The sequence below is a fragment of the Phoca vitulina genome, unplaced genomic scaffold (assembly GCF_004348235.1).
Source record: "Phoca vitulina isolate PV1807 unplaced genomic scaffold, GSC_HSeal_1.0 scaffold35, whole genome shotgun sequence".
NCBI lineage: Eukaryota > Metazoa > Chordata > Mammalia > Carnivora > Phocidae > Phoca > Phoca vitulina.
In genome coordinates this window covers 16,777,958-16,850,046 of record NW_022589738.1, presented here as the reverse complement: position 1 = coordinate 16,850,046, position 72,089 = coordinate 16,777,958, and the positions used below count along the sequence as shown (strand labels likewise).

General features: G+C 40.4%; 1 protein-coding gene and 2 pseudogenes across 1 annotated transcript; all 3 read right to left on the bottom strand.

Annotated features, from left to right (window-relative positions):
- Positions 1 to 6,813: 6,813 nt before the first annotated feature.
- LOC116646029 lies at positions 6,814 to 9,373 on the bottom strand (annotated as a pseudogene).
- A 19,887-nt stretch (positions 9,374 to 29,260) lies between these two features.
- On the bottom strand, positions 29,261 to 29,527 carry LOC116646175 (non-histone chromosomal protein HMG-17-like). The gene has a single exon (XM_032426800.1). The coding sequence runs from the start codon at positions 29,525 to 29,527 to the stop codon at positions 29,261 to 29,263; it is 267 nt and encodes an 88-aa protein (XP_032282691.1).
- Positions 29,528 to 52,844: 23,317 nt separating this feature from the next.
- On the bottom strand, positions 52,845 to 52,953 carry LOC116646196 (annotated as a pseudogene).
- Positions 52,954 to 72,089: the final 19,136 nt, after the last annotated feature.

Below are 72,089 nucleotides of genomic sequence, written 5' to 3'. Positions count from 1 at the left end.
AGAGAAAAATAGAGGAATTGAATTTGTTCTGCCAGGCGTGATGTAATCCCTTCCTACATCTACTTCAGAAAATCAAAGTTGCTTCTGAATGCTTTGGCCCAGCTGAATTCTCTCCGGAGAACAGAAATCCGTATAAACCCTGCATGAAGGCTGCCAAAAGGGAAGGGACTGCCAACATCGTGGCCACATGATGGGGAAAAGGAGGGCTCAGATTCATTGGGACAAGGCTCTGGCCCAGAAAGTGGGGCTATGACGGGCAGCCCCACCCATTCTTGTACTGACATATGAGGCTATGCTGTTACCCATTTCCCCCCGAATATTGTGTAAAGGGTCTGCTGTAGACTGAATGTTTGTGTCCTCTCCAAATTCACATGTTGAAACCTAATCCCCAAGGTGATGGTACTAGGAGGTGCAGCTTTTAGGAAGTGGTGAGGTCATCAGAGGGGAATTGTCAAGAATGGGATTAGTGCCCTCATAAAGGAGGCCCCAGAGAGCTTCCTGGCGTTTTCTACCACGTGAAGACTGGCAAGAAGATGGCCGCCTGTGAACTGGGAAGTGGATTTTTACCACTTGATCTTGGACTTCCCAGCCTCCAGAACTATGAGAAATAAATGTCCTTTACTTATAAGCCCCACAGTCTATGGTAGTCTGTCACAGCAGCCTGAACAGACTAAGATAGGATCTTATTTATTATTTTAATCTCTCATCAGTTTATTCTAATGACACACTCTATTGCTTTGAGCTCCGTAATTGCTTTAAGCAGTGGAGTCTTCTTTAGTCTGATAAAAGAGTCATCATGTTAAGTGTCATTAGGGTTGCAGCTGAAGAAATCTAGAGCCTTAGCTTAGCACTTTGACTTCACAATTAAGTTTTTGGTTTTGCACACTTAGGTAAATGGAAAAGCACTTTGAACTCACTTTTGGATAATTAGCACAAAGAGAAAATGGCTTTGCAAGTCACAGTGAGCAAATGAGAACAAAAATCAACACTTTCATATTCATACAAACCTTCTGCCACAAAGAATTTTCATTTAACTTAAGGTGATAAATCTGGGTAATTATGTGATAAGATTATTCATAAAACTGTTAATCAAACTCACATATATTTTGTAGCGTCTCATACATAATTCTGCAATTGGAATCTTTTAGGAAAATACATTATTTGAATCTGAAAATATCACTCCATTGTAACCATTTATCAGCAAAATGGAAAAATGTCTCTTGGCTAGTTCTGTTTAGTCAGTTACCGCAGTGAAAGGTGTTAGGTAGTATTCAAGACATACAATTATAAATAATACAATGTATGCTTGTTTCTAATGCGTACTCCCTGATAGACATCCAATGTAAATAAAGAAATATACATTTGGTCCAGAATGGATATTAAAAAAAAACCCTTTAAAAGTCAGGGTTTGCCATGGACAGATAAAGACACAAAGATCCTTTCTCTATTTTATTTTGTTAAATCCATACATAAATACTTCTGGAAGGTATCTAATGCTTCTACTAGCCAGGATCTTATTCAGACATTTGCCATCTGAGACAGGAAGGTATAAATAACACCAGAATGAAGATGGCAAGTTTGAAGGTAATTTAAAAAGCTGGATGTATCCTCAATCACAGAACATGACACCCAGGGCTAGTATGTTTGGAGGGAATCCACAGATTGACTTTTAGACACTAAGCTTCGCTTACGCTTTCCTCATTAAATGAAATTAATTCTCACCTGGTCTGGGGGAGCGCCTTTCAAAAGAATATCCCCTTTGTAGTAGCTTAGAAGCATTCATTTGCCTCCCTTGGATTACCCATATTCTCTTTTGGCTCAGCAATTTCCAGCTCACTTTAGAAAGTCATTTCATCCTTGGGCGGAAGTGCATTTCCAGATATATTGGGCACCTTTGATCCCTGCTGGCTCCGAGGCCTTCTTTGAAGATCACAGTCAGGAAAAACATTTTTCTGTGGATGACAACAATCGGGAGAATTCTGGGTAACTCTTAGAACCACTGAAATAAATAGTGGGTTTTCAGTTGGTGTGGTTCCCTCATAGATTAGCAGACGGGTTGGCAGTCAAGATTAAAGCAGCATATGGAGGACTGAAAAAAAATGAGAACTTAATTAACTTCATTCTCCTGCCGATGGACATTTTAGGTTGTCTGCCACTTAGCAATATTACAAATAATGTTGCATGGTACTCACGGCTGTATAAGATTTCCTCTAGAATATATTCCCATAAGTAGAACTGCTGGGTCAAAGGGTGTACACATCTTTAATTTTACTAGATATTATCACACGGCTCTCCAAAATGCCTGTACCAACTTATACTCCCATCAGCAGGACGTGAGATTTTCTGTTATTCTACCTTTTCACCAAAACTCAGTAGTATCTGAATTTTTAATTTTTGTTGGTTGTCCAATGGTGGTAAAATTGCATTCCCTTACTGTTTTAATTTGTACTTCTCTGAGGAACAGTCATATGGGGTGTCTTTTCATATATCCTTTGGCCTTTGAGCTTCCTCTTCTGTGAGTTACCAATTTCTATTCTGTTGGCTTGTTTTTTCCTCCTATTGATTTGTAAAATCTTCTTTAAAAATACTCTTTGTAATTTTATGTTTTGCAAATAACATCCTCTAGCCCATGGATTTTCTTTTCACTTTATCTTTGGGAGTATTTTATAGGTCTGAAGTATGTAATTTTAGTGTAGTTGAATTTATTTTTTTATTTTATTTTTTATTTTTTTAAAGATTTTATTTATTTATTTGACAGAGAGAGATACAGCGAGAGAGGGAACACAGGCAGGGGGAGTGGGAGAGGGAGAAGCAGGCTTCCCGCCGAGCAGGGAGCCCGATGCGGGGCTCGATCCCAGGACCCTGGGATCATGACCTGAGCCGAAGGCAGACGCTTAACGACTGAGCCACCCAGGCGCCCCTAGTTGAATTTATTGATCTTGTCTTTTGTATGTTTAAGAAATCTTTCCCTATACCTTGGTCACAATTATATTTTCCTAAATTGGGTTCAAAGATGTGTGAGGCTTGATTTTTCACAGCCGGAATTTATTATTTTTGTTTATTGTGTGTTAGTTCTCTAGTGCTGTGTGACAAGTTACTACAGACGGCAGCTTAGAGTAGCACAGATTTATCAGCGCAAAGTTCAGTGGATCAAAAGTCTAATACAAAATAGCTCAGTTCTCTGCTGATGATCTTAGGAGGCTGAAATCTAGTTGTTGACTATTTGTGTGTTCATCTTCTAAGCTAACGTGGTTGTGGCAGGATTCAGTTCTTTGCAGCTGTAGGACTGAGCTTCTCATTTCCTTGCTGGCTGCTAGCCAGAGGCTGCTCTAACTCCCAGAGGCCATTCACGTTCCTTGCCATGTGGCCCCCCTCGATCTTCAAAGCTATCTTCAAGGAAGCTCCCTTGTGTTAAATACCTCCACATGCTTCAAATCTCTCTGACTGACAATCTCTTCTTCAGGAAGAGTCCTGTCGTTTTTAAGGGCTCACCTGATTAGGTCAGGCCCACCTAGGATAATCTCCCTATTTTAAGGTCAACTGATTTGGGATCCTAATTACATCTGCAACATTCCTTACACAGCAGCACCGAGATTAGTGCTTGATTAAATAACTAGGAGAAGCTCTGGGTATATCATGGGCTTCATAATTTGGGGGCCATCTTAGAATTCTGCCTATCACATGCTATAAAGTAAGGATCCATATTTTTTCCATTTGGATCACTACTTTCATTTTGGAAAAGTTAAGACATATACAAAAGTAGAGAAAATAATTTCGTGAACTCTTATGTTCCCAGTACCCTGCTTCTGTGATTTCACATGGCTAATCTTGTTTCATCTACATCCCCACTGCCTTCTCCCCACACCTCACGGGCAGATTATTTTTCAGCAAGTCCGAGACATAGTAGTTTGTAAATCTTTCCATATGTATTTTTAAGGACAATGATTTCTTTCTACCTGGGATTAGCCAAACTCAAGGTTTAGGGCCCCATTCTTCAGACTGCCAAGTCTGCCCAAGACTTCTTTTTTTTTTCTTTTTAAGATTTTATTTATTTATTTGAGAGAGAGAGAATGAGCTGTGAGGTGGGGCAGAGGGAAAGAGATAGAGAAGCAGACTCCCTGCTGAGCAGGAAGCACAATGTGGGGCTTGATCCCAGAACTCAGAGATCATGACCTGAGCTGAAGGCAGACGCTTAACCAACTGACCACCCAGGTGCCCCATGTCCCAGACTTCTGACACCAACGGCAAGTTCAGGGATTTCCCAAAACCACCTTCAGGTTGGATAATTTGCTAGAAAGGTGCGGAAAACTCACAGAAACCTATTATATTCACAGTCACATTTATTATAGGCAAAGGATGCAAATTAGAAGACATGCATAGGGCAGTACCTTGGACTAGGAGGGTTCCAAATGTAAAGCTTCCATGTCCTCAGGGATGCGTTACCCTCGCAGCATTGATATGTGGCAATAAGTATATGGAGTATTGCCAAGCCAGAAAGCTCACCCAAGCTTTGCCAGGCAAACTTTTCATTGGGGTCTCATTATGTAGGCATGACTGATTGAATCATCACCCATGTGGTTGAACTCAATCTCCAGGCCCCCTCTGCTCCCAGAGGTCGAGCTGATACTTGTGGCTCACTGCCCCAACCCTCTAATTACTTCGTTGGTCTTTCTGTCGGGGCCAGTCCCTACCCTGAGTCATCTCCTACCCTGAGTCATCTCATTAGCATAGACTATCAGGCAGGGGCTAAAGTACCCACCGTGAATAATAAAGACACTCCAATCACTTAGGAAAATTTTAGGGCCAGCCAAGTCTGTCCTTCCTTCCTTCCTTCCCACGATACCATTATCACACCTAAAAAATTAAAACAATTCCTTATTGTCATCAAATATCCAATAAATGTGCTAATTTCCCCCATTGTCTTTTTTTTTTTTTAAAGCAGTTGATTTCTATCAACCAGTATCTTAACAAACTTCACACATTGCACTTGGCTGACATGTATCTTAAGTTTCTTTTAGCTTATAAGTTCCTCTTCCCTCTTCCCCTGCTCCCCATCCTTGCAATATATTTGTAGAAGAAAATGAGTCATTTGTTCTATAGAGTCTACCATGTTCAGGATTTTGCATAAATTACATAACCATAAAATACCGTTTATGCGTGACATGTTTAAATTCACTGGGCTAGAACAGACAGTTCAAATCCACCTCGTGCCACACATTTCACAGGCACAAAGCAAGCATTTTAAAGACACTTGTGAAAAAGCCACTAGTTGAGTGAACAGCTGGGTGACCTGGGAACTCTGGAATATCTGTTTTGGTCTGTCCTTGATCCATCCTCCAAGCTTAACTGCAAGTTACCCTCATGTGAATGAGTAGACCAGTGCTTGGAAAGCTCCAGGACTTCAAGGCCTGTTTCTATATGACAGATACTTCATAGAGGCCTGTACCCATGGCCCTGCCTGAGGGGATTTCTAAGAAAACAAACTGCCGTGTCTGTCAGTGACTTGGAATCCCCCAAGACTTCTGCCCATCAAGAAATGAAGATTTGACCAACAAGGGCTTTGGAGCTCTGGGGTCCAGCTGTACAAACTCTGGAAAAAACAAAACTGGAACTCTGGCTGAATTGGGAATCAGGTCTTGTGGGCCCAAATGACTTTTAAGTCAGAACGACACCAATTTACAGAAGTCAACTGTAAAAAGCTTGACTAAAGAAAACTGGCTCTGTCTCAAAAACAGACATGTCTTTCAACAGAGTTCTTTGAGAAGTGCTCAGAGGTGAGAGCTGAGCCCCCAGTAAGTGCCTTTAGAGATCCCATCAGAATTGTCTTGCCGCTGGTAGATCTGCAAGTCTTCAAAAGAGCTTCATTGTCATGTTGGAGAAATCAGTCCCCCACAACGAGTATGAATTAAGTGCTCTTTTTTGTTTGTTTTTTTTGTTTTGTTTTTTTAATTTAACATTTTTTTATTTTATGTTAATCACCATACATTACATCATCAGTTTTTGATGTAGCGTTCCATGATTCATTGTTTGCGTATAACACCCAGTGCTCCATTCAGTACGTGCCCTCTTTAATACCCATCACTAGGCTAACCCATGCCCCCACCCCCCTCCCCTCTAGAACCCCCAGTTTGTTTCTCAGAGTCCATAGTCTCTCCTGGTTCATCTCCCCCTCTGCTTTCCCCCTAAGTGCTCTTAATATATTTTCTTTCCTTTTTTTTTTTTAAGATTTTATTTATTTTTGAGAGAGAGAACGAGAACATGAGCGGGGGGGAGGGGCAGAGCAGGGGGGAGGGGCCAACGGGGAGGGAGAGGGGCTGAACAGGGAGTCCAATGCGGGACTCAATCCCAGGACCCCAAGATCATGACCTGAGCCAAAGGCAGACGCTTCATCGACTGAGCCACCCAGGTGTCCTCTTAATATATTTTCAGAAAGACAAAGCTACTTCTCTTGGTTGTGGCTTCAGTCCAGGCTTTTGTCCCAGTGACTACACCATTTGAGGGTGGGATGGATAGCATGGCCATCCCATGGATCCTCTCATGGCCAGGAGTCCTCGGCTTGTGCGACTGCATGAGGTACTCTGACCAAATGCCAAAGTGTTTGGCAGACTTAAGATGTAGGTATACAAGCTGATCTGCCACAGTGCTGAAATTCAGAAACACATATGCTTCCGTATTCCAAACCCAGAACTCTCTCCCTCCCAAGATCTGCCTCTCCATTACCTGTCCAGCAACACAGATGTGAAACCCAGAGCACCAGCTAAGCTCCTTTCGGGGAGCATGGGCTGCTACCCATGGTGGGCTTCAGGGAGGAGGTCAGTACCTTTGTTCCTCCCTGGCTTCTATCACCAGGATCTCCATTTGGACCACCAAGGCCAGCTTCTGAGAAACAGAGGTTTGCTCACTGTGGGCTTGGGACATGCTCATTGGCAGACTGTCCTGTGGGGGGAGGTTGTACACATGGGAGTGCATTTTCGGGAAGAAAAGGAGCTCTCTGGATTGTTGTTCCTCCAGAGGAGAGCTGCTAGAAGAAACCCCATGTTGGGAGCCAGAGCCAGCGAGGGCAGACTTGTAGGATAGCCCTGAAGAGCTGGAACATCGTCTTGCCCTGTGGCTCAGGGAGGTAGAGGATGAAGCTGGGTTCTTAAGAGAACCGTGCTGGGGGCTGAAATGCCTTCTGAAGAGGCTGCTGTGGAGGAATGGACACTGAGACTCAGTGGAAGATTTCGGGTCTGGAAGGTTGTTGCCAAACGGAAGTAGGTGGGTGGGGTGCAGGAGTGAAACTTTCATGCCGTCCAATGCCGCATACAGGACTGACTTGGTTCCAGGCTCTGCAGTGCTGCAATTAAGACTGTTGTTCTTCTGGAAAGCTTTGCTCAGGGGAGTCTGGCAGGAGCCCTCTTTGTAGCCAGAACTCTTGGGACTTTTCTCAGACTGCGCCAGTGTCACTGTTCATTCCACCAGAAAATTGAGGGTGATTACAGAGAGCTAGAGAGGGATGGTCCAGAGGGTTGGGCTTTGGAAAATTCCTTTTTTACTTTTATACATAAAGACTGGAGACTTATATGCAAAGCAGTGGGGCTGCCGATTTTGGCTGATGGGATGAGGACCCTGTTATGAGGCTTAGTCTATGATTCCTTCACCTTGATGTTGAAGGAGCCATTACTTTCTTCTTCGTCAGGATCAATGTCAGCAGCCCATGGTGTGGTCTGCTGTCCTTACACAGAGACGTGGTCTACACCCAGCCTTGGGGCCAGAGAGTTTGGACCTCGGCATCCAGGAAAGCTTTCACCCTCCTACTCCCCAGAATGGCTCTTGTTTCTTTCCAGACCACCACCTGACAGAGCACCTCCCCGATTTCAGCATTCTCTCCCAATTTCCTCTGGGCTCTGTTCCGCTTTTCCTCTTCTTTACCAGAACAAATCTGTTCTCTCTGCTCCGTGTCTTTCTCCTCTTCCAGCATCTCTGCAATCTTTGCTTGTGTGTGTGCCTGGCATTCATCCTGGTACTTGACCATCTGCTCTGGCATTGCCTTGCCAATAGCTTCTTTCAGTTTCTGTAGAGGCTCCTTCAGATGCACCCCCCCCCCCCACACACACACCTCCCAGAGAAGTTTTTGAGCAATGAGCAGGATGTCCTTGCTGCAGATCAAGAATGAAGTCCCATGGCCATGCACTTCAGAACGGACTCGGCTGCTCAGCTCCCAGGTTTGTACTTCCATGTCTAATAGGATCCCATTAATATCCTGGGCGAAAAACTTCATTTGTACTCTCCCTCAGCGGTTCTGGCAGCCTGAGCCAGCTCCTCAGTACATCTCTCCAGGGCACCGGCAGGCCTTTGCAGAGGGAAGAGAACTCTTTGAATTCCTGGTCCAATCCCACCCCATGGGAATCTCTTTCATCACCCGTTTCACAGAGGGTTCTTCCTTCCGGAGACTCACTGAGCAACTACTTCAAGTCCAAATCAGTGAGAGAGACCATGGCAGTGACCTCCTGGACAAATTGTTGTCAGAAGCAGTGCAGAAGGGTGAGAGCAAAGGGTGGGAGATGCTCCCCCATTCTCACAGGCTTATGCTCCTCATGCCTGTTTTTTGGGGGACTATTTCTCTTTCTGAAATTTCTTCACCATCTCTTTATCATTTAGTGCCCCTTGAGCATTCCTTCTCATTCCTCCTCATTCTTCCTCCTCCTCCTCCTCCTCCTCCTCCTCCTCCTCCTCCTCCTCCTTCTTCTTCTTCTTCTTCTTCTTCTTCTTCTTCTTCTTCTTCTTCTTCTTCTTCTTCTTCCCAGCACTGAGAGCTATGAAACCAGTTTAAGAAAACCTGGGCTTTGTTCACTTCTTCTCCCTGTTGAAATTGTCATCTTTTTTTCTTTTTTCTCTTCTTCCTTCCTTCCTCCAACTTCTTTGGTAATTTTCCCTCTCGAATTAAGTCATTGTCAAATTCTGAAGCTTGTCGTAACTGCAGGTTCTCAGGTTGATGTAAAGTGCTCCATACTTCATGGTCAGAGAAGCAAGAAGAAGCTCATTACACGCTTCAAGTCCAAGTCAGCGAGCAGAAGAATCAGATGCATCATACTCATCCCCCATACCAATCAAGTCCCATATTTGGTCTTTTCTATGATTCTTTCCACCCTCGTTTCCAGGCTGAAGACCTTCTACTTTTTCCTGTGCACTCTTCACTAGTCCTGGGTAGAACTCTGGGCACACTCATCATCTGGGTCAAAGACGTGAGTGTAACCTGAAGAATTGCTGCAGCCATCTTGGAATCTCAGTGCTCTTCTGCTCTCCCAACTTCCTCTTGCCCTGATTTCTTTAAAAATGTGAGATTCAGAGGGCCTGGGAAAAAGGTGAACTGGATCCCATGGTGTTCCAACATGACTACAAACAAGTGTTGGCAGCTGTTAACTGTTTGGCTTCTTTGTCACAAGTGCAACAGCCTGGTAGGCTGCAAATGTTTCCTTGCGAGCAGGCTTGGCCAGATGCATTGGCGGCAGCTCTTGTTATCAACTGGACCCAGAAGGAAGTCTACCAGTGGTGCCCCATGCAGTTCCACAGTCCGCGTCCACAGATCAAAAAACTCTCATGAGAGGGGCGCCTGGGTGGCTCAGTTGAGCCCAAGCTGCCTTGGGCTCAGGTCATGATCCCAGGGTCCTGGGATCAAGCCCTGCGTCAGGCTCCCTGCTCAGCGGGAAGCCTGCTTCTCCCTCTCCCACTCCCCCTGCTTGTGTTCTGTCTCTTGCTCTTGCTGTCTGTCTGTCAAATAAATAAATAAAATCTTAAAAAAAACCAAAAACTCACATGAGAGTCAGAAAAGAGAGGGAAAATGCCAACTCAAGGTCCGTGAAACATTTCAGGGGACAGCGTGGTGGCTTGTAGTTAATGCCCTGGGAGAACTTGGAAATCTGGCTTTTTGAAAACTAGTTGTTAAAGAGGAGCACTCACTGAAGACTCAACAATAAGAAAACAAACAACCCAGTTAAAAAATGAACAAAAGGCCTTGGGTGCCTGGGTGGCTCAATTGGTTAAGCATCTGCCTGAGGCTCAGGTCATGATCCCAGGGTCTTGGGATTGAGCCCCGCATTGGGCTGCCTGCTTGGCGGGGAGTCTGCTTCTCCTTCTCCCTCTGTTCCTCCCCCCTGCTCTCTCTCTCTCTTTCTCAAATAAATAAAATTAAATCTTTTTAAAAAATGAGCAAAAGACCTGAATAGACACCTCACCAGAGAAGATATACAGATGGCAAATAAGCATACGAAAAGATGCTCCACATCTTATGTCGTTAGGGAAATGCAAATAAAAACAATGGAGATCCCACTGCACCCCTATTAGAATGGCCAAAATCCAGAACACTGACAACACCAAATGCTGGCAGGGAGATGGAGCAACAGGAACGCTCATTCATTGCTGGTGGGAATGTAAAACGGTACAGCTGCTTTGGAAGACAGTTTGACAGTTTCTTACAAAGTTTAAATATACTCTTATTATACCATCCAGCAATAGTGCTCCTTAGTATTTATCCAAAGGAGTTGAAAACTTGTGTCTACACCAAAGCCTGCATATGGATGCTTATAGCATATTTGTTCATAGTTTGTTCATAATTTCCAAAACTTGGAAACAATCAAAATGTCCTTCAGTAGGTGAATAGATTAAAATAGAACGTTATTTGGTGCTAAAAAGAAATGAGCTATCGTGGCACCTGGGTGGCTCCGTCAGTTGGGCATCTGCCTTCGGCTCAAGTCATGGTCTTAGGGTTCTGGGATTGAGCCCCGCGTCAGGCTCTCTGCTCAGCAGTTGGTTTGCCACTCCCTCTCCCTCTGTGATCTCTCTCGCTTTCTCTTAAAAATTAAATAAATAAAATCTTAAAAAAAAATAGGAATGAGCTATCAAGTCATGATAAGACCTAGAGGAATCTTAAATGCATGTTGCTAAGTGAAAGAAGATAGTATGAAAAGGCTACATACTGTGTGATTCCAACTATATGATCTTCTAGAAAAGGCAAAATTATGGTGACAGTAAAAAGATTGGTTGTTGCTGGGGGTTGGATAGGAGAGAGGAATTTGTAGGGGGAGCACAAAGGATTTTGGGGGGCAGTGAAACTATCCTGTCTGATACAGTAATGGTGAATACATGTTATTAAACATTTGTACTATGGACTTTAGTTAACAATAATGTACCAATACTGGTTCATCCATTGTAACAAATGTACCACATTGATGCAAGATGTAAAAAGTAGGGGAAACTGGGTTGGTGGTGGAGGGGGAGGCATTTGGGAACTCTCTGTACTTTCCAATTTCTTTTCCTATAAGTCTAAAACTGCTCTAAAAAATAGTCAATTAAAAAAAAAAAAAACACAACCATGGAAGAACCGAAAAGACCTTTGGTAAGAAGTCTCCCAGATGAGAGTGGCATGTGGCACACAGTGGAAGGTGCTCACCGAGCCCAGAACCTGAGGAGAAAAGGAGACCAGGCTTTCTGGAGCCATGGCCAAGCAGAGCCATCAGGGACAAAGGAACAGCCCTGCATAGGACTCATGGTCTTAACGGAGAGGGGAGGCAGGTCTTTGGGGGTGAGGTGGCACTGAGGGGTTAGGTGCTTGTGATCAGAAGCCCAGGGTGGGGGGAAGGATCCCAGCCCTCTTTCTTTCTTTTTTTTTTTTTAAAGTAGGCTCCAGAGATCAAGACCTGAGCTGAGATCAAGAGTGGGACACTTAACCGACTGAACCACCCTGGCGCCCCTGCAGGACCCCTGCCCTCCCTCTAATGCATGTTATGCCTTCACTGATCTAGAGCATCTCAAACATGATTATTCTGAAGTCGCTTTCAGTTCCATAACATTGACTTCACCTGTACTGAGTTGATATCAGATTATTTTGTTAGATGTTTTTTCCTTAGCATAGGACTCCCTTATGTGCTCTAGAATTTTTGTTTGCACATTCATTTGGAGTGCCTTTTCCTTGCTTTTTGTTTTCCTTTTCCTTTGTTTTATTTTCACATGCTGACTTCGTTGAAAGGTTTGGTAGTTGCTTCAACTCAGCTCTCCTTCACGGTAGGAAATTGAAGGGAAGTGGCACACACACCCTGTTTCCTGGGTTTGTTACTCTGTATACTATTGGCGAGCCATTTGTGTGTGTGTGTGTGTGTGTGTGTTCACTTCCACAGTGAACCTGGAATATGATTCTGCACCATTTCAGACTTCTCTCTTACCAGGTTCCCAGCCATGCCCTCTTTCCAGCCTGAGGCTCCAGCCTCTGTGTTCACAGACTGCATTCAAATTTTGGTGAACTTGACACCAGTAGAGATTTGGTGCAAGAGAATGGCCCTCTTCCTATTTCTACCTGCTTTTTCTATATAAACTAATCCAGAATCTTTGCTTCCATTTGCCCGGGAGACAGAGAAAACCTTTCTGCAGTGAAAGGGAAGAACAAAGCAGAAATTCAGAGAGAAGTAAAAAAATCTAAAGATGAAGAGGGAGGAATTCATGAGTTCCCCATTCTCCTCAAGCCCTGTTCTCTCCTATTCTTGAAGTTTGATTATCTAACTCTACCTTTAATTCCAGGACACACCTTAGTATCCTTATAATACCCCTCTCATATATTTCTGCTGAAGCTGGCTCCAATGGGTTTCTGATACTTAAAATCAAGAGGCACAGTGAATTTATGTCTTTTGGGCATCCCTTGGTCCAGGGTGCTCATGATTCCTGCACCCCACAATTTGGGTGCGGGAATCACGCACCCCAGTCCCAGAACCCTTGCGTTCAAGTAACAATCTTGGCTCTCACTGTGCCGCAGGAAGGTTTGGATACCTCTCAATCTAAGCAAACTTTGACAGGAAGACAGGGTTTGATCAGGAAGACAGGGCCGCTCTCTGCATTGCAGGAAACTAAGGGCTTAAGGGTTTATGTGATGTGGAGAACCTAGGGGAATGAGGATCTGGAGGTTGTGGGTGGAAGGTTGGAGTAACAGTCACCAACGCTTCCAGCATGAAGCACTGGCTGGGAGCAGGTGGTTCTCAAAAGTTCTCCAGGCGGGGCGCCTGCGTGGCTCAGTCGGTTAAGCGTCTGCCTTCAGCTCAGGTCATGATCCTGGAGTTCCAGGATCAGAGTCCCATATCGGGCTCTCTGCTCAGCAGGGAGTCTGCTTATCTCTCTGACCCTCCCCCCTCTCATGCTTTCTCTCTCTCTCTCTCACTCAAATAAATAAGTAAAATCTTTTAAAAAAAAGTTCTCCAGGAAATTAGTTTTCAAGTATCCAGAAAAGACCCAACCAGCTTTCTCTCCAGCAGCGAAGTGGGAACCTAAGACGTTTGGGAAGCGGTAGCGAAGCCACGGTGACTGCCAAGTGGGAAGTCTCGGGCAATTCCAAGAGTCTGGAGTTCACAGAGAGCTCTGAGAAAATGGAGATTGCTGAGAAGACCTTCGAAGTAGGAGGTAACCATGCAAAGATGACAACAAACAATTGAGCCCGGGGTCCTTTGAAGACAAGAAAATCGTCGTGTATTGAGAGCCAGAGGACTCCCAAAGTGAAAATGGCTGAACCAAATGATCTCTACGGTCTTTTCCAGTTTTAAGATCTGCCGAGTCTTTAACACGGTCCACATGGTGTCCCCTGTGGACTCATCAGTAGCAAGGAAAACATGGAAGGTTGTGAAGCTGGACCCCTCTTAGTGAAGTGACAAGAGCCCTTTGCACACTGGCCTGTGATTGGGAAGGTGGGTGCCCGGTATTTCACTATGGTTTGTTTTTCTTATAACTTCAGCTTTCCTGAACAAACCAGCCCTTCCTCCACTCCTTAGCTTTCTCCTATTGTTTCTGCCCCTTGGCGTTTGGTGCTGTGACCTGCCATTGAGGATGTGCTGTCCTGCCCCAGCTTACTTGCTCCATGTTGGTTCATGAATCATGTCCTTATTTCCAGCTTGGCTGGAGGGGACAGAAGCACCTTTGTTTGCCTCCTCTGGCTCCTCGGCTAATCTGCTTAACCAAAGGCACAAGGACCAAGGACAAAGACCCATGCCTCCTTCCCACTTAAAAAATTATCCCATCTTTTTTCAAACTACTTCTACAGCCAGCCTGTTTTGCTCTCCTCTCTTCACGGAATATGTAAAATCTTTCTTGTATATTAAGAGCTTGTGAAAGATTTACTTGCCTTAGCCACATGATTTCCAAAATGTGTTAATTATGCATTACTCACATGCTCTCTGAGCTTTTGCTGCTAATGTCGTTTTACTGGACTGGGGAGACGGGACTTGTAGTGGTTACATAATCCTCAGACTTGCTGACAAGGAACTTTGCCGCTATAATATGCTTAAGTGGGGGCCCTCATTTTTGATTTATTGTCCTGATGAACTAAAATCCTACCGGCATTTTCTTCCTTTAGTTAGATGGTAAAGGAAGTCAGCATTTTCTTTCATCTGGATGTTCAACTTTACTTCCATAGACAAACATCACTGAAAGACTGAAGTAATATTGATGATCCAAACCGAGGACTCAAAATTCCTATACTAAAGATTAATGGGTTTTCAGTTCTTTCTGTCAAAGTAAACCATAGAGCATCATTTCATCCCCTCAAATTTTAGTTTCAGGGGCGCCTGGGTGGCTCAGTTGGTTAAGCGTCCGACTCTTGGTTTAGGCTCAGGTCATGATCTCAGGGTTATGAGATCAAGCCCCATATTGGGCTCTGCACTGGGCATGGAGCCTGCTTGAGATTCTCTTTCTCCCTCTTTCTCTGCCTCTCCCCACCTTTCTTTCTCTCGCTCTCAAAGATAAATCAATAAAGAAATCAATAAATAAATCAATATTAAAGAACAAATTTTAGTTTCAAAAAGGATGCACAGTTCAATCCTCATAAACATGGTGAAATTGGTCAGAAATGCTATAGTTTCTCCGTAGTTGCAAATGGTATGATTATTAAATAGACTGATATAGAACACTTGACAGATCTTTCCTTCTTACACACTATAATTAATCTCGAAACCAGCTTTATCTGTCAGTTTTCAAAAATAAGTCAGTGAAACATGCAGTTAACACATGGCATGATTCCATGACAAATAGACATGATTCATAGTCCAGAGCAGGTTCATGCAGAAACCAGCTTTGCCTTTGACGAAATGTCACTGCATGTTTATATAGCATCCTCTGAGTGCTTAAGGAAACCCCGTATTTGAGGCTGAAATGCACCTACTACCACATGATCTTTTCTGCAGCATGGATTCAATTGTTTTTTTGGTGAGATATTCTTCTTGGGCCGCATCTGTACAAAATCACAGGAATGATGAACTGTGGCAGTTTTTAGACATGTCCACAAATTCTTTGACGCTCTTCCCAGGTGGGTTCTATGGCCTCTCCACCTGAATCTGGGCTGCCCTTAGTGACTCCTTTGTCACCAACAGAACTAGCAGAAGTGAGCTGCATAACTTTTGAGGCAAGTTCAGAGAAGGCCATATGGCTTCTGCTTGGTTCTTGGGATACTTGCTGTGGGGAAGTCAAGTGCATGTAAGGAATCTAACTACCCTGAGACCCACATGCTGTCAAGGCCCTATGGAAGTGCTCCAGCTCACAGCCCAACTGAACTTCCAACCGACAGCCAAACTGCCAACCATATGAATGAGCCATTTTGGACATGCAGCTCAGTCGAACTTTCAGATCACTGCAGTCATTGAGAGAGCTCAAGCAAGAACTGCCCAGCTGAGCCCTTAATTTTAGGGACAATTCTGCATCTTTAAGGAGATTCAAAATGCACATTGTAACATTAAAGGCTCTGATAAGTCCTGCAGGGCAGAAACCTATGTAGCCTAGGGGCGCCTGGGTGGCTCAGTCGGTTATGCGTCTGACTCTTGATTTCGGCTCAGGTCGTGATCTCAGGGTCGTGAGATCAAGCCCCATGTCAGGCTTCACGCTCAGCGGGGCATCTGCTTGGGATTCTCTCTTTCCCTCTCCATCTGCCCCTCCTCCCTCCACCTCTCTAAAATAAATAAATAAATCTTAAAAAAAAAAAAAGAAACCTATGTAGCCTAAATTTAATATGTTTTGGGAAATCTGGCTTTCCGTTATAGCCTGGCTCAGAATTCAAAAAGAAAGCCTGTTGCAGTTGGAAAGTAAGAGGCTATTGGTTAAAACAGAGATTACACACAAGTGCAGGGAATACATCAGCAATCATCAGGAAGGAAGTTGCTTACCCGTGAATAGGAAAACAGTTGAGTTTTAAAATGTCCCATGGTTCTGCCTCTTTGGGTTGTCAAGGGAGAGGCAGAAGCTCCTGGGTGGGTTTCAGGGCAAATCTATGTATGTATGTACGTATGTATCTATTTATCTATCTATCCATCCATCTTCACTCATTTCATTTGAATAGGTAATATATTCATATAGTATAAAATTTATAAGGTACAAAGTGATAGACACCATAAACTTTCCCTTCCACTTTGTCTTCCAGCCACAGTGTATCCAATGTCTTGTCTATCCTTCTAGGGTTAACTTAAGCATATACAAACACATATGTATATATATTCTTAAAACAGACATATATAGTGACATACTATACATATTGCATTCTGCATCTTGCTTTTTTCACGTGAAAATACATACTGAAAGTCATCCTATATCCCTACACGGAAAGTTTCCTTACTCTTATTTTTCCCACACCCACCAAATATTCCATTGTATGGATGTGCCGTAATGTAACTAACCACTAATGTGTCGTTTATTGACGGGCCTTTTCCTATTATCAACAATGCGGCAATGAATAAACTTGGACATGCATTATGTTGCACAAGTGCAAACATACGGAGGATGAATTACTAGATATGGGATTGCTGGGTCCAACGATGGCAGATGTTGTTGGTGCCTGGCCCAGAACTCTTTTATGCGACTGGCACACCCATTCCCTGGCTGCAGCAGATGGTGGTTGCTAAAAGCTCGCACCTGCTTCCTTTTCCGGGGAACTGTTGCTGACTGACAGTTGCTGCCTGGCCTGCAGATGTCTTAGAAGCCATATGCCCTTCTGGGGGCAGCCCTTGACCAATGACAAACAGGTCGTGGGTCTAGCAGCCCGGCCTCTTTGTCTCTGGGCAGAACGGCCTCGGTGGGCCACTTTTCACTCAAGAGCGCCTTGTGGGATCAGGCAGAGGCTAGATGGATCTGAAGCCACATCTTGCCCTAGTTCCTTCTCCCGACATCCCACTTCTCTTACTCCCCTGCAGGTTTCTCCGCAGAACATTCCCTCAATAAGTAACCTGCACAAGAATCCTGGTTGCAGCCTCTGTTTCTAGGGAACGTAGTCCACGACAAATGGTATGTGTGCATGTAATTCTTATAGATTTCATAAGTATTGCTCAGTTGTCCTCCAGAAAGGTTGTACCAGTGTAGACGCCTCCTAGAGAGGAGAAAGTGTTAGGGAAAATCTGATCATTTTAATTGCTCATCAAGTATTAGTGAATGAATGAATATATGCCGTATCTTATTTTGGTGATTCTACCTTTGGTGCAGTGTACCTATACTTTCTTGTTTGTTCGTTTCCAGAGGAACAGGGACACACATCTGTTTCCATCTCATCCCGTGTGACTACTGATTCCATGGCCCTTCCCCTAGCTGTGAGTGCCCGCAAGTGCTGGCAAGTAGATGGAACAGGTAGGCAAAGGGAGGGGCAAGGAAGGGTTAGTAGATTTTAGGATTTAACAAGATATAAGGACTGGCGTCTCCTTTCTTTTGAAATCTTGGCAAAGCCCAGGATGCCCAAATGAGAGGAAAATCTTTGGGACCCACAGGGAGATTCTGCTTCTGGATCTAGACTCGACCCATGTTTTTAGGTGGTATATGGTTTAAGCTGCAGTGTGGTCTGCATAAGCTAGAGGCATCCGGCTGTAGGCTTTGAGGTCAGCGGACTTGGGATCCAATCCCAGATCTTGTTGACTTGTAGCTCGATGACCTTATCTCTGTCTTGGTTTCATTTTCAGTAAAACAATAATGCCCATTTTGCCAAATTCTTACGAAGATTCAGTGAGTTCGGTCCCTGGTTGGGGTTCTATAAAGAGTAGTGGGAAGGGAGTAGGGATTGTGGCCATTATCAGAGCGCTCTCATTGATCAGGATAAAAGGTTTCAACACTGGGGAGTTGTGTTTAGTACAGAAGAAGGCTACTTCTTCACGTTGTCCTATTCCAATTCTTTTATGCTAACAAAGGCCCGTGCTTTCTTCCCATCCCCTCCATCCCCCAGTTCATTCAGGGGCCGGCCTAGACAGCCAATAAAAGAAAGCCAGAGCCTGTGGGTTGCAGGGTTTTCTCTTTGGGTAAATGTTTGGGAACGCAATGACGTGTACCCAAAAGGAAGGACTGATTCCCTGTATGGAAAGGGGTGGTAATGGTGAGAAGTTTTCCCATTTCCACTGAAGACAGCATAAAAGGCTGGAGCCCAAGGGATTAGGATGGACTTCAGCAAGATCTTCTAAGACCCTCATTGCTAGAAGATTCCATACCTCTGGGTTTATTTGAGTGTAGTCCAGCTTTTTGATTCAACATTGGCTTTGTATTGTATAAGCCACCCCAAGGAACAAAATGCACACATTAAGAACAAAAGAACAAAGCCAAGGGTTGAACTGTTTGTTTGTTTTGTTTTGTTTTGTTTTTAGCCCTCCATTATGTTTAAAATCATTTTGGGGGGAAGTTTCTAATTATCTGCTTTCATTATATTCCCCACTGATGTCCTGGTCATAAATGTCACATGATGAGTAGGGCTGTGAACAACTGTATTTGCTGATTTGTTTGGGAGGAGGAAGGAGGACTTTCTTGAGAAAAGAAAACTGGAACATATACTTAACTAAAGTTTATGCTGCAAGAGTTGTCTCTGTTTTGGAAAAATAGGAAAGCCAGATCTGTTTTGAGCCTTTCATGGTAAATAATGGTTTCAGAGTATCTCTTCACATCTTGCAGAGTAATCATTATACAAATTATTTTGTGCTCTTTTCCACAATAAAGTACTTCTCGGTACTCACACTTGAGAGAACTTACAGATTGAGGTGGAGTGTGCTCCAAGCGCTTTTTTTTCCCCCTGCAGCAGGGAAGACAGATTCAGGAAAGGCACGTAGTGTTCATGGGGATCCAGGCTGCCATGGTGCACACGTCCAGGGGACTCCATTACATTGTGTCCTATGGGAATGATGCCCCCTGGAATTCAACAGTGTAAACGGTGAGCCCCGGAATTGCGCCTCACTTAGTAATGTCACATTTTGCTTCTAAATGCCACGTTGGGGGTCTTGCCTCATCTAGTTTCCCTAGGAAGCATTGTCTACAGTCCAAGCCACTGTGGCAACAACTTGAGGTCACGTTTGCCAGAGCAGACGCTGGTCGCCAAATCCAGCTGAAGATACTCTTCTTCCTGTACGTCCCACTGGGGTGTGGAAGAGTGACTAAGGCTTGCCTCGTGGTCCTCACGGCACAGGGGGTGACGCATCAAAAACAAGAGATTTAAGAGGACGCCTGGGTGGCTCAGCGTCTGCCTTAAGCTCAGGTCATGATCCTGGGGTTCTGGGATTGAGCCCCACTTTGGCTGCCCCCACTCAGCAGGGAGTCTGCTTCTCCCTCTCTTTCTGCCCCTTCACCCCACTCATGCTGTCTCTCTCAAACAAATAAATTATTTTTTTAAGAAAGCAGGAGATTTTGCTCCTGTGGTCAATGGGCATGGTGACCATATTTTTTCAAACAAAAATCAAGACAAAGGGTCTAGCACAAGTTTATGTATGATCTGTGGATATAGGTAAAAGGACTCTTACAAATAGTGATTTTTATGTGATTTACGTGACAAATCATTGTGTTTTCTAAGAATGAAATTATGAAATTGATGTTGTCTTAGAAATTGTAATGTACACTCACTACCTACGATATGAATAAGTATCATTTGTCGAAACCTTAATTTTGAAACATCAAATTAACTGCTTTACAGAAATTATCTCATTTTCTCCTCAGGACAACCCTAGTTGGGGGGCACTATTAATCCATTTTCCAGAGGAAACGACTAAAGTTCTGGATGAGAAGGCGCTTATGAAGATCGTGTAGCTCATAAGTGATAGAGCTGATATTCCTACCCAGGCTGGCAGAACCCATTCTCTTCAATTATTGGACTCTGTACTGTCTCTCCTATTTCATGGAGGCTTTTTACTCTTTTATTGGCACATTTTACTGTTTTATTTGGGCCTGGAGTGCAGCAAAAGGCTATAGCTCCATTAGGCCTATAATTCTCTACACATCTCTGCAACAGGAGATTTACAAGTCTCTCCTATTGGTAGAGAATAAGATATTCCTTATCTCTTTGGTTTAGTTCAGGATGACACACATTTATTAAGTGTCTACTTAGTACCAGGCACAGGGCTAGTAGCAATGGAATATAAAGATTAATGAATACCAATACTGCACTCTTCCTACCCTCAAAATGTGTAGATTAGAGGGAAAAAGTAAGCCCACAAGCCCACGAAGAACTAATATAAGGCCAACTTTAATACGTGACGTATTTGAGAAGCTAATTGTTATGAGAGTTTCCGGAGGTGGAAATTAAATCTGACTAGGGAAGCTTCTTACAGAGATTGGCATCTAATTAGGGCACTGGGAGATTATAAGGCTGTCATGGTTTCTCTGGTTGTGTAATTTACCCCAAAACTTAGTGGCATTAAAGCATCATTTTAATTATCTAAAAATCTTATGTTTAGGAATTCAGGAAGGTTCTCGGCGGAGCAGTTCTTGCTGGGTTCTCTTAAGTGGTAGTGATCACATGTGACGGTGTATACTCATCTGCAGGCTCCAGGGGCTGGATGTCCAAGATGGCGCACACACAGGGCTGGCGTTGGTGCCGGCTCCCAGCCAGAAATCATTTGAGAGCTCAGCTGGGCTGCCACTGGGGTGCACGTGGCCTCCGTAGCATGGTGGTCTCAGGCAGAAACTGTGTGGACTTTTCTGACCTGGCCTTGGAAGTCACGCAACGTCACTTCTGCCGTATCCTATTGGTAAAGGAGAGAGTCACTATAGCCAGCCCAGATTCAAGGATCAAGATCACATTGTAGAAGAGAATGCACAGTCTGCCACAAGGGTGACAGGCGTAGGTGTGGGCGAATCGGCGAATCGACTTCTAGCCAGATAAATCAGCAGGAGCAGGAAAGAGGGATATTCAAAGTTGTTGAAGGAATAGCTAATTGTCTGGTAGAGCTGAGGTGTGGAGTGTGACGAGTTGGGGAAGATAAATTTGAAAAACTATTTTGGGTCCTGTCCACAGAGGGCTTTGAAAGCCAGAATCTGAATTCACTGAGAAGCAACCCAGTGATGAGATTAATAGCATGGCCTGGGAGTCAGCTAAAACACTTTCCAGATCAACCCTTGATTAGCTGTGTGACCTTGGAGGAAACTTACCCTTCCAGAGACTCACTGTTCTTACCTGCAAAGGGGGATAATTATAACTTTGTTGCAGTTTTACTTCACAGGATAAGATAATGCATGTGAATCACTTAGTATATAATAAAGGGTGGCTATTATCATTACTCTGATAGTAATAAGGCAGCCAATGAGAGTGTTTGAGGATAAAGTAACATGATCAGACTTGTCATTCACAAAGTTACCAGATAAGGTGCCCAGGTGGCTCAGTGAGTTAGGCATCTGCCTTCGGCTCAGGTCATGATCCCGGGATCCTGGGATCGAGCCTCACATCAGGCTCCCTGCTCAGCGGGGAGCCTACTTCTCCCTCTGCCTGCCGCTCCCCCCTGCTTGTGCTCTCTCTGTCTCTCTGTCAAATAAATAAATAAAATCTTAAAAAAAAAAAAAAAGAAAGAAAGAAAGAGAGAAAGTTACCAGATAGGTCCGAAGTCAGGAAGACCAGTTAGCAGGAAATGCCATTACCGTAGTTAGGAAGCCATGAGAGTCTGACCTGGGGTGGTGACTGGGGAGGGCTTAGAATAACAAGATGTTGAGGAGATAGAGGTTTTATTTGGTGGCTCATTGGCTACAAGGGTGAGGGAGAGAGAGAAGGAGAACCTGATTTGGGTCAGAGGTCAGAGTGCAGAGGGCAGGTCCTCTTGGTGAGTTGCTGCAAAGAGGCAGCATTTCCGCTGTCCAGGATGGCTCTTGCTCTCCACATCAAGGAAGTGTCTTTGACAAGGTTCTAGAAGCAGAACCTGAGACAGGGATTTCTTGGGCGAGGGATTTGTTGGGCGAGGATTCTCAGGAGAATGAGAGGGAGGGAAGACGGATGGAACAGGGGAAAATGTGAAGAAAAGTGGTGGTCTCACCTGGAGACTAGCGTCAGCTGGATCCCACAGGCAGCTTTGCAGCTTGACTGCACCACACAGTCGCACCTTGAGGCAGAGGGGGCCTGCCTTTCATGCTTCCCAGCCAGTCAGTTGTCAGCTTTGGGGTAAGGTGTCACCTTCCTTGCCAGATGGCTCCATTTGGCCAAGAGCAATTCTCTGGAGAAAAGAGAGGCTGTGAGCCTTCAGCCACCACCATTCCTAGCAGCTAGGGAACAGGGGTACTGGCCTGGGAAAGGGGATTTGGATGAGGCAGCACCAGTGTCCATTATAAGGGTCAGGGTTATGATCAGTGTGTTCAACACCTTTCACAAGTCAGGGAACCACGGCAACTGCACTTCTGCTCAGTATGCTTCTGATCATCACAGAATATTCCTTTAGGTTGCAGGCTCTGATAAAAACTGTGTTTAGAAGTTCATCTTGTCTTCTTAAAGGATCTTAGAGTATGGCATTGTGCACACGCAGACGGCTGAAATGTAGGCTGGCGGTGAGTCTGTGGAGCCTCTTGGCCTGCTGACAAGAAGAGAGAGAGAAAGAGAGGGAGGGAGAAAGCATCCATAGAACAGACAGCACACAAAGATATGCATTACGTCATATTTACTGAAGAACTTTCCTCCTCATAATTTATGTGCCTCTCAAAGGACCCAGCAAGGGCTATTTATTTCATCTCTAGCTCTGTGATCTGTTCCATGCACACTGGATTTGATTGAGATTAGACAAATCACTGTTTTCTTTGAAATGGGAAATGTCTGAAGCAATCTCTGAACATGGTGCATGATAAATTTAACTTTTCGCATAGGTACTGTTTCCTTCTTTAAAGTCAATAGAAATGATTAAAGAAGAATAACTCACATAATTCAAAATAAATACGTACACACATACCAAATCTGTAGATGAATGGTTAGGCTGCCTGCCACCAGAAATCTCCCACTTCCCTTTTATTATTAGAAGCAAACACAAAACCGAATCAACACCATCAAGGGTTTGCCCACTTGGAAAGGATATTGCATTCCAGAGAGGTCCAAAGGTTACACTACTCATGACGATTGTATATTGTTTTCTCTCAAGTTCATGGGAAAATAATAGTTGTTATTTTCTGCCTCCATGCCAGCTTTTCTGCACTCAGAGTCCTTCTAGAAGGGAGAAGCACCCTTGTTTTGTGCATTTTGTAAATGACGCTCTTTGGCCACTCTTCAGGAAGCCATCCTACTGGACTGAGCTTGTCTGTTTATCGCCATTGTTCTACTTTATTCTGTTATAGCCATCTAAGACATCCTCAGGTTCAGAAGGAGAGAAGATACTCACGAAAACCACTCACAGACAATCACCATTTCCATACTGGACAGATAGCCGTATAAGAATGAGCTGCCGGCAACCTCTTCGACCTCAGCCGTAGCAACTTCTTCCTAGACACATTGCCAAAGGCAAGGGAAGCAAGGGCAAAAATGAACTACTGGGACTTCATCAAGATAAAAAGCTTTTGCACAGCAAAGGAAACAGTCAACAAAACCAAAAGACAACCGACAGAATGGGAGAAGATATTTGCAAATGATATATCAGATAAAGGGCTAGTATCCAAAATCTATAAACTACTTATCAAACTCAACACCCAAAGAACAAAGAATCCAATCAAGAAATGGGCAGAAGACATGAACAGACATTTCTGCAAAGAAGACATCCAAATGGCCAACAGACACATGAAAAAGAGCTCAATATCGCTCGGCATCAGGGAAATCCAAATCAAAACCTCAATGAGATACCACCTCACACCAGTCAGAATGGCTAAAATTAACAAGTCAGAAAACGACAGATGTTGGTGGGGATGTGGAGAAAGGGGGACCCTCCTACACTGTTGGTGGGAATGCAAGCTGGTGCAGCCACTCTGGAAAACAGTATAGAGGTTCCTCAAAAAGTTGAAAAGAGAGCTACTGTATAACCCAGCAATTGCACTACTGGGTATTTACCCCAAAGATACAAATGTAGTGATCCGAAGGGGCACGTGCACCCCAATGTTTATAACAGCAATGTCCACAATAGCTAAACTATGGAAAGAGCCAAGATATCCATCAACAGATGAATGGATAAAGAAGATGTGGTATATATATACAATGGAATATTATGCAACCATCAAAAAACCCCCAAAATCTTGCCATTTGCAATGACATGGATGGAACTAGAGGGTATTATGCTAAGTGAAATAAGTCAATCAGAGAAAGACAAGTATCATATGATCTCACTGATATGAGGAATTCTTAATCTCAGGAAACAAACTGAGGGTTGCTGGAGTGGTGGGGGTGGGAGGGATGGGGTGGCTGAGTGATAGACACTGGGGAGGGAATGTGCTATGGTGAGTGCTGTGAATTGTGTAAGACTGATGAATCACAAACCCATACCTCTGAAACAAATAATACATTATATGTTATAAAAAAAAAAAAGAAGAAGATAGTAGGAAGGGAAAAATGAAGGGGGAGAATCGGAGGGGGAGACGAAACATGCAAGACTATGGACTCTGAGAAACAAACTGAGGGTTCTAGAGGGGAGGGGGGTGGGGGGATGGGTTAGCCTGGTGATGGGTATTAAAGAGGGCACGTACTGAATGGAGCACTGGGTGTTATATGCAAACAATGAATCATGGATCACTACATCAAAAACTAATGATGTAATGTATGGTGACTAACATAACATAATAAAATAAAATTTAAAAAGAAAAATGAGCTGCCAGAGGGCAGAGGTTATGTTTTGACCAGATGACAATAAATAAATGGTTTCCAAATATGTGTTAGATGTCTTTGCATTGAGTGAGCTAATTGAGTCCTAAAGATTAAATGCTAGTGGGGTTTCTCACTTTTGTCAAGATTAATGCTCAAGATGAACATGTTCTGTATTTATTTATTTATTTATTTATTTTAAAGATTTTATTTATTCATTTGAGAGACAGAGAATGAGAGAGAGAGAGAGACAGAGAGAGCACGACATGGGGGGAGGGTCAGAGAGAGAAGCAGACTCCCTGCCGAGCAGGGAGCCCCATGCAGGACCCAATCCTGGGACTCCAGGATCATGACCCGAGCTGAAGGCAGCCGCCCCACTGACTGAGCCACCTAGGCGCCCTGTTCTGTATATATTTAAAATGAAAAAACCTCGGGGGTGCCCGGGTGGCTCAGTCGGTTAAGCGTCTGCCTTCAGCTCAGGTCATGATTCCAGAGTCCCAGGATTGAGTTCCATGTCGTTCTCCATGCTCAGTGGGGAGTCTGCTTCTCCCTCTGCCCCTTCCCCTCTCATTCTCTCTCTCTCTCGCTCACTGTCTCTCTCTCAAAGAAATAAAATCTTTAAAAAAATGAAAAACACTCAACTTTTCTCATCTGATGTATGATGAAAAGAGGGAGATTCAAGAAACCCTGACTTGTAGTGGCAGGAGATTTTGGGCAAGTCTTTGAGACTCAGCTTCTGGATCTCTAGAGTGATAATATTTGTTAGACCTGTCACCCAGCATTGCTCCTTACATCTAAGGAGATATAAATGGAACGGAACTTTGTAAACTCCTGAGTGATGTTCACATACTGGAAACTAGGGGACATTAAAGTATTATACACTTAAAATGCCTTCTTTTATTCCATGACATAGGAAATATATACTCATAACAAAAATATAGGAAAATTTTTAAAAGGGAAAAACAGTTATAGGATTTAATAGGTTATTAGTTATCATTGGGGGTTGAATGGGAGCCCTCCAAAAGAGACATGTGAGTTTTAGCCCCCCACCCCCCGGGCCCAGTACTTGTGAACGTTACCTTCTTTGGAAAGAGGGTCTTTGCAGATATGATTAAGTTAAGGATCTTGAGATGAGAGCATCCTGGATTAACTGGGTAGGCCCTAAATCCAAAAAGAAGTGCCCTTATTAGAAGAGGAAAAACACAGAGGACAAATGTGGAGGAAGGCCATGTGAAAATAGAAACAGATTGGAGTGATGTGTCCACAGCCAAGGAATGCCAAGGAATGCTGGCGGCCAACCAGAGGCTGGAAGAGGCAAGGAAGGAGTCTTCTCCTGACACCTTCATTTCAGACTCCTGGCCTCCAGAACTGTGAAAGAACACATTTCTTTTTTCTTTTTTTGGGGTGGGGGGTCACGGAGCAGAGGGAGAGAGAGAGAATCTTTTTTGTTTGTTTGTTTGTTTGTTTGTTTGTTTGTTTGTTTTGAGAGAGAGAATCTTAAGCAGGCTCCACACCCAGCACAAAGCTTGGGGCTCGATCCCAGGACCCAGAGATCATGACCTGAGCGAAAATGAAGAGTCGGACGCTTAACTGACTGAGCCCCCCAGGTGCCCCGAGAGAGAATACATTTCTATTGTCATAAGCCACCTAGTTTGCGGTAATTTGTTATGGGCATCCTCCAAAACTAACAGAGATGCTCACCATAAAGAAAGCCCAATGAATTTCCTCAGGTCAGAGAATGGGCAGAGTTTTGAAAAGACAAGGGAAGCCTGGGGTTGGCAATCTTCAGTGCATGGCTTTTCTAATGAAAAAAGTTTATTGCTTGTCCTTTCTAAAGGAGCGCAGTCACTTTAAACAGACCAGAAGAAAACAGCATTAAAAGCTATGATAAAGGCAAGTTAGGGGAAGGTTGGGAAGGAAAGGAATCACAGCGAATAATAAGATTAAGTCAGTTGAGTGGCCTTATCTTGTATTAAGGAAAGACTTTTGGCATGGAATTAAGCAGGTGAGCAATTCCTCTTAAAGTGGAACATGGGGATAAAAGAAGAAAGGGATTAGGAATGGAAACAATTAAGGGATAGAGGGCAAAAAACACCTAATCGATCCAGAATGTAGACCTCCTTTGGCTCACACTTCGTCTGTTCTTTATTTTTTGACTCTACATTTAGTTGTGTTTAGACATTTTTAAAATTTAGATTCAATTAGCCAACATAGAGTACATCAGCAGCTGTGTTTAAACATTTTAATAAAAGATATTAACATAATAAAAAAAAAGAGATTGATTTTTATCAAGCCAAGTTGGAAAAATTTCATTGTTTAATCTGGGTGAGTCTTGGCAAAGGAAGTCTTTGGCTAACTGAGCAACTTTAATGGGGTACCTGGCACCTGAAGCTTAACCACTTGGAGCCCAAATTTATAATATGGATTTTCCATGTCCTGGGACCGACCTCTTCCCCAGAAGGTGATTTAAAAGAAGTCCTGCCCAAGGCAGAAGTCACCTTAATTTAAAGTCTGCCTGGTTCCTATCTTGTCAATCCCCAGCCCCCTTAATTTTCTTCTTTTCTACTCACTTGGTACATTTCTATAGTTGTTTGGTTGTTAAAAAGAATAACAAGCACCAGTTACCTCTAGGCATTTATGATTTCACAGATATTGTTTGATTCTTGTAATGATCTTGGGAAGTACCTATTACCATCCTTGTTTTATACACGAGGAAACCAAGGAGCTATGATAACATTGAAGGTAGTTTGGTAAGTGGGAGTCAAGTAGATTTCTGGCTCCATATTCAGAAATAAGCTGTATGACATTGTTTTATTTTGTTTGTTTTAAACTGTATCCAGCCTTACTAAAGATACTTTTCAGGGCACATTGGTGCTGCAGTCAGTTGAGCGTCTGACTCTTGGTTTTGGCTCAGGTCGTGATCTCAGGGTCATGAGATCAAGCCCCGCATCGGGCTCCCTGCTCAGTGCTGAGTCTGCTTGAGATTCTCTCTCTCCCTCTGTCAGTCCTGCTCGTGCTTTTTTTTTTTCTCTCTCTAAAATAAATAAATAAATCTTTAAAAAAATAAAGATACTTTATATAAACAATCACAGTATTTCAGGCAGGACATGGGTAGACAATCGTTAACTGTAACTATACAACAACTTTCAAACTCCCTTCTTCAATGGGCTACCAAAACCAGAAAGCCACTATAAAACCCAGTGAAGTCTTCATTTGACCCTCTGAACAGGGAAAGTTTAGAGTGAGGGTTGACAGTTGACATTTAGCATGTTGTTTAACAACTTTTCACAAGCTGACCCTGACTTTCTGGAAATGAAATGAAAATGGCAGAATTACCAACCCGAAGATCCACAAGCTACAGAAGGAACTCTTCTGAGGGATGCCATCTCCATGGTGACACTGTAAGGTCCAGATTGCCGGACGTACTGGGAACCACGTCTTGGGGTCAGGTTCCAACAGGTCTCTGGGTTTAAGGCAGTCAAGTCTATGCTGAAGGGGGAGAGGGAGAAGAGGACATAAACAATGAGTTTTAGTCTTTCCACACCACCAAGGCATTTTTGCCAAGGTGGCTCAGTGTGTCAACATCAAGGAATTCCTCCTCTTGGAAACCAAGAGGAAGTTTCTCAAAACTAGAAAGGAAAGGTGTCTTTCCCCTTGTTTGTTTGTTTGTTTTTTTTAAGATTTTATTTATTTATCTGAAAGAGAGTGATCAAGAGAGCAGAGCAGGGGTAGGGGCAGGGGCAGAGGGAGAGGAAGCAGACTCTTTGCTGAGCAGGGAGCCCGATGCGGGGCTTGATCCCAGGACCCTGGGATCATGGCCTGAGCTGAAGGCAGACGCTTCACCGACTGAGCCACCCATGTGTCCCAGTGTTTTTCCCCTTTTATCAATCTAGCTTCGGAGATACTCTTTAGTGGCAATATGCCCCTCCCCCAAAACAGCAGTGAAGCACTGTGTGTGTTAACACAGCTTAAAAAAAAAAAAGTAAGACAAAATTCTGCATTTTTATAAAACTTGATAAAAAAAATAGTGTTTCAGGGGCGCCTGGGTAGCTCAGTCGTTAAGCGTCTGCCTTCAGCTCAGGTCATGGTCTCAGGGTCCCGGGATCGAGCCCCACATCGGGCTCCCTGATCAGCGGGAAGCCTACTTCTCCCTCTCCCACTCCCCCTGCTTGTGTTCTCTCTCTCGCTGTGTCTCTCTCTGTCAAATAAAGAAATAAAATCTTTAAAAAAAAATAGTGTTTCAAACTGTGCGGTCACCAGAAGCACACAGTTATCAAAAATGCACATGCTTCACTTGGCATGTCCAGCACCTTCAGCTTCCTGTGCCTGGTCTGTTGGGGCATCTTGACGTTCTTCGGTGTTACTCCCACCCTTGCCAGCACCAGCTTTCCCCCTTTTGCCCTTTGGGTACCTTCTTTCCCTTCTTGGCTTTTTAGGCTTGGGCTCTGGCTTTGGAGGAGCAGGATTAGCAGATACCCTTGCAGATCTTCTCTGTGGCTCAGCCTTCACCTTGGCTTTTTCTCCTTTAGCATCCCCTTCAACCTTTCTCTTGGGCATGGTGGCCACGGCGGCGGGACGTAGGCGAGGGACGCTGGGATGCAGTGATGCATGGGCTTTGGCTGGTCCAGGGGTCATTCTCGCTTTTTCTTCACACTGCTTGTAAGCTGTGTGACCTGGGCCAGATAAGGCACCCTAAGCCTCAGTGCTCTCATATGTAAAATGGGATACTACTCCATTTTCTTGTGTTCTAAGGAGTGCTTTATTTTTCTTATTTTTTTAAGGATTTTATTTATTTACTTGTCAGAGAGAAAGAGAAAGCACAAGCGGGGAGAGTGGCAGGTAGAGCGAGAAGCAGACTCCCCGCTGAGCAAAGATCCCAATGCGGGACTGGATCCCAGGACCCCGGGATCATAACCTGAGATGAAGGCAGACGCTTAACTGACTGAGCCTCCCAGGCGTCCCTATGAAGTTGCTATTAAACTGATGCTGTCTTCTCATTGACAGCATTTGATAATTGAGAGATTGAGTCATTCCCTTCCAGGTTCTTATAAAGATTAAAGATTGTGTGTGTAAGTGCTTGATACAGAGTCAGAGCTCAAGAAATGTTATTACACTTCAGTAACTTGGTCATAGGCTGTATTAGTAGTGAGTAAGAAAGCCAAGATTGGAACCAAGTTTGTAACCATAGTTACGGAGCTCCTTCTCTATTAGCCTTAAATTCTAGCCCCAAATAGTGAGGGAACTAATAGCTCATTATATTTGCTGTGAGTCGGTCCCCCATGTCATGGCCCAGACTCCTTGATTCTTGTAATTCTGTCTGCTCTTCCTAATTCCTACTATGTTCATGAGGTATAAATCATGTCAAACCCATCATTTTAAAGTTGAAATTGTAATCCTTAAATCAATGCACACAGGACTTTTATAACTGTTATTTGTTACATTAAGTTGTTATGTTATCTTTTGGAGACTGAGCTTCTGGGATAATAGGAATGAGGTGAAGCATCAAATAGGCTAATAGGCAAATAGAAAGATAAATCTTAAAATTGTTGAAATGAAGTGAAGTCTTTAGCCGGCTCCAATGCTTTCTGCTTTGTGCTTCTCCTTTTTCTCCCAGAGGGAATCAACGATCCCTCACTGTATTAGTGATTGGTGTCAGTGCTCCCCTAACCACTGGAAGTGACTCTGAGCTGGGGAGGGGAGTGTGGCCAAGGGTCTCAACCGCAAAGTTGGTGTAGTGGATGATGATGATGATGATTGATGATAATGATGCTTTTCCTGCCCAGCATCCAATCTTTCTCCTTTTCCATTGCAGAAACTCTGTCCTCCCTCCATCCCTGTGATTTGTTGGAGGTAGGATTCATCCTCGGTGTGCTTGAGAAACCTGGGCCAGGACAATCAGCACATTTTATCCCTTTGGCCACAATATTTGGTTCAGGGATGAGTAAATCACTGAACATTTTTTGCTTAATCTAGCGTGAGTTTTAACTTTGTAATACTTTCAATGGAAAAAGTCCATCTTCACTAATATAATTGGAAATAAAGACCAGTTGGCAACTGAGGACACCCCTAATAGCCACAGGCTTACGCGGGAACTAAACCCTTAACGAGGAGTTGATGAGAATAGTTTTTCAGGGTCCCCTGGCACCATCAAGGAAGAGGCTTGCTCTGATGGACCAACCCAGGTGTAAAATCAGCCAGGCAGATATTTTCACTAGCCCTGAAGTTATCCTCGTACCACAAATCAATAACCTTTTTTAAATCACACAGTTCCCTCTTCTTGAATTTCGTGTTTGTCAACTAATCATTTGGACGTAATTTAGCCTTTTTTCTCTGGGAAGGGAGTACATACAGCAGGTGAACCCATACTGTGGGAAGTGTTCGGTAGGTAGTGCAAATAAATAAACTCATGGGTCTCGTTTGTAAGCAAACCTCCTGTGAATTCGATTATCATGAGTCAGTCCAATTAGCGAGCTCAACCTCGGATAATTTAACACATTTGAATTTCTGAACCTGCCAATTTGAAAATCATCACATCCCAAACAGAAATGATTAGTGGCAAGTAAAGAACCACCTTAAAGATGAGCTAAAAATACCAAATCTTTAAATTACCTCTTTGTTGTTTTCTCGTGAGGGTGGAGTGGAGTTCGTGTTCTTTGAAATGTATTTCACTCATCTAAGAGCCTGGATGCATTGCGTTGGCAGTCAGTGAGGGTTTGGGGGCTGATGGACTTGCCTGCTTTTTCCCAAGACCTCAGCCACCAGACTTCACGATCCTTTGTGTGGTTGCTTAGATGTTAGCTATGAGAAGCTATGACAGCCCTGGTCAGATGTTCTAAAATGTTACTTGACAAAGTGATTCAGTCTTTCAGAAAGTTTATATCCGTGACTTTTGTCTAGAACAGTGAAGTTCTAGAGCAAGGGGTGGAAAAATTGAATGTCCAGTTTATTTTACAATATGGCTTCCTGCAGCATCTTCAGATAAAGAATGACATTTAGAGAAGATTTCTCTTCATTAAGAAGACTTGATATTCCTATGTGAATTGCAAATATTAAACTATTAATAGACTTCCTAGGATTTTTGTTTGTTAAGTACAACAAATGCTGAATATCTGCTATGTACATGGCATGGGTTAAGTAAATGTTCTTTTTTTACACAATCTAAGTGAAAGATACTGTCAACTAATTTCCTAATCACTTCATAAGCCAGATAAAGGTACTTACCATAAAGGTTGTAATGTTTTTTAAATGTCAGAGCAGTAACTGAACAATTATAAGAGTTAGGGCACATTTTATCATTAATTTGTCACTCTTACTGTGACATTAACTTCCTTCCTCCAAATTGCTCATTTGACATTTTTCCAATCCAGACTGTGTTAGGAGCTTCACAATGGACATTGACTTATTTTTCTTCTTCCTTTTTTACAATGTATTTTTTTTAAAAAAAACAACTTCCTTGTCATGAAAAAAATTTCAAATGATATAAAAGCAAATGTTCCCTTTTATTCATACCCAATCTTACCCCCCTTTCCAGAAGTTAACTGTTTATTGTCTCTACTTCCAGCCACTTCTGTATGCATTTATGAAAAAATATGTGCATAGATCAATATATGGTTTTATTTTTGGTGTGTGTGTTTATAAATTGGATCATAGTGTATATATTGCTTTGCAACTTGCCTTTTTCACTTAATGGGGATGTTATGGATCTCTTCGTACCAGTACATGTAGATTTATTCATACAATCGTTCAACAAATATCTATTGAGCACTACTGTGGATTTTATTTTTTATGTTTTTAAAAGATTTTATTTATTTATTTGAGAGAGAGAGCAAGAGAGAGAGAGAGCACAGAGGGAGAGGAAGAAGCAGGCTCCCCGCTGAGCAGGGAGCCCGATGCGGGGCTCGATCCCAGTACCCTGAGATCATGACCTGAGCTGAAGGCAGATGCTTAACGGACTGAGCCACCCAGGCGCCCCTACTGTGGATTTCATTTTTGTTCAGCAAATATTCCCTCTCCTTTCCCCAGCTTCTCGGGGGAGGAGTATATTTCCCTATCCCATTGATGTGGAGCTTGCTCATATGACTTGCATAGGCCAATGGAATATGGTTGGTGGAAGTGACAGTGCACCAGATCCTACCAGAAGCTTTTAGAGGCATTGCAAGTTCTGTTAGCCTTTTTGGGCTCCTGCTGAAAGAACAGTATGTCCCCCATGTTCTTCAGCCTGGTCCCTGGTACAGGAAGACACATGAGCAGACCTGAACCCGACCCACAGCCTGGAATGGAGTTGTTACAGGTGACTATAGAACAGTGAGCAATAAATAAACATTTGTTGCTCTAAGTCATTGGGATATTGGGATTTTTGTGACTCAGCATGATCATAGCAAAGCTGACCGATACAAATACTTGCTATTTGCCAGGCATTGTTCTAGATGCAGGGAAAGCAACAAAAATCCCTGTCTGCGTGGATTTTACATTGAAAATCAGGATAGTACTCCATGGAACAGTTGTACCGTAGTAAAGTATTCTCTCTTTTTCAGTCTCAGAGGCCTTCTGTAGAAAATGCTTCACATGCAATGTCTGTGTGTCTTCAAATCTTCTGCCCCCTCCATCCCTTCCTTCCTATTACTATTGCCATCTGTTCACTTTTCCCCTCTTCATCTTCTACCTTGACTGTGGAAAAACCCATTGGTTCTCCTCTTAGTTCTGCCCACCCTCAGATGTCCCATGCATTATGACAGATGCAACTTCTATCCATGACCTTGCCTCATGCAAAATGCAGTGACCCATTTTCCTTCTTTACAAAATGCAAAGTCTGGCTTTCACTGTCTACCCGCTCTCAGCTTTCCAACTTCATCCTTTCCTTAGTCCTGCATTCTCATGTCTTGCCAGATCAGCCTGCTTGCTGCTTAGAGCACACTTCCTCTAGTGAACTTCACCCAGAATTTTCCTTTCAGGACCAAGTTACTCACTCCCCCAGCTGCTGGGAGTGTTGGTGGATGCTGGCTTTCATACGAGTCCCTCTCTGAGGATTGCTCTTGGATGGAGAGGACCACCTCCCACAAGATTCACATTCCCTTCCCAGGGACAGCCTACATCCAATGACTGGTTCAAAGGGGGTCTATAAAGATCTATCCCCCTTGTCTCAAGGCAACTCTGAAAAGTCATTCCAGCTTCAGAACAATTCATGAAATTGGCTAAGGCCTTTTTTGTGACTGTATAGTAGCCCAACACCCTCCTTTGCTTAATCCTATTTCCCTCACTCCCCCACAGGGGTTGATCTCAATGACTCCATAATACATTTTCTGAATGCTAAACTCTATCTCAGAGTCTGCTTCCTGGGGAAACTGACATAAAACACACCCTGTAGGTCCTTAGGCCTCCTTTCCCATACCTTGGGACCCTTGGCCATGCTGTTTCCTCCACCCAGAACACCTCCCCTATAATCTTCTGCTGGTTAAAACTCTACCCATACTTCATGGCCTCCCCCAAACATCACCCATTCCTTAAATTTATCCCTGATTCTTCAACCCAGAAGTCCTTGCTCTCCCTTCAAACCCCCCATCAGCAATATTCTTTTCATGCTTCTGTTATGATGCTATGGGGGCTGGCAGGTTGTAAGGGAAGAGCTTGGACTTTGGAGTCTAGCAGACTGGTACTCCTCCCCTTACTAGTCAGGTGACCACGGACTCCTCAGTTTTTCTCATCAATAAAATAAGAAAAAAGGGCGCCTGGGTGGCTCAGTTGGTTAAGCGACTGCCTTCGGCTCAGGTCATGATCCTGGAGTCCCTGGATCGAGTCCCGCATCGGGGTCCCTGCTCAGCAAGGAGCCTGCTTCTCCCTCTGACCCTCCCCCCTCTCATGTGCTCTCTCTCTCTCTCATTCTCTCTGTCTCAAATAAATAAATAAAATCTTAAAAAAATAAAAATAAAAAATAAAAAAATAAATAAAATAAGAAAAAAAAAGGCTACTTTGTAGGATTAATAAGAGCATTAAGTGACACAACACAGATAAAACACACAGATAGTGCATAAGAGGTGCCCAAGTTCAAGATCCTGCCAACACTCTCCTTTCTTCTTCCCTTTATTATATCTTGTATCTTTGTTGATTACGCCAGTCATTTGTGGACTTGTCTCATTTGCTGATAGGCTTGGTAAGGACTGGAATATGTCTTCTTATTTTTGTATTCATACAGTGCTTAGCACAAAGAGCTCAATAAATGTTGTTGAACTGAATGCCACTTCTGGGCAAAATCTTCTAGTTTGCTTTTGGAACCAAGAATTTCTATGTTGTAGCCCATAATTCATAAATTTATCACACAAGGGAGTCCAGAATGTCTATTTATGGGATCCCAATAGGAACTGTACCCCAGCAGTACTAAAGTGCTCCATGCCTTTGTTCATGCTGCCTCTCTTCTTAGAATGTCCTTCCCCTCCTTTGTTGGGTTAACTTCCACTCATCTCAGAACGGGATGCCTGGGTGGCTCAGCCATTTAAGCATCTGCCTTTGGCTCAGGTCATGATCCCAGGGTCCTGGGATTGAGTTCCGCATTGGGCTCAGCGGGGAGTCTGCTTCTCCCTCTGCCCTCTCCCCCTGCTTGTGCTCTCTCTCTCTCTCTCTATCAAATAAATAAATACAATTTTAAAAAATAAAATAAAATAGGGATACCTGGGTGGCTCAGTCGGTTAAGCGTCTGCCTTCAGCTCAGGTAATGATCCCGGGTCCTGGGATCAAGCCCTGCCTCGGGCTCCCTGCTCAGCAGGAAGCCTGCTTCTCCCTCTGGGCCTCATCCCACTCATGCTCTCTCTCTCACTCGCTCTCTCTCTCTCAAATAAATAAAATCTTAAAATAAAATAAAACAAAAACTAAATAAACTTGCAATAAATAGGTCACTTAAATCTTTGGAGTCCCTTTTCATCTGACTGGCTGGCTGTTTTGCAAAATGAGCAGCATATATAATGCTTTTCTGGCCTGCTATTTCCCAACTAGCAGGTTGGGACACTTTGGTGGGTCATGAAGGTGTTCTTAATGTGTCACAATATCCTTGATTTCCTCATTCTCTGTTATCAATTTCTGACTGGCAGGGTAGGATTAGTGGTATTGGGGTAGAAAGAGGAGGTGGGACAACACAGGTGAATACGCGAGCCACTAGAGGCCACATGTTTGGGGTGGGGGTGTCTAGAGAGCCAGATCAACAAAGGGCTGGACAGGATGCGGCAGGAGGATGCAGCAGAAGGCAGCCCACCCTGCCTCGTCTCTGTGTCCTGTTTTACACAAGGTTGATGAACAGAGAGATTTTAAGTGGCTGCAAATGAAAATGTGCCCCGTAGGTGCCCGTGCAAAGGGCACTCACATCTTCCAATTCTCATGATTGCAAATGATGGAGGCTCACCTGGCACCACCTTAGGCAAAATGGGGGATATACTGGTTCATGTAGAAAACTCTGGGACAGGCAGAGATGCCCCTGGCTTCTGGGAGGAACAGGGATAGGGGCTATTGCCCCACTAGGGTAGGGAGTGCTGGTTTCTCTGTGTCAGCTTTCCTCTTTCAGACAGGCTTTTCCACAAGACTGGACCACAGATGACACAGCTGCCAGCTCTCATCTTCTCCACGTTTCACTCACCCAAGTCACGAAACAAGTATCGATGGAGCACCTATTACATTGCCAGCCATTGTTCTAGATGCCGGAAGAGCAGGGAAAGAAAAACAAGAAAGAAAACCTTCTTTTTATATTCTGGGGGATGAAATTCAGGTGGTATACAAAAGTAAAAGGCAGTATTTTATAATATATGAGAAAGTAATAAATGCTATGGAAGAAAAAGATCAAGTGTAGAAGGGGGATCGGGAATGCTGGGTGGGGGTAGGAGTGAATGTTGCGATTTAAATAGTCAGGGAAGGCCTTACTAAGGAGATGACATTGGAGCAAAGATCTGAAGAAAGAGGAGGGGTGAGCCATGCAAGTAACAAGCGAGAGAGAACCGCAGGTGCAAAGAACATTAGGTAGGCGTGGGTGGGCATGTGCGAAGAACATTTGCAAGGCCACTGAGACCGAATTGTCCAAGCAAGGGGAAAGGTAGTAGGAGACGAGGCCAAGGTGGTAAGGCAGATTACATGGGGCTTTGTGGGTCATAGTAAAGACTGACAGAGTATGAGACGGGCAACCACCAGAGGGTTTTGCAAGGAGGAACGACATTATTTGATTTCCATTTGGCTCTGTCTTATATTGAGAATGAACAGTAGAGAGGCAAGGGTAGAAGGAGGGAGACCAGTTGCTCGTTACAATAATCCAGGTGAGATATGATGGGGGTTTGGACCAGGTTTGCTCTCTGAGAGGGACTGCTACTGTTTCCCAAGCTCCAATGCAAAGGGGAATGAAGGCTATGAGGTCATGGGGTCACATGGTCACAAGTATGGCTGGTTGTCCCAATGGGAGCACTTGGGTGGAATGGGAGAAGGAGCACTTTCTCTTAAACATGGAGAGCTGTTTCTAGAAGAAGGGAAAAGTGGGAGGAAAGCACTTCAAACACTGTTTACTCAAGATGGCTTTAGAAAAGAATATAGGGGAAAGGAAGGAAAAATAAAATAAGATAAAAACAGAGAAGGAGGCAAACCATAAGAGACTCAACTATAGGGAACAAACTAAGGGTTGCTGGAGGGGAAGTGGGTGCGGGTATGGGGTAACTGGGTGATGGGCATTAAGGAGGGCACTTGATGGAATGAGCACTGGGTGTTATATGCAACTGATGAATCACTAAACTCTATCCCTGAAACTAATAATACACTATATGTTAAATAATTGAATTTAAATAAAAAATTTTAAAAAATAAATAAATAAACAAACAAATAAAAATTTAGAAGCATTCTCCTGCCTTTGTCTCTGTGTTTGAATAGCCCTGGGAAAAATTCTCTGCCTATAACTCACACAATATACTCTGCTACATCCATGGGCTCGTCCGCAGAAAACAGAGCTAAGGTTTTCGTGAAGAATCGAACCATGAGATTTCATCCTGACACTGTGTCTTTTAAAGTACTTGTCTTCCTGCTCAGAGAAGTTTTCTTTGTTGAAATATAGCTTACTCGACTTCTTATTTACTGTCACAACAAATGACCTAAATGGTTTCATATGTGTGCATCTGGTTTTCTTAAAAACTACCTCTTTAGAGCACCATCCCGATTCTCTGAAAAGAGAGAATACATTACAAACATTGTATTATTTATGTAATCTTTGCTTCTGAGTGACTCTTGAAAATGCTGGGTAGAAATTTAGGAATCTAAAGAGTTATAAAATAAGCTCTTCCAATATTGCTGTTACAATTACAATGAAAGATTCTAAACACGGAAGTGGTCTCCCTTTCACTTGTCTTGAGTGGTCTTTTGTATTTAACTATGATACAAACTCATTGAGTGGTCCTTGAGCAGTGGGCTCTTCCCTCTCACTTTTTTTTTTCACGGAAATATAATATGATGAGATTTGCAGCCATTTCAGACGATATTCAGTACTGAAGTACTGAGTGCTTGCGTACTGAAGTACGCAATTTTAATGTTTGCTCTCTCATCTCAACTTTTATTATTATTATTGTTGTTATTATTATTATTTAAAGAAAGAGTGAGAGAGAGCACGAGCAGGGAAGAGGAGAAGCAGACTCCCCACTGAGCAGGGAGCCCGACATAGGACTCGATTCCAGGACTCCGGCATCATGACCCCAGCCAAAGGCCGATGCCCAACTGACTGAGCCACCCAGACGCCCCCATCTCAACTTCTATTACTATTATTATTTTTAAAGATGTATTTATTTATTTTAGAGGGAGAGAGGCAGGAAGGGACAGAGAGCATTCCAAGGAGACTTTGAGCTGAACACGGAGCCCGATGACGCATGGCTTGACCCCACAACCCCGAGACCACAACCTGAGCCAAAACCAAGAGTCGAGCACCCAAACCACTGCACCACCCAGGCACCCCTCAACTTTTATTATATTTAGTACTCTTGGTTTAGGATTTAATGTTATCTTGTAACCTGGAAGGAGAAGCTGAATATTTCTTTGTTCTTCGTTTACAAGCTTATCTATGGCCTTTCTAGAATGAGAAGTTTAGACCTTGTCTCTCTTGTATACTCTCTGAGGTACACCCAGATGGGAATAATTCTTTTTAGGGCACCATTCTGTTCACTGCTGATTCTATGGTCTGCATCTTCTGACAGCCACAAACAAAAGAAGGTATGCAATCAATTCGTAAGGTATAAAGAACAATGTGACAAGTACATGCCAATGTAACTTAATAAGTGCTACTGGATCCCCTGTATATCCTTCTCCTGACAGATCCCTTTCCATGATTCCAGAGGCCACTCCTATCCTGAATTAATCTTTATTTACTTTTTCTATTTTATTATGTTATTTGTTTACTTTCTTAATTGAGTATGGATTATTTTGTACATAAAAAAAAATGTACAAAATAAGGTAACAAACACCCATGTATCTCCATCTAGCTGAAGTAATAGACTATTACCAAGACCACTCAAGTTTCTATATTCCTCTTTGATCTTAGAAACCACATCCTCCAGCTCTTTTCTAAATTTTGTGCTTGTCATATCCTTGTTTGTCTCTATAGGCTTTCTACATTTTTATGTAGCACTAAATAATGCATTCTTCAGTTTGATATTTTAAACTTCATGCAAGTGGTGTAATATTATGTATATTGATCTGTGACTTGCTTTTTGTGATCAGCATTATATGTGTGGGAGTCTAGGGCAATGGGGACCAATTATCCTGGCTGTGTCCTGCACAACTGTGGGGGAGCTATTTGCTTTGAGGTCCAGGCAAATGGTAACTCCTGGAGTGGTACAGCACACGACTTGCTTGACTGTACATGATGGCTGTGATAAATTGTGTTTCCAAAGATGGCCACAAAAATCTTTCCCATCCCACAGGCTCTTTTGCCTGAGATGTGATCTCATCATGCCGTCATCAACAAGCGAGTCTGTTTCGCCTCCCCTTAGATCTGGGCTGGCCCTCTGAGTTATTTTGACTCATAGAATGTACCAGAAGCAATGCCGGGTGACTAACAGGGTTAGGAATTAAGAGATTGATACTTTCTGCCTTCACTATTTGGAATGCTTCCTCTTAGAAGCCAGCTACCATGTAAGAAATCTGATTACTGCAAGAGCACTGTGTTGTGAGGATGTCCCAGGTAACCAAATAGTAAGACAGAGTCCATTCAGAGGAGCATTTGGGTGCCAGGCACGTAATGAAGGAAGCCTTATTGGACCATCTAGTTCCGCCTAGTTACCAATCGAATGCAGCTGAGTGAATGACCCCAGCAGATATGATGTGGAGCAGAAATGGCCAGCTAAGCCCAAACCAAATTCCTGTCTCAGAGTATCATGAGCAAATGAAATGAAACTAGAATGGCCCTTCAGAACATTCATGGTTGTCCTGAGTTGGGCTGACCAGTCATTAGATGTGGCCATCCCAGTAAGGAAGGTGACCTTGTACCAGCCAGTTCTCTGAAGCTGAGGCAGTCCCTGAAGGGTTTGACAGCTGAAGGCCAACGACTGACAGCACCTCCGGCAGCTGGAGTCACAAGCCCTTCCTTGAAGGGAGTCTTGGAAGTGCATCACGGTGTCCACAAATACTGTATTGTATGTGATTATTTATTTAACTCTATTCCTGTTGATGGATATTCGGATTCCTAAAATCATTAGACATTCTCTTGTGTTTTCTGTTTTTTAAGATTGTATTTATTTATTTGAGAGAGAGTGAGTGAGCAAGAGAGAGAACATGAGCCGGGGGGGGGGCAGAAGGAGAGGGAGAAGCATGTGGGGCTCAATCCTGGGACTCCAGGATCATGACCTGAGCCGAAGGCAGACGCTCAACCAACTGAGCCACCCAGGCACCCCTTCTCTTGTGTTTTCTAGCTATATTAAAGTTTTGCTGCTCATAATTAATTCCTGCATGAACCTGGAAGTGATTTTTTTGTTATGAGGTAAACATCCATTTTCTTCATATAAACAATGTAGTTTGCAGTGATGCCTCTGTTATCAAGTATCTCTGTATGTTTTAGTGTGTTGCTGGCTGTTGATTGTGTTAACTGTGTTCTGTTGGCTCATTTGTCCATCTCTGAGCTAATGTCATAGTGCCTTAATTACTATAAATTTATTTAAGACTTAGAGCAATGTTCCCTCAACATTGTCATTCTTTTTCAGGAATGTCTGAGCTATTCTTGACTTGGCTCTACCATATAAATTTTAAATCAATTTCTCAAATTCCACACACACCCAAAATCTATCATAAATTATTTGTTTTGTCCTGTTTTCTTTGAAAATGGCTTTATTTTAGAAGTGGTCTGTATCCCACTGTAATTTGAGAAACACTGAATTGAGAGATATGCTAGCTACTTGTAGTGGGTTGAATGGTGTCTATCCCTACCATGCCCCCCCAAAAAAGATATGTCCGTATTTTATTTTATTTTAATTTTTTATTTTTAATTTTTATTTTATTTATTTATTTATTTATTTATTTAAAGATTTTATTTATTTATTTGACAGAGACACAGTGAGAGAGGGAACAGAAGCAGGGGGAGTGGGAGAGGGAGAAGTAGGCTCCCCACGGAGCAGGGAGCCCGATGTGGGGCTCGATCCCAGGACCCTGGGATCATGACCTGAGCCGAAGGCAGATGCTTAACGACTGAGCCACCCAGGCGCCCCAAATTTTTATTTTTTTGATATGTCCATATTTTAATCCCTGGAACCTGTGAATATGACCTTATTTGGATATGGTGTCTTTGCAGATATAATTAAGGATTTGAGATAAGGAGATATCCTAGGTTATCCAGGTGGGCCCTATTTCCAGTGTTAAGTATCCTTACAAGAGAAAGGCAAAAGAGAAGAGGAGGAAGAAAAGTGTCCACAAAGGCAGAGATTGGAGTCATGTGGCCCAAGCCAAAGGAATACCTACAGCCACCAGAAACTGGAAGAGATAAGGAATGGATTGTCCCCTGGAGCCTCCAGAGGGAGTACAGCCCTGCTGACACCTTGATTTCAGACTTCTGAATTTGAGAGAATAAATTTCTGTTGTTTGAAGTCAACCAGTTTGTGTAATTTGTTACAGTGGCCACAGAAAACTAACACACCACTCATTCTTTATTTTCCCTAAGCTCTTCTCCTGTATTGTTAGATCTCTAGAAGGCAACAAGCCAGGGGCATATTATTACCCATATAAATGTAAATAAATATAAAAAAAGCACTCGCTGAATTGAAGCCAGATAGTATGTCCCAGAATTTTCTAGAAAGTCTATAAAAGAAATGGCCACATGAAAAAAATGTCTGCATCTTCTGCAAGCCAGCTGTGGTCATTCCCAGGAGAAGGTCAAAGCAAAACATTCCTGTGGGTGAGGTGAGTGTCCTCAGTCAATCCAAGCAACAAAGCATGGAGTGGAGAGCCGGAAATTCATAACTTCTGGTCTAGACTAGCCAAACACAAAGAAAATTCTTGGTCAGGTTCACTCACAAATGCTGTTCACAGGTTAAAAAGATGGGGCAAAGGCAGTGGGCATCTTGGTAATGGCATCCCTCAACATTTCTATCATATGAGTCACCTGTTCCAATTTGGGCTGGTTGCATATGTCTGATGATGCACAGTTGTCATCCCAGATATCCCTTCACTGTCTACCTGGGGATTGTCTTTGTGTTTTCCTTCTTGGATCTCCTATTTCCCGTGTCTCATATCTTTTTTGTCTTGATTTGGCCATCTCCTTTTGGTGAGCACTTCCCCCAGCAGCTTCTTGGGAAACTGTGCTTGGAGAATAAGTATTTTGAGACCTTGCATATCTACAAATACCTTTACTTATCTACTCTAAAATGGTAGTTTAGCCAGGTACAGAATTTTAGATCGGAAATAATTTTCTTTCAGAATTTTGAAGCATCACTCCATTGTTTTCTTGATTCCATTCTGCTAAGGATAAAGCCATTCTGATATCTGATCCTTTGTACAAAGCCTATTTTTTTTTCTGTTCTAGAAGCTTCCATTAGTTCCCATTGTTCTAAAGTTACTTTGATGTAGGTCTGTTTTCTTCAATTGTGCTTTGTTTTAAGTAGGCCTTTTTATCTGACAATTCATGTCCTTGAGTTTGGAGAAATTTTCTTTAATTCTTTCAGTGATGATTTTCTCACCCCTGCTTTCAATATTCTTTTTTTCTGTAACTCATATTTTCCAGATGTCATACCTCTTGGTCTGGTCCTTTCATTTTCTTACATTTCTTTCCTGACCATTATTCTTTTTTTGTCTTTCCATGTCACTACTGAGTGTTTCATTTCTGCTACCATCTTACCATGTTTTTAATTTCCTAGAGCTTGTTCTTGTTTTCTATTTTAATAATAGAATTGTGTTCTTGTTTCATAGATGCAATATCTTTTCTGATTGCTTTTAATATATTAATGATAATTATTTTTAAAGTTTTATTTTCCTTGCAGATTATATTTCCTTCAGGTTGCTTTCATCCCTTTGTGTTTACTGGTCTGTTTGCTTTGGACTCTATCTTCCATATTAGCGCTTTTCCTACGATGTTTGTTAGACCTTTTCCTATGTTAGCGCTTTTCCTATGATGCTGTTAGGATTAAAAAGTTGATTGAAAGCTCTGACCCCATGAATGGAACTTGTTGCCTTTGAGTTTTACCGTTGAGTGATCTGAGTGCATCATCTGGGAGGTAATCCCTAAGGTCAGTATCTTTAAGTCTTTCTTCAGAGATTGGCTGAATTCCCCAGAGGGAATTAGAGGAGGATGGTCTAATTGGAGGGTAAAGGTTTAGCTGTCAGAATTTTGTGACTCAACTGGAGAGGAAGACTTGGGGGAGCAGTGGGGTTGAATCGCAGTATTAAACATTTAGGGATTTGGTCACATACTTCTTGGGTTTGTAGTAAGGTACTTCTGTCTTCCAATGTACCTACTGTCTGCGGTGCAGAGGCTTCCTGTTGACTTGTATAGAGAATAAACCTCCATGTTTCTTTCAGTTTGGGGAGGAACTGTCGTTTTAGTTTTCAGTAAAGTTTCATAACTTTCTCTATAAATGTCATGTATATCTTTATTAGATTTATTTCTATATAACTTTTTGTTATTATTAGTGGTATATTTTGAAACATGTTTTCTATCTGTTGCTGTAGTATAGAAATTAATTTAATTTAATTTAATTTTAAAGATTTATTTATTTATTTGAGAGAGAGAGAGAGATAGTGAGAGAGAGCAGGAGCTTGGGGTGGGGGGGAGGAGAGGGAGAAGCAGGCTCCCGGCTGAGCAGGGAGCCTGATGTGGCGCCCTGGGATCATGACCTGAGCCAAAGGCAGACACTTTAACTGACTGAGCCACCCAGGTGCCCCTAAATGAAATTAATTTTAGATCTCTCCATTTTAACCAACCATCCTCAACTATTCTATTAATTCTAATTATTTGTCAACTAATCCCCTTGGGTTTTCTTTGTTAGCAATCAATTACTTTTCAAATAATGATCATTTTCCCCCCTTTTCAATCTTTATAACCTACAAAGTTTATAAATTCCCTTTCTCATTTTACTTAACAGATAGGACCTCTGGTTTGGTGTTGAAATGATGTGGTTAATAGTCCTTGAGTTATGTCTGATCTGATTTTAAAGGTGAACTTCTCATGTTTCAAATTTAGGTATTAGGTGGGTTTTTAGTTTTGGGTAAATAATTTTATTAAGTTATCTTCTAATCCTAGATCATTAGGCAATTTTATTCCAAATAGGTATTGAATTACATTGAATGCTTTCCCTTCATTTATTAAGATAATTATTTTTCTCTCTTAATCAGTGAATAAAAATAATGGATTTTCTAATATTAAACTAACTTTGCCTTCCTGGGATAAGCATAGCCTAGTTGTGATGTTTATCTCTTCGGTTCATTGGTGGTTTAGTTTGCATACAATTTGTTTAGGGTTTTTAAATCTGTGTTGGTGAGTGAAATTATGCTGTCTGTAGTATGCCTTTCTTGTACTCATATCTGTGTTTGCTATCAAGGTTGTACTAGCCTCATAACATTGGAGAGCTGGAGAGTTTCTTTTCTATTTCTGTTCCCCGGAAGAATTTTCATAATTTTGGAATGAAATATTTTTTGAATTCTTGGTAGAACTTGACTACAAAACCAGCTGAGCCTGTTGTTTTTACCTATTGATTTGTCTGCCAGTATTTATAGGACTACTCAAGATTTCTGTTTTTCCCTGAGTCAGTTTAGGTTGGTCATATTTCCTAGGAGTTTTGCCATTTTGTAACAGTTATCAATTTATTGATATTAAGTGTTTCATAGTATTATCTTTTCAATTAAGCCAACTTTTGACTTTGTTGATCCTCTTTGTTGTTTGCCTTCTCTTTTATTACTTAGCTTTATTATTTCTTTTTTTTCTATTTTCTTTGAGTTTATCCTGTTTTTCTTTTTATACTCAGTGCTTCTTATATTCAATGCTTAGCTCATTACTTCTCATTTCATGTTATTTCACGATTTTAAAAAACTTCTTATTTTGAGATAATTATAGATTCACAGGAAGTTATAAAAATAGTACAGAAAGGTCCTCTGTACACTTTACCCAATTTCTCCCAGTGATCACATCTTTGGTAACCACAGTATAACATCAAAATCAGGAAACTTGCACTGCTACAGTTTTTGTGTATAGGTTTATGCCATTTGGTCACATGTATTGATTTGTGTAACCACCATCAGTCAAGATACAGAACTATTCTGTCACTCCCCAGATCCCTACCTCCTAGACTTTTTAGTTTGTTTGCTTTGTTTGTTTGTTTTGTTTTGATTTTTACTGATGTATAATTGACATACATTATATTAGTTTCAGGTGTGCAACATAATGACTCGACATTTATATATTTCAAGATGATCACTACGATAAGTCTAGTTAACATCTGTCACCATATATACAGATTTTTTTTCTTGTGGTGAGAACTTTTAAGATTTACTCTCTTAGCAATTTTTAAATATGCAATACAGTGTTATTAACTCTAGTTACCATGCTATACATTACATCCCTGTGACTTATTTATTTCATAACTGCTCCCCTTCACCCATTTCCTCTATCTCACAACATCCATGCTGCTGGTGACCACTAATCTATTGTATGTATCCATGAGCTTAGGGTTTTTCTGTTTTTGTTTTTAGATTCCACTTATAAGTGAGATCAAATGGTATTTGTCTTTCTCTGCCTGACTTATTTCACTTAGCATAATGCCCTTAAGGTCTATCCATGTTGTTGCAAATGGCAAGATTTTATTCTTTTTTATGGCTAGATAATATTCCATTGTATATATATACCACAATTTCTTTATCCATTCACCAGTCAGTAGACACTTAGGTTGTTTCCATGTCTTGGCTATTGTAAATAATGCTGCAATGAATGTGGGGGTGTATATATCTTTTTGAATTTGTGTTCTTATTTTCTTTGGATAAATACCCAGAAGTGGAATTGCCAGCTCATATGGTAGATCTATTTTTAATTTTTTGAGGAACTTCCATACTGTTTTCCACAGTGGGTGCACCAATTTACTTCCCACCAACAGCATACAAAGGTTGCATTTTCTCCACATACTCACCAACAATTGGTATTTCTTGTCTTTTTGGCAATAGCCATTCTGACAGGTGTGAGGTGAGTGTCATTGAGATTTCGGTTTACATTTCCCTGATGATTAGTGATGCTGTGTTGGCCATCTGTGTGTCTTCTTTAGAAAAATGCCTATTCAGATCCTCTTGCCCATTTTTTAATCAAATTGTTTGGTATTTTGCTATTGAGTTGTCTGAGTTCTTCATATATTTTGGATATTAGCCCCTTATCAGTTATATGATTTGCAAATATTTTGTCCCATTCAGCAGGTTACCTTTTAATTTTCTTGATGGTTTCCTTTGCTGTGCAGAAGCTTTTTAGTTTGATATAGCCCCCCCCTTGTTTATATTTCTTTGTTGTCTTTGCTTTTGGTGTCAAATAAAAAACATCATTGTCAAGACCAGTGTCAAGGAGCTTACTGCCTATGTTTTCTTCTGGTTTTATGGTTTCAGATCTTATATTCAAATATTTAATCTAGTTTAAGTTAATTTTTGTGTACAGTGTAAGATAGAGGTCCAGTTTCATTCTTTTGCATGTGAATGTCCAGTTTTCCCAATACCACTTATTGAAGAGACTGTCCTTTTGCTATTGTACATTCTTGCATCCTTTGTTGTAAATTAATTGACCATATATGCATGGGTTTGTTTCTGGGCTCTCAGTTCTGTTTCATTGATCCATATATCTGTTTTTATGTCAATACCACACTGTTTTGATTATGATAGCTTTGTACTATAGTTTGAAATCAGGGAGTGTGATGCCCCCGGGCTTGTTCTTTCTCAAGATTGCTTTGGCTATTCAGGGTTTTTTGTGGTTCTATGTAAATTTTAGGATTGTTTGTTCAATCTGTGTGAAAAATGCCGTTGGAAGTTTGGTAGAGATTGTATTGAATCTGTAGATTGCTTTGGGTAGTATGGAATTTTAACAATATTAATTCTTCCAATCCATGAGCACAGAATATCTTTCCATTTATTTGTGACTTCTATTTCTTTCATCAGTGTCTTATACTTTCCTGTGTATCTTGCCTGCCAGTCTTTTATGGTCATACTCACTTCCCTCCAATACACCATTGTTAACTCCTGGTAGCTACAAGTCTGTCCACCATTTCTATAATATTATCATTTTGAGAATATTATATAAATGGACTCATACAGTATGTCACCCTCAAAACTGACCTTTTTCACTTGGCATAATGCCCTTGAGATCCATTCAAACTGTTGTGTGTATCGATAGTTTGTTCTTTTAATGGCTAAGGGGTATTCCAAGGTATCGATGTACCACAGTTTTGTTTTTTGTTTTTTAACAATTTATCTATTAAGGGATGTTTTAGTTGGTTGCAGTTTTGACTATTACAAATAAAGCTGCTATGAACATTTGTGTACACATTCTTTAAAAAGATTTTTTATTTATTTTAGAGGTGGGGAGGGGCAGAGGGAGAGGAAGAGGGAAAATCCTCAAGCAGACTCCCTGCTGAGCACAGAGACTGACACAGGGCTCAATCCCAGGACCCCGAGATCATGACCTGAGCCGAAATCAAGAGTTGGCCGCTTAACAGACTGAGCCATCCAGGCGCTCCTTGTGTACACATTTTTGTGTAGACATAAGTTCTCATTTCTCTGAGATAGATGCCCAGGAGTGCTTTTGCTGGATGATATGGAAAGTATGTGTTTAGTTTTTTTTAAAGAAATTGCCAAACTATTTTCCAGAATGGCTGTAACATTTTACATTCTCACTAGCAATGTTTAGAGATACAGGTTCTCCACATCTTTGCCAGCATTTGATATTGTCTTTTTTGTTTGTTTATTTATGTTTTAGTTTTTCTAATAGCAGTGCTTGTCTTATGGCTAGTGATGTTGAATGTGTTTATTTGTCATCTGTACATCCTCTTTAGTGAAATGTCACTTCATTTCTTTTCCCTATTTCCTAAGTGGATTGTTTGCTTTTTACCATTAAATTATGAGAATTCTATATATATTCGAGATACAAGTCCATTGTTAGATATGTTTCATAAATATTTTCTCCAGGTATATAGCTTATTTTTCCATTCTTTTAACAGAATCTGTCACAGAGTTTTAAATTTTGATGAAGTCCAATTTAATGACTTTTTTCTTTTATTTACTTATTTTTTAATTTTTTTTTTTTTTTACTTTTTTCTTTTATGAACTGTGCTTTTGGTTTCATGTTTGCCTAGCCTTAAACCCAAAGATTCCCCCATGTTTTCTTCTAAAGTTTTATGGTTTTGTCTTTTGCATTTAAATATATCATTGATTTTGAGTGAATTTCTATATAATGTATGAGGTTTAGGTCGAGGTTCATTTTATGGGTTGATTGTCTATGGATATTCAATTGCTTTAGCACCATTTATTAAAAAGATTATCTTTCCTCCATCGAATTGTTTTTGCATCTTGTCAAAAATCAGCTGGTCTTGTTTATCAGTTCTATTTCTGGGTTCTCTATTCTGTTTCATTGATTCATGTGTATTTTCCTCTGTCCATATTATACTGTCTTCATTACTGTAGCAATATAATAATAATTGGATGGAGTGCTCCTTTCCAATTTTCTATTTCCTAATTCTATTTCAAAATTCTTTTAGCTGTTCTAGTTCCATGACCTTTCCAAATACATTTTAGAAAATTTTGTTTATATCCACAAAACGTCTTACTGGGATATTGATAAGAATTGCATGAAACCTGTGTATCAGTTTGGGGAGAAATAAAACCTTCATGATGTTGAGTTTTCCAATCCATGGATATGCTATGTCTCTCCATTTATTTAAATATTTTATTTCTTTCATCAGCGTTTTGTAGTTTTTAACATAAATGTATAGGACATATTTTGTTATATTTATACCTAAGTGTTTCTCTTTTTTTTGAGTGGTTTAATGGTATTATGTTTTTCATTTTGGTATCCATGTGTTCATTGGTAGTACATAGAAATACTATTGATTTTTATATGTTGATCTTATATTCTATGACCTTGCTAAATTCATGTATTAGTTCTAGGAGTTTTTATGTAAATTTCTTGGCATTTTCTATGTAGACCATCATGTCAACTGAAAATAGGGATGCTTTGATTTCTTCCTTCTTGATCTGAATCAGGTTTTTATTGCCTGATTGTTCTGGCTAGGATTTCAGTATTATGCTGAATAAAAGCAAAAAGAGCAGATATCTTTGCCTTGTCCTGGATCTTAAGAGGAAATCATTGTCTTTCACCATTGTGTTTCTTGTCAGCTATAGGATTTTTGAAGGCATTCTTTATCAAATTGAGGAAGCAACTCTCTATTCCTAATTTTCTAAGCATTTTTATCATGAATGTGTGTTGAACGTTTTTTCCATTACTTTTATTGAGATAAAATTCATGTAACAAAGAATTAATTATTTAAACCATTTTAAAGTGTACAATTCAGTGTTCTTTAGTATATTCACAATGCTGTGTAACTATCACCACCATCCAATTCCAGAATGCTCTTAATACCTCAAATAGAAATCCATACACATTCAGCAGTCACTCTCCATTCCGCCTTCCCCTCAGCCCCTGGCAACCACTGATCTGCTTTCTGTCTCTATAGATTTATCTATTATGGATGTTTCATAGAAATGGATTCATACAAGATGTGACCTTTGTGTCTGGCTCCTTTCACTTAGTATAATGTTTTCAATTTCATTCATGTTGTAGCATGTGTCAATCCTTCATTCCTTTTCATGACTGAATAATTTTCCATTGTATGGATATACCAAAGTTTGTGTATTCATTCACCAGTTGATGGACATTTGAGTTGTTTCCACTTTTTGGCTATTATGAATAGTACTGTTATGAACACTCATGTACAAGTTTTTATGTGAACATATGTTTTTACTTCTCTTGGGTATGTATCTAGGAATGGAACTGCTGGGTCATGCCGTAACCCTATGTTCAGAAACAGGCTGAGTTTTGAGATAGGCAAGATAAAGGTAAACCTTGTGAGCTGATCTTCCAAGGAGCTACCAGATGAGTCAAAGCAATTAATTACAATTCTTTGTAAATGAGGTCTGTTTTGCTCCCCTCCACACCAGTACCAGGAAGGTGGGGTGTTATTTTCAAGGCTACCACTGGGCTTGGGATGGGGGATGGAACCAAGATCTGTGAAAATTCCATAAAGCCACTTTTCTTACTGAGATTTGGCTTGATTTTTGTTTGTTTTCTGTTTTTGTTTTTGTTTTTGATTAAGCACTCTCCTTGTCACTATAAGCTTTTAGTTAGTTTCCAGAGTTCTGAAAATGTTGCTTTTGCCAGGTTTTTAATTGCTTGTATGGAAGGACAGATTTTTGAAATTGCTCTCTTCACCATCTTTGCTGATATCCTCCTTGAATGATAAATTTTGTCAAGTGCTTTTTCTGCATCAATTGACATGATCATATTACTTTTCTTCTCTAGACCATTAATATGGTGGTTTACATAGATTGATTTTCAGATATGGAACCAGCTTTGCATCTCTGGAATCAATCCTCTTCATCCCTGATGTGTAATTATTTTTGTATGTTGCTCAATTCTATGTGATAATACTTTGTTAAGTACTTTTATGCCTACATTCATGAGAGCTATTTGTCTGCAGTTTTCTTTTTTTGGACTATCTGTCTAATTTTGGTATCAGGGTCATACTGCCCTCATAAAATAAGCTCAAAATTGTTCTCCTTTCTAATTTTTGGAAAAGATTTTACAAATTTGAGGTTCTTTTTCAAATGTTTGATAGACTTCACCTAGAATTCATGTTTGGTAGAATTTATGTGAGCCTGGGGGTTACTTTCTTGGGAGTTTTAAAGTTACAAACTTCTATAGTATTTATAAGGCTACTCAAATTGGGTGAGTTGTGGTACCTTGTGCTTTTTGAAAAACTGCTCCATTTCATCTAATTCATCAAATTTATGTGTAGAGTTGTTCACACCATTTCCTTATTATCCTTTTGATGTTTGCAAGGTCTGCAGTGATAGCCTGTGTTTCATTTCTGATAGTAGCAATTTGTGCCTTCTCTCTTTTGTTGTTTTTCAGTCTTGCTAGAGACTTGTCACTTTCGCTGCTCTTTTCAAAGAATCAGCGCCTTGTTTTATGGATTTTCTATATTGTTTTTCTGCTTTCAATTTTATTGATTTCTGCTCTTATTGTTGTTGTTTCTTTCCTTTTGCTTCCTTTGAGCTTATTTTGTGCTCCTTTATGAAGTTTCTTAATACTAGGTGACTGGAGATTTTTCCTTTTTTTTAATGTAAGCATTTAATGGTAAAAATTTCCCTCTCAGCACTAGTTTAGCAGCATCTCACAAATTTTGATATGCTAGATTCTAATTTTCATCCAGTTCAATGTATTTCTTATTTTCTTTGAAATTTCTTCTTTGATTCATGGATTATTTAGAAGTATGTTTTTTTTTGTTGTTTTCAAATGCTTGGATATTTTCTGTTATCTTTTGGTTACTGGTTTCTAGTTTGAGTCTTTTGTAATCAGAGAACACACTCTTATTTCCATTCTTTTCATTTTGTTGAAATTTGTTTTATGGTCCAGAATACAAACTATCTTGTTCTATGTTCCATAGATACTGTGTTATTTTGTGTGGTGTAGCAAAATGTTTATATTTAGAATTAGCGAGCTGGACTCAGTTTAGATGATCCCGATTTTGTTGGCAATATCCAAAGCATCATAGTTAGAGGCAAGTTGAACATATGCCTTCTTCTCTTTATCAGGCCTGATCAGGATGTTGACCTTGGCCACCTCAATGTCTTAGAGCTTCTTCACAACCTGTTTGATTTGGTGTTTATTGGCCCCGACATCCACAATGAACACAGTGTGCTGTTGTCTTCTATCTTCTTCATGGCTGACTCTGTGGTCAGGGGCAAGTTGATGGCATAATAGTCAAACTTGTTTCTTCTGCAGGTGCACTTCTAGGGATATATTGGCTGCTTTTAGAACTAGAGTGGCTTGGGCCACTAAAAGTTGAGTGATGTGTGACTATCCTCCTTTTTCTCCTCCTTCTCTTCCTCCTTCTTCTTTTCTTCTTTTTGTGACTCTGGATATCTTTCAATACTGCTTTCTTGGCCTTCAAAACCTTGGCTTTGGCGTTGGGAGGGGCCAGGGGCTTCCTTCTTCACTTTCAGTGCCATCTTTGTGCCATGGACACTTTAAAAGAATGTGTATTCTGCTGTTATTGGGTGGAATGTTATATAAATGTTACTTAAATCCTGTTGGTTGATGGTGTGTTAAGTTCTTATACATCCTTGTTGATTGCCTAGAAGTTTTATCAGTTGTTTATAGAGGGGTGTTGAAGTCTCCAACTGTAATTGCATGTCATACTTGTGCAGGGGCCATGCTAATCTTCTCTGTATCATTCCAATTTTAGTATATGTGCTGCTGAAGTGATCACTCTCCAACTGTAATTGTATTAATTTTTGTTTCACATATTTTGCAGCTTTGTTGGTTTATGCATACCAATTTAGGATTGCTATGTCTTCTTGGTAGACTGACTCCTTAATCATTCTCTAAAATTCCTCTCAGTCCAAGGTAATTTTTTTTTGTTTTTGCTCTGAGGACTATTTTGTCTGTTAATAATATAGCCACTCCTGCTTTCTTCTAATTGATGTTTATATAGTATAGATACTTTTATTCTTTTAATTTCAACCTACCTATATGGTATTTGAAATGAGTTTCATGGTTGCATTATATGTTTGAATCTACTCTGTCAATCTTTGCCTTTCAATTGCTGTAATTAGACCATTTACATTTAATGTAAATAATGATATGTTAAGGCTTAAGTTTGCCATTTAAATTTCTGTTTTCTGTGGCTTGTTTGTTTCTGTTTCTTTTAGCTATCTTCCTGTGGCTTACTTGAACATATTTTAGAACTCATTTTGATTTATTTGTAGTATTTTAAAAAAATCTTTAGTAGCTTTTCCAAAAAATTATAAAAATAATACATGTTCATTATAAAAAATTCAAATAATACCTGAAGTAAGAAGTAAAGATAACGCCATTCTTCTGAAGAGGTACAAAATAAAATAAGGTATCATTTTTCAAACTACAAGATTGGCAAGATTAAAAGAATGATGAAGCGATGATGGTTGTGGAAAACCAATTAACAGTGGCTACTTAGAGAGCAGGTAAAGGGGAAACATAAATACAAACTTAAAAAAAATTATTAAAAGGAATGATAATATCCAGCACTGCTAAGCATGTAAGCCAGGGTTTTTCAACCTCAGCACTATTGACATAATTCTTTGTTCTGAGGGACTGTACTGTGTGTTGTAAGATGTTTCACAGCATCTCTGGTCTGTTACACTAGATACCAGTAGCATCTCTAACCCTGTCCCCCTCTGGCCCTATAGTATTTTTTGAGTAGATCTCTTTCTACAGAGTTTTAACAGTTGCCCTAAGTGTTACATACTTACACATACATGAGTTATCACATTCTACTAATGGCTATGTTTTACCAGTTTGAATGAAGTGTATATATTTTATCTCCTCATAAATTCCTTTCCTCTCTCCCATTTGTAATCATCTTAAATATTTCCTCTACACACACGGAAAACCATATCACATAATGTTATCATTTTTATTTTTGCTTCAAAAGTAAAAATTTGAAAAACTCAAGAGAACGAAAGTATTTTATTTACCTATATTTTTACTATTTCCCTTATTTTTTTTCCTTGCTAATGTTTTCAAATTCCTTTTTTTTTTTTAATCATTCCTGTTCTTTTTCAAGAATTTCCATTAGCTATTCTTTTAGAGTAAGTCTGCTGGTAATAAATTCTCTTAGCTTTTCTTTATTTGAGAATATCTTGATTTCTCCTTCATTCCTAAGGAGTATTTTAACTGGTTATAGGATTCTAGGTTGACAGTTCTTTTCTTGTAGCACTTGAAAATTTTTGTATCATTTTCTTATGGCCTACACAATTTCTGATAAGAAATCCACTGCCAAAAAAAAAAAAAAATCCACTGCCATTTGAATTGTTTTCCCTATAGATAAGGTATTATTTCTCTTTCATTGATTTCAAGATTTTTCTTTATTTTTAGTTTCTAGAATTTTGATTATCATGTGCTGTGGCATGGATTTCTTTGAGTTTATTTTGTGTGGAATTCATTATGCTTTTTTGAATCTGTAGGTTTATGCCTTTTGCCAAATTTGGGGAAATTTTAGCCATGATTTTTTCAAATACTTTTTCTTTTCCTTTTCTTTTTTTTAAGATTTTATTTACTTATTTGACAGAGAGAGACAGCAAGAAAGGGAACACAAGCAGGGGGAGGGGAGAGGGAGAAGCTGGGATCATGACTCAAGCTAAAGGCAGATGCTTAATGACCTAGCCACCCAGGTGCCCCTCAAATACTTTTTCAATCCTACATTTTTCCTCTTCTCCTCATGACTCCAAAGACGTGAATGTTAGATCTTTTGTTATAGTTCTACAGTTCCCTGAGGCTCTATGTATTTTTCCCAGGTTTTTTTTTTTCCTTTCCTTTGTTTAGACTGGGTAATTCTTATTGTTTTTTCTGTTCATCAATTCTCTTTTCTGTCCCCTCCATTCTGATGTTCAGCTTATCAAATGAGATTTTTAAATTTTTTTTAATTTGGTTATTGTATTTTTCAGTTCCAATGTTTCCATTTGATTCTTCTTTTTATCTTCTATTTCTTTATTGACACTTTCTAATTTTTTGCTTAACCTTTCTATTTTTTTTCATTTGTTTTAGTCATGTTCATAATTGCTTCTTGAAGGATTTTTGAAATAGCTACTTTAAAATCCTTGTCAGATAATTCTAGTTCACTTCTTGGTACCTCATTGTTGGCATCTGTTGATCATCTTTTCTTATTCAAGTTGAGATTTCCCTGGCTGTTGGTGTGATTAGTGATTTTAGACTGTAGCCTGAATATTTTTAGTATTATGTTATGACACACTAGATCTTACTTAATTCTTGTTTTAGTAGACTTTCTCTGACACCATGCTTTCAGGGGAATATGGACATAACCTCTTTCCTGCCAGATTGTAAGCAGAAGTCCAGATATCCTCCTCAGCCTCTGTTGACACTCTGGGGTTGGAAGTGGCATTTTGTTGCCACCAGGTGGTGGTGAAAGTCATGACTCTCTACTAGGCCTCCTTTGACACCATTCCAGCAGGGAGAGGGCAAGGTTCCTTATTACCACCGGGTGGGAGTGGAAGTCTTGGTTCCCCATGTGATTTCCACTGACACTATGGGAGATACGTCATTATTGTCTGGCTGGGATGAAAGTCTAACCACTTGGTCTTCCATTATACCACCCTGGCAGGGGAGGTGAGTCACTTCATTAAAGCCTGGCAAGGGTGAATGTCTACTCTCTCTCCTTGGCCTTTTCTGGTGTGTAGAGTGGTAGGGCCATAATTTTTTCCAGGGTGTTTGGATGGAATAGAGTGGTTGTTGTCCAAAAGTTTTCTGTCTTGCTAGGTTTCCCCTTTTCTGGTCCTACAGCTAGAAAAAGCAAACTTTCTTAGGGACTTTTTTTTTTTTTTTCCTGTGTCTACTGGCGTTTCTGTGTTACCAGCATCTTTGGCCCCCAGTATGAGATATATAAAGCAAAAAGAATGCCCAGGAAGCTCATTACTGTGTCATTCCTTGGGTCCCCAGGTTCCTAAGTATTCCCCATTTCAAAGTCATATGTTTTTTTATATATAGTATCCAGGCTATACTTTGTGGGAGAAATAGGGGGAAGTGTGTCTGCTCTTTTTTTATCAGGACTAGAAATGTCTATTTAACAATATTAAATATGTAACATTTTCATTGTTTTTCAGTTTAAGAACTTTCTAATTTTCATATGATTTTTTTTTTTCTTTTACCAATGAGTTCTTAATTTCCAAATACATGGAATATACTTTTTTGGTTGTTTTACTAAACCTATTTGCTTGTGGGTGAGGAAGTTGTTTAAAGAAATGTGCTTCAGTTTTTCTCCTATAAAGTGGAGGTAATAATAGTTCTACTCTCATAGGTTGTGAAGATTAAATGAATATGTCCATGAACTTTTATAAGAAATCATAAGTGTGTTCCCCTCACCACTTTTTTCCTGATCCTTCTTCCATATAATTTCCTGGATTAAGATGCTGGGTTTTAAAAAAAAATAAAATAAAAGCCTTATTGAAATATAATTACTATACCATGCAAATCACCTACTTAAAGTGTACAATTCAATAGATTTTAGCATATTCACAGAGTTGTGCCAACATCACACAATCAATTTTAAAACACTTTCATCATCTGCCCGCAAAACCCATTAGCAGTACTCCCCTTCCCTCCCTGGTATCTACTAATCTACTTTATGTCTCTATGTGTTTGCCTATCCTGGACATTTCACATACACAGAATCATACAATATGTAGTCTTTTGTGATGGGCTTCTTTCACTTAGCATTATACTTTCAGGGTTCATCCATGCTGTACTGTGTATTAGTACTTCTTTCAAATTACCAAATGATGTTCCATTGTATGGTTATACCACATTTTATTTATCCATTCATCAGTTTATGGACATTTGGGTTGCTTCCACTTTTGAGCTATTATGAATAATGGTGCTGTGAATATTCATGTACAAGTTTTTGTGTGGACATATGTTTTCATTTATCTTGGGTAAATTCCTAAGGGTGGAATTGCTGGGTCTTGTGGTAACTCTGTGTTTAAATTTTTGAGGAACTGCCAAACTTTTCCATGGCAGCTGCATCATTTTACATTCCCATCAATAATATATGAGGGTTCCAATTTCTTCTCATCCTCACCAACACTTGTATTTTGTCTTTTTCATTAGAACCATCCTAGTGGGTATGAAATGTGATCTCATTTTGGTTTTGAGTTTTATTTCTCTGATGGTTAATCATGTTAAGCATCTTTTCATGTGTTTATTGGCCATTTGTATATTTTCTTTGGAGGAATGTTTATTGAAGTCTCTTGCCGTTTAAAAAAGTTAGGGTATTTATCTTTTGTTGTAGTTGTTAAATTGTAAGAGTTCTTTATGTATTCTGAATACAAAATCTTTATTAAAGATATGATTTGCAGATCTTTTCTCCCATTCGGTTTGGTTGCTTTTTCACTTTCTCAATAGTGTCCTTTGATACACAAGTTTTTAATTTTGATGAAGACTCATTTATCTATTTTTCCTTTTTTTGCTTTTGCTTTTGGTGTCTTGTCTAAGAATCCATTGCCAAATCTAAGGTCATGAAAGAATTACTTACATTTTCATCTAAGAGTTTTATAGTTTTAACTATTAAATTTAGGTCTATGATCCATTTTGAGTTAATTTTTGTATACGGTAAGAGTAGGGGTGCAATTTAACTCTTTTGCATGTGGATATCCAGTTGTTTCAGCACCATTTATTGAAAAGAATATTCTTTCCAATTGAATTGTCCTGGCACCCTTATCAAAAATCAATTCACAGTAAATGTAAATGTTTATTTCCAACTCTTAATTCCATCGGTCTATCCTTCTGTTAGTACCACATTGTCTTGATTACTGTAGCTTTGCAGCAAATATTGAAACTGGGAAGTTTGAGTCCACAAACTTTGGTCTTCTTTTTAAAGATTGTTCTTTTTAAAGATTTTTAAAAGACTCTTCTTTTAAAAAATTGTAGTGGCTACTCTGAGTCTCTTGAATTCCCATATGAATTTTAGGATCAGCCTGTCAATCTCTGCAAAGAAGTCAGCTAGAATTTTGATGGAGATCACACAGATGCTGTAGAGCAATTTCAGGGACTATTTTCATCTTAACAATATTAAGTCTTCTGATACATGAACACAAGATGCCTTTCCATTAGTTAAATCTTCTTTAATTTCTTCCAGTGGCGTTTTATAGTTTTCAGTGTACAAGTTGTATACTTTTTTTGTTAAATATATTCTTAAGTATTTCATTCATGTTGATGTTGTTGTTTAAGGTGTTCTTTTGAACCATAAGAATGAGGGCCATATCCTAGGAATGGCAGACCAAAAGCTGGAAGGAGTCAAGGCCCCCTACACACTTGAGTACCCAGAGCTCTGTACTTCCTACAAAGAGGTGAGAGAAATTATGAGGGAAAAGAAAGATGTCTGTCTTGTCCAAACTTTTGTTATTTTGGGTGAGCTGTCACTCACAGGTGAACTCATTTTAATAAATCTAACCTATGATGCCAATCACTCATTTATTCACTCATTCAACAATTATCTATTGAACATATAAAATGTCATAACATTATGCTAGGTCCTGAATGAGATGAAAAAGACATTTAAATTCTAGCTATTTAAGAACCTCTCAGTGAAACATACACACTAATAAAAACTTTTAAGCATTGACAAAGTGTCATTTGTCCATTCAAATGAATAGCACAGACCAAGATTGTCTCAGCAAGTCAGAGAACACAAGGGAGAAATTAGAAAGAGGAGAGAGATCCCTGAGGACTGCAGTCTTAGAGGAAGATTTGAGGAAGGAGTCTTGAGCTGGAAAAAGCAGTGGAATTTCAACAAGCAGAAGAGGCAGGTGCTTGAGTATTTCAGATAGAACTTTTGGTGAGAAAGAGCAATGTTAACACAGCCTAGAAATGGGAGCAAGGATGGCAGAAAAATTGAGGGGACAGTGGAAAAGGAGGCCAGGGCCCAATGAGAAGACCATAAATGCCCAACTGAGCAGTCTATGATCAAGGTGAGGACCCTTCAGTAGTGCGAGCTAGATTGATTTGATTTAGTGGCATCGGGCCTGGAGTGCAAAGCAGTAAGTGGATGCATTGTCTATAGAGGATTTAAAAACAATGTTAAAGCTGACAAGAATTCATCTGCTTTTTATTTTCACCTTGCACTGACCATTCTAAACAATGTCAGTGGCAAAATACTCCCCCTGCTCCCCCAAAATCTTGTGTTGGTCTAGGGCAGCACTGTCCAAAAGAAATAAAATGCAAGCCACATATGTTATTTTAAATTTCCCAGTAGGCACATTAAAAAGTAAAAAGAAATGGGTAAAATTAATTTTAATAATATATTACATCTAACTCAATATATCTAAAAGATTACCATTCCAACATGTAATCAATATAAAAATTATTAAGTGTTTTGTATAATTTTTTTTCATGCTAAAGGTCTGGAATTTGGTGTATATTTTCCACTTACAGCACATGTCCGTTTGGACTAGCTACATTGCAAGTGCTGACTAGTCACATATGGCTAATGGCTACTACATTGAACAGAGCTTGTTTAAGGTCTAAATAAAAGCTGTGGTTATGGTTATGTTGTAATAAGTTAAAAGCCTCAAATTAGCATGATTTTATTACTTACAATTTTTTTTTTTTTAGAGAAAGAGAGAGAACAAGCAGGGGGGAGGGGAAAAGGGAGAGGGAGAAGCAAACTCCTCACTGAGCAGGGACCCAGATGAGGGGCTCAATCCCAAGACCCCGAGATCATGCCCTGAGCTGAAGGCAGACGCTTAACCAATTGAGCCACCCAGGCACCCCTTATTACTTACAATTTAATAAACATTGTATTCTACATGGACGTCAGTTTGGAGAACACCCAGTTATGTGGTCAGCCCCTAAAACCTGTGGATTCAGGTGTATGCATTTGTATGGAGAGTAAGTTTTTTCCCCCTACTTAATAAAGTTTATTAGAAAAAATAAAGTTACATGACAAGTATAAACTTTAACAATAATTATCTGTTAACATAACAATTAAGTATATGAGGGTAAGCTTATCCTGACCTATCAAGCATGTATGTCTGTCATCTTTATATTCATATAAGACACTAGTATTTTGTTGTTCCTTTTGATTTGGCTTGTTATTCTATTTCAGTAATTTCAGTTCTTCCCTTTTAAAATTCTCTCCTTCTACTTGTTTTTTTTTTTCTAATTCCTTGACTTACTTTTCAGCCTTTCACTTTTTCCTTTTTTCCCAGCTTTATTGAGATATAACATTGTGTAAGTTTAAGTTGTACAACGTGTTGCAAATCAATCAACATGACACACCACATTAATAAAAGAAAGGATAAAAACCATATGATCCTCTTAATAGATGCAGAAAAAGCATTTGACAAAATACAGAATCCATTCCTGATAGAAACCCTCAATAAAGTAGGGATAGATGGAATGAACATACTTCAACATCATAAAAGCCATATATGAAGAACCCACAGCTAGTATCATCCTCAACGGGGAAAAACTGAGAGCTTTTCCTCTACAGTCAGGACCAAGACAGTGATGGCCACTGTCACCACTGCTGCGTAGTACTGGAAGTCTTAGCCTCAGCGATCAGACAACAAAAAGAAATAAAAGGCATCTGAATCAGCAAGGAAGAAGTCAAACTTCCACTATTTGCAAATGACATGATAGTCTATGTAGAAAACCCAGAAGACTCCACCAAAAAAATTGCTAGAACTGAAAAATGAATTCAGCAAAGTTCCAGGATATAAAATCAACATACAGAAATTTGTTGTATTTCTATACACCAATAATGAAGCAACAGAAAAATAAATCAAGGAATTGATCCCATTTACTATTGTGCCAAAAACCATAAGATACCTAGGAATAAACCTAAGCAAAGAGGTAAAAGATCTGTACTCTGAAAACTATAGAACATTTATGAAGAAAATTGAAGAGGACACAAAGAAATGGAAAAATATTCCATGCTCATGGATTGGAAGAACAAACATTGTTAAAATGTCTATACTACCCAAAGCAATCTACACATTTAATGCAATCCCTATCAAAATATCACCAACATTTTTTATAGAGCTAAAACAAACAATCTTAAAATTTGTATGGAACCACAAAAGACCCTGAATAGCCAAAGCAATCCTGAAAAAGAAAAGCAAAGCTGGAGGCATCATGATTCCAAACTTCAAGCTATTTACAAAGCTGTAGTCATCAAGACATATGGTACTAGCACAGAAACAGACACATAGATCAATGGAACAGAACAAAGAACCCAGAAATGGACCCTCAACTCTATGGTCAACTAATCTTCGACAAAACAGGAAAAAATATGCAATGGAAAAAAGACAGTCTCTTCAGCAAATGATGTTAGGAAAACTGGGCAACCACATACAGAAGAATGTAGCTGGACCACTTTATTACACCATACACACAAAAAAATTCAAAATGGATGAAAGAAACAAATGTGAGACAGGAATCCATCAAAATCCTAAAAGAGAACACGGGCAGCAACCTCTTTGATCTCAGCCGGAGCAACTTCTTACCAGACACGTTGCCAGAGGCAAGGGAAACAAAAGCGAAAATGAACTATAGGGACTTCATCAAGATAAAAAGTTTCTGCACAGCAAAGGAAACAATCAACAAAACTAAAAGGCAGCCTATGGAATAGAAGAAGATATTTGCAAGTGACATGTCTGATAATAATAGGTTCGTATCCAAAATCTATAAAGAACTTATCAAACTCAACACCCAAGAACCAAATAATCCAGTTAAGAAATGGGCAGAAGACATGAATAGACATTTTTCCAAAGAAGACATCCAGATGGCTAACAGACACATGAAAAGATGCTCAGCATCACTCATCATCAAGGAAATGCAAATCAAAACCAGGATGAGATATCACCTCACACCTGTCTGAATGGTTAAAGTTAACAACACAAGAAACAACAGGTGTTGGTGAGGATGCAGAGAAAGGGGAACCTCTTGCACTGTTGGGAATGCAAGCTGGTGCAGCCACTCTGGAAAACAGTATGGAGGTTCCTCAAAAAGTTAAAAGTAGAACTACCCTATGATCCAGCAATTGCACTACTAGGTATTTACCCAAAAGATATAAAAATACTGATTCGAAGTTGTACATGCACCCCGATGTTTATAGCAGCATTATCAACAATAGCCAACCTGTGGAAAGAGTCCAAATGTCTATCGACTGATGAATGGATAAAAAAGATGTGGAATATATATACAATGGAATATTACTCAGCCATCAAAAAGAATGAAATCCTGCCATTTGCAACGACATGGATAGAACTAGAATGTATTATGCTAAGCGAAATAAGTCAGTCAGAGAAAGATAAATACCATATGATTTCACTGACATATGGAATTTAAGAGACAAAAGAGATGAACATATTGGGGGTGGGGAATGAGAAAAACCTAAACATTCTCTTCTGGACCTTCATTAAGAGATGAAAGGACTCCTGGAGTAGGGTAAAGAAGATGGGATTTATAGAGAATCTGGGTTTGAAACTTGCCTTTTTTTTTTAATTGAATTCCTTGATAGTTTCAATAAACCAGGATTTTATATGAAGTGAAAAAAAAAGGTACACAGGGTGTTGATTTGATGCATTTATAGGTTGCAAAATGATTACCATCATAGCATTAGCTACCACCTCCATCCTGTCACATAGTTACCATTCCTTCCTGGAAGTGAGAACATTTAAGATTTACTCTCTTAGCTTCAAGTATTAGTAGTTAAAAGTATTAGTAGTTAAAACCACCATGCTGTACATTAGATTGCCAGAACTTTTAATCTAATAACTGGAAGTTTGTACCCTTTGCCCAATATCTCTCAGTTCCCCCCACCCCCCGGCACCTGGTAACCACCATTCTACTCTCGGCTTCTCTGAGTTCACCTTTTTTAGATTCAACATATAAGTGAGATCCTACAGTATTTGTCTTTTTCTGTCTGACTGGAGAATAAGTTTGTAGTGGTTCATAATTATTAGAGTTGTTTTAGGCACAGTTTGTCTCTAATTCCTGTGGTAATGCGTATTCCTAAGATTAAATAGTTGATTAGAAACAAGCAATGATAGAGGGGCCTGGGTGGTGCAGTTGGTTAACTGTCCGACTCTTGGTTTCAGCTCAGGTCATGATCTCAGGGTCATGAGACCAGCCCCATGTGGGACTTGGCACTCAGCATGGAGTCTGCTTAAGTTTCTTTCTCCCTCTCCCTCGGCCCCTCCCCCCTGCTCTCTCACTCTCTCTCGAAATAAATAAATAAATCTTTAAAAAAAGGAAAAAGAAATAGGCAATGATAGCACAGTGATTATGAACCAGAAGATGAGATGGTTCAAATCTATCATTCTAGGTTTATCACTTGGAATTTGTTTTTTTTAATGAATTTTTAAAAAATTTTATTTTTTTATGTTATGTTAGTCACCATACAATTAGTTTTTGATGTAGTGTTCCATGATCCATTGTTTTCGTATAACACCCAGTGCTCCATGCAGTACATGCCCTCCTTAATACCCATCACCGGGTTAACCCATCCCCCCACCCCTCCCCTCTGAAACCCTCAGTTTGTTTCTCAGAGTCCATAGTCTCTCATGGTTCATCTCTCCCTCCAATTCCCCCCCCCATTTTTCCCTTCCTTCTCCTAATGTCCTCCATGCTGTTCCTTATGTTCCACAAATACGTGAAACCAGATGATAATTGACTTTCTCTGCTTGACTTATTTCACTTAGCATAATCTCCTCCAGTCCCATCCATGTGGATGTAGAAGTTGGGTATTCATCCTTTCTGATGGCTGAGTAATATTCCACTGTATATATGGACCACATCTTCTTTATCCATTCATCTGTTGAAGGGCATCTTGGCTCTTTCCACAGTTTGGCTATTGCGGACATTGCTGCTAGGAACACTGGGGTGCATATGGCCCTTCTTTTCACTACATCTGTGTCATTGGCGTAAATACCCAAGAGTGCAATTGCTGGGTCATAGGGTAGCTCTATTTTTAAATTTTTGAGGAACCTCCACACTGTTTTCCAAAGTGGCTCTACCAACTTACATTCCCACCAACAGTGCAAGAGGGTTCCCCTTTCTCCACAACCTCTCCAACATTTGTTGTTTCTTTCCCTGTCCATTTTTGCCATTCTAACTGGTGTAAGGTGGTATCTCAATGTGGTTGTGATTTGGATTTCCCTGATGGCTAATGATGATGAACATTTTTTCATATGTCCGTAGGCCATTTGTATGTCTTCCTCAGAGAAGTGTCTTTTCATATCTTCTGCCCACTTTTTGACTTGGTTATTTGTTTTTTGGGTGTTGAGTTTGAGAAGTTCTTTATAGATCTTGGATACCAGCCCTTTATTTGTAGTGTCATTTGCAAATATCTTCTCCCATTCTGTGGGTTGCCTCTTTGTTTTGTTGACTATTTCCTTTGCTGTGCAGAAGCTTTTTATCTTGATGAAGTCCCAAAAGTTCATTTTTGCTTTTGTTTCACTTGCCTTTGGAGATGTATCTTGAAAGAAGTTGCTGTGGCCGATGTCGAAGAGGTTACTGCCTATGTTCTCCTCTAGGATTTTGATGGATTCCTGTCTCCCATTGAGGTCTTTCATCCATTTTGAGTTTATCTTTGTGTATGGTGTTAGAGAATGGTCGAGTTTCATTCTTCTGTATATAGCTGTCCAATTTTCCCAGTACCATTTATTGAAGAGACTGTCTTTTATCCATTGCATATTATTTCCTGCTTTGTCGAAGATTATTTGACCATATCTGGGCTCTCTATTCTGTTCCATTGATCTATGTGTCTGTTTTTGTGCCAGTACCATGCTGTCTTGGTGATCACGGCTTTGTAATATAGCTTGAAATCGGGCAATGTGATGCCCCCAGCTTTGTTTTTCTTTTTCAACATTTCCTTGGCGATTCGGGGTCTTTTCTGGTTCCATACAAATTTTAGGATTGTTTGTTCCAGCACTTTGAAAAATGTCATTGGAATTTTGATTGGGATGGCAGCATAGACATTTTAACAATGTTTATTCTTCCAATCCATGAGCATGGAATGTTTTTCCATCTTTTTGTGTCTTCTTCAATTTCTTTCATGAATGTTCTGTAGTTCCTAGAGTATTGATCCTTCACCTCTTTGGTTAGGTTTATTCCGAGGTATCTTATGGCTTTTGGTGCTATTGTAAATGAAATAGTTTCTCTAATTTCTCTTTCTACAGTTGCATTGTTAGTGTATGAGAAAGCAACTGATTTCTGTGCATTGATTTTGTATCCTGCTGCATTACTGAATTGCTGTATGAGTTCTAGTAACTTGGGGGTGGAGTCTTTTGGATTTTCCACATAAAGTATCATGTATCTGCGAATAGAGAGAGCTTGACTTCTTCTCTGCCAATTTGAATACGTTTTATTTCTTTTTGTTGTCTGATTGCTGTTGCTAGGACTTCTAGTACTATCTTGAACAATAGTGGCAAGAGTGGGCATCCTTGTCGTGTTCCTGATCTTAAGGGGAAAGGCTCTCAGCTTTTCCCCATTGAGGACGATATTTGTTGTGGGTTTTTCATAGATGGATTTTATGAACTTGAGGAATGTTCCTTCTATCCCCATATTCTGAAGAGTTGTAATCAGGAAAGGATGCTGTATTTTGTCAAATGCTTTTTCTGCATCAATTGAGAGGACCATATGGTTCTTCTCCTCTTATTAATGTGTTCTATCACATTGATTGATTTTCAAATGTTGAACCATCCTTGCATCCCTGGGATAAATCCCACTTGGTCGTGGTGGATGATCCTTTTAACGTATTGTTGGATCCTATTAGCTAGGATTTTGTTGAGAATTTTGGAATCCATATTCATCAGGGATATCAGTTTGAAATTCTCCTTTTTGATGAGGTCTTTGCCTGGTTTGGGGATTAAGGTAATGCTGGCCTCATAGAATGAGTCTGGAAGCTTTCCTTCTATTTTTTGAAACAGCTTCAGTAGAATAGGTATTATTTCTTCTTTGAATGTTTGGTAGAATTCCCCAGAGAATCCATCAGGCCCTGGACTCTTGTTTTTTGGGAGGTTTTTGATCACTGCTTCAATCTCGTTACTGGTTATTGGCCTATTCAGGTTGTCAAATTTTTTTTTACAATTTTATTTATTTATTTGATAGAGAGAGAAAGAAAGAGAGAGCACAAGCAAGGGAAGTGGCAGGCAGAGGCAGAGGGAGAAGCAGACTCCCTGCTGAGCAGGGAGCCCAATGCAGGGCTCGATCCCAGAACCCTGGGATCATGACCTGAGCTGAAAGCAGGTGCTTAACTGACTGAACCTCTGGAGTTTGTTTTTAAAATTAAAACAGTGAAGCAAAGTGCAAACTGTGATATTTAATACATTTTGCTGGTAAGTGAAAATATTAATCCCTACATGAAATATTTTAGTTATTTGAGCAATATTGTTAAAATTGAACTGTATTCTTTTCAATCATTAGTTGTTCATTTTAAAATTAAGGAAAGACTCAAGAAAATCATGACGTATTTTCTCATAGAGAGAAGGATATACTAAAAAAAAGATCTACTCTAGCTGTCAGGTTCAGTAGATAGGTAGGTGTCTTCACCTGGGTTCGCCAGAGAAACAAAATAGGATATATATATATATATATATATACATATATATATATATATTTATTTATTATAAGGAATTGCATTACGTGATTATGGAGGCTGAGAAGTCCCAAGATCTGCTGTTGGCAAGCTGGAGACCCAGAAATGCCAGTGGTATGGTTTCAGTCTGAGTCCCAAGGCCTGAGAACTAGGAGAGCTGGTGGTGTGGTTCCAGTCTGAGTCTAAGTTTGAAGACAGCAGAAGACTGATACACCAGCTGGAAGACAGGCAGAGACAGAATTCTCCTTACTCAACCTATTGTTCAATTCAGACCTTCAATGGATTAGATGTGGCCCCACTCACATTAGGGAGGGCAATCTGCTTTACTCCGTCTACCAAGTGAAATGCTAATCTCATCCAGAAATATCCTCAAAGACACACCCAAAAGAACGTTTAACCAAGTATCTGGGCACCCAGGGGCTCAGTCAAATTAATACATCAAATTAACCATCAGAAGTGTAGGTCACTGGTTTGACCAGAGAACATTTCTTTACACATTCCTTTTTTCCACACATACTCCTTTTTTATGATTATTATAAACAATACTGTCACCTCTACCCACATACTTTAAAGGAGTTCAAATCATCAGCTATGTCCAAGTTAGCAGGGATTAGTTCTTGTGATTGCCTCCTAAAGCAAAACGCCCATAGCCTCTGAGAACATTACTCTTGGTGAACTCATCCTTAGCCACTGCAATTGTGAAAACACTCATTCCTACATAAAGAGAAGACTTCATCAGAGCAAAGGAATGCACTTTGGTGCCCTACAGAAAATGTCCTGTCTTGGTGCAAATGTGTTCAAGTAAATAATTGTAGCCTAGAGAATTCTTGTACTGAAGCTAGACAACAGAGAAAGAAATTCAGCCATTTGTAAATTCTGTGACTTGAGGGACAAATATCATTTTGTGAATCAGAAGTTTGACGTAAGACATTTTAATTATGTGACCATGGCTATTTTATAGGATAAATCTTTCAGCCTAGGGCGCCTGGGTGGCTCAGTTGGTTAGGCGACTGCCTTCGGCTCAGGTCATGATCCTGGAGTCCCTGGATCGAGTCCCGCATCGGGCTCCCTGCTCGGCAGGGAGTCTGCTTCTCCCTCTGACCTTCCCCCCTCTCATGTGCTTGCTCTCTCTCATTCTCTCTCTCTCAAATAAATAAATAAAAATCTTTAAAAAAAAAAAAAAAAAATCTTTCAGCCTAACACCAAAGAGTATATAAAACTACTATAACATGGTTAGTTTATAGGACGGGTGTCACTCTTATACTGTATCTATATTAATATGGAGAAGGTCCTGCTGTATGCCTGGCTGAATAAACATATTCCCTCTGGAGCGTACGGAGTGAAGCCCATATGCTTCCTTGAGGAATTTCCTTCCCATTTATGAATATTTCTTGGCTCTCAATGAACGACACAGGCTCCATTTTGTTTGTGTATGTATCTGACCTTACTAGTTTCTTTTTCTCTTTTTTTCATTTAGTTTTCTTGCTCCATCATTTATTGTAGTAGTATATGTTTATCTCGAGTGGCATTTATTACAGTCTCTAACTTACAGATCTTTATATAGATCTTTCTCTCTCAAAATCGTTGAAACCATAAAAGCATCAGAATGTAGGTACTCATATCAAACTATATATCTTTATTTTTTATTCCTAGGCAGATAAACTTCTAAACGATTTTAGATGACAGGTTAGTATCTGAAATGATTAATCTACCCATTCTTTCACACATAGCTATTTGTATGAAACACAGTCTTTAAATAGACACGTTATCAATAGGTGCAACCCTTAAAAGCATGAAGAAGTCATTGCAAAGTGACTCCTTTTTTTGGATCTGTGATCCTATGATCTTTCAGACACTACTCTCCTCATCCAGAAAAAAATTGTTCACTTGCAAAGGCCCTTGGGCATAACATGACATTTACAATACATAGAGTGTGCATTTTATGTTTATTTCTCATGTATTTCCTTTGGTTAAAAACTAATATGCAATATACAACATCCAAATAAATGATTTGACATATTTTATACAGCACATGTTCAAGTAATTAATTTTCCAATGGAAATGTCATACCATTTAACTCATAGTTATGAGCCAAATATTTGTGCAGTAGTTTGTAATGAATATATGCATAATCACAGATTGCCCTATTTTCTTTGTACTCAAATGTAATTTAAAGGGACAGAATCAGGGTGTAACAGTCTTCTCATTACTTAAAGCCTGATGCATATTAGGTTCTCGATAACTCCTTGTTGGATGAATAAACAAATGACCATTTTGGCAGATTTTATCAAGTCTTTTGAGTTTAGGTTTTTGGTTAGTCTTATTGGAGTTTTATTACTAATGACTAACACAATTAACTGCACGTGATAGGTTTTGAAAATACTTGGTTGCCAAAAGTGCAGCAAAGATAATTATTGATCTATATGAGCAAAAAATGCTGTAGAAACCAACTTGTATGCATCAAGTAGGGAATACCCGTAGCAGGTTATTTCCAGTAGCAGGTAACAGAATTAAGGCTTAAACTGGCTTAAAAATAAGGACATCTATCAACATTCCCAAAAGTAATGCAAGCTCGAGGCACCATTTGAGCAGGGCCCTGCTTTCTTTCTCTCAGTTCTCTTGGCTCTGCCTTCCTTCATGTGTTTGTTTGTTTGTTTATTGTCCTCGGTCTGACTTCCTTCATGGTTGCAAAGTGGCTGCCAGTGCCAGCATGCTCATATCCAGTGGGAGAGAGCAAGAAAGCATCTCCCCCAACCGTGGCCTATAAGTGCTTTCTTACAGTGTGTTTGGGTGGCCTAAGGTCTTCTGGGAACAGTTGCTTTGGGAAGGCCCTCCACTGATTGCCCTTAAACCTGGGTTTCTGAACCAATCACTAAAAAAATGGTATGATCACCTTGAATAGCTGAGAGTAATCACGACCTATTCCCGAAGCTGAGGAAGGGGTTGGAGTCTCCTGAGGCAATTGGGCTCTGTGGAGGTGAGGAGGATGCTTGAACAGAATTGGGTTCTGTTCAGAAGGAAGAAGAGGGAAACAGATACTGTGTATGCAAATAACAGTGTCTATTCCAATATGGCACTTCTTTTAGAAATTATTATTATTATATTTCTTTAGAGGTTTTTTTTTTTAATTAAAGGCTATATTTTTCTACAGCTGTTTTAGGTTCACAGCAAAATTGAGAGGAAGGTGCAGAGATTCCCAATAGACCAAGTGCCCCTACACATGCATAGTCACCTCCACTAAACATTCCCCACCAGAGTGGTACATTTGTTACAGTTGATGAACTTACATTGATGCGTCATTATCACTCAAAGTTCATACTTTACATTAGAGTTCATTCGTGGTGTTGTACATTCTATGGGTTTGGACAAATATATAATGACAGGTATCCATCCTGATAGCATCATACAGAAGATTTTCACTGCCCTAAAAAATCTCTGTGCTCTACCTCTTCATCTCAACTCTTGGAACACCACCGTTTCCCAAAGAGGAATTGAAGTAGTCAAAGACAAGTATTCCTATATCTCCACAAAAATGGGGATTGATTCTCTCCTAAAGATACACTCATCAGGGGTGCCTAGGTGGCTCAGTCGTTGGGCGTCTGCCTTCGGCTCAGGTCATGAGCCCAGGATCCTGGGATTGAGCCCCGCATCGGGTTCCCTGCTCAGCGGGGAGCCTGCTTCTCCCTCTCTCACTCCTCCTGCTTGTGTTCCCTCTCTTGCTGTGTCTTTCTTGTCAAATAAATAAATAAAATCTTAAAAAAAAAGATACACTCATCAGGGGTGCCTAGGTGGCTCAACTGGTTAAGTGTCTGCTGTTGGCTCAGGTCATGATCCCAGGATCCTGGGATCAGTGGGGAGCCTGCTTCTCCCTCTACTCACCACTCAGGATCTCTCTTGCTATCTCTGTCTCTCTCTCTCAAATAAATAAATAAAAAATCATTAAAAAAAAGATACACTCATCAGTGAACTAAGGAAATGAGGACAGAATGGGAAAATGTAGTCAGTTCTTGTCAAGTTTTTATTCTTTCTTTTTAAATTCACTTTCTTCTTGATTGGTATGTATCAAAGACCCCATCATGCTTTAGTTCTTTTTACCTGCTACCTATTCTCTTACTTTCTCTTCTTAAGAGTGATCAGCTTCTTTGTATCATCTCTCGAAAAAACAAGTCTAAGAATCACCAAAATAAACCCTTTATCACTTCCTGTAGGTTTTGCACCTTCTTCAGCTAAACTGGATCTGGGGAAAAAAAAAGGAAGTCCCACCATCCCCGTCGATGCTTATTGAAAATACTGTGCGCTTGTCAGTTGCATTCTGTAGGGATCTCGGTTCTCCCACAGTTATTTAACTTTTTCTGAAATTACTTAGATTAATAAAGGTTAGAAAACCTTGTGCCTGGTTTAAGAAGCAAGGGAGTAGTAGGGCGCCTGGGTGGGTCAGTCAGTTGAGCCTCAGACTCTTGGTTTCAGCTCAGGTCATGATCTCATGGGTCTTAGGATGAGCCCCATGTCAGGCTCTGCGCTCAGCACAGAGTCTGCTTGGGATTCTTTCCCTCTTCCTTTCCCTCCCCCTCTGCACTCACACATGCTCTCTCGCTCTCTCTCTCTCTCAAATAAATAAATAAATCTTACAAAAAAAAAAAAAACAAGGGAGTTGTGGGTCATCAGCCCACTGGAGGGCAGGCTAACAGGGTTCTGGTCACTTGAACAAAGGGACAGAAAGCAAGTGAGAGATCTGCTGAACCAAAGAGAGGGACTTTGGGAAGAAAACAAAGCAGGCTTCCAGGATCCATTCACTTCCCGTGCAACTCAGTATAAGCATTTGGGTGACCATGCTAGACAAATAGCTACAGCCTGTGGTTCTCTGGAAGAATTATTGCCTTTTCTTTAAGGTCCTGCTTTATGTAACTGTCAGAATCAAACATTAAGGAAGGCAGAATCTCTTATATGGAAAGAAGAGGAGTGCTTTCCTTTTAAATTGTTTTTAACTCCTCCATCTTTTTCCATGCATATGCTGTATAAAACATTTCCTATGAAAAACGGGGCCATGACTTTTGCATCCTGCCCTTTTCACATTTAAATATTTCCCTGTGGTATTGGTTTTCAGAAAAATGATTTTATTTATTTATTTATTTTAAAGGATTTTGTTTATTTATTTTCGAGAGAGAGCATGAGCAGTGGGGAGAGGCAGAAGCAGGCTCCCCGCTGAGCAGGCAGCCCGAGGTGGGGCTCAATCCCAGGATTCCGGGATCATG

Bases quoted from the DNA above. Each gene is read 5' to 3' on its own strand.
- LOC116646175 (XM_032426800.1), bottom strand. From the start codon at position 29,527: ATGCCCAAGAGAAAGGTTGAAGGGGATGCTAAAGGAGAAAAAGCCAAG.